Source organism: Hyla sarda, chromosome 1, assembly GCF_029499605.1.
Source record: "Hyla sarda isolate aHylSar1 chromosome 1, aHylSar1.hap1, whole genome shotgun sequence".
Taxonomy (NCBI): domain Eukaryota; kingdom Metazoa; phylum Chordata; class Amphibia; order Anura; family Hylidae; genus Hyla; species Hyla sarda.
The window spans coordinates 463,334,934-463,402,019 of NC_079189.1; the positions used below are offsets into that span (position 1 = coordinate 463,334,934).

At 46.1% G+C, this 67,086-nt stretch overlaps 1 protein-coding gene and 1 long non-coding RNA gene across 3 annotated transcripts; both read left to right on the forward strand.

The window, feature by feature from the left end:
• The first annotated feature begins 25,916 nt into the window (after positions 1–25,916).
• On the forward strand, positions 25,917–32,326 carry LOC130309782 (uncharacterized). Its single transcript, XR_008858416.1, has 3 exons — positions 25,917–25,993; positions 28,954–29,032; positions 32,224–32,326. It is a non-coding gene; the product is annotated as an uncharacterized LOC130309782 (long non-coding RNA).
• A 1,648-nt stretch (positions 32,327–33,974) lies between these two features.
• DENR (density regulated re-initiation and release factor) lies at positions 33,975–57,432 on the forward strand. 2 transcript variants are annotated; one of them, XM_056535390.1, is made up of 8 exons: positions 33,975–34,155; positions 42,844–42,962; positions 44,489–44,508; positions 47,478–47,562; positions 48,205–48,285; positions 52,192–52,308; positions 52,407–52,546; positions 57,176–57,432. In XM_056535390.1, exons 1-8 carry the CDS (start codon positions 34,145–34,147, stop codon positions 57,218–57,220), a joined length of 618 nt encoding a protein of 205 aa, XP_056391365.1. In that variant the 5' UTR covers positions 33,975–34,144; the 3' UTR covers positions 57,221–57,432. The 2 variants fall into 2 exon arrangements, with proteins under 2 accessions (XP_056391365.1, XP_056391374.1); XM_056535399.1 differs by having other exon boundaries at positions 33,975–34,141.
• The last annotated feature ends 9,654 nt before the right edge of the window (positions 57,433–67,086 follow it).

Below are 67,086 nucleotides of genomic sequence, written 5' to 3' on the forward strand. Positions count from 1 at the left end.
GTTCTGGCCGCACGAGAAACTCCTGCTAACCTACATGAACTCATTCATCTTGCCACTCGCATTGACATGCGTTTTTCCGGATGGCGTCTGGAGCTCCGCCTGGATATGGACTTTGTTCGCACGAGGCGTTTTTTCTCCCCGGCTCCTCTCTCCTCTGGTCCTCTGCAATCCGTTCCTGTGCCTCCCGCCGTGGAGGCTATGCAAGTTGACCGGTCTCGCGTGACACCTCAAGAGAGGACACGACGCCGCATGGAGAATCTTTGCCTGTACTATGCCGGTACCGAACACTTCCTGAAGGATTGTCCTATCCGTCCTCCCCGCCTGGAAAGACGTACGCTGACTCCGCACAAAGGTGACACAGTTCTTGATGTCAACTCTGCTTCTCCACGCCTTACTGTGCCTGTGCGGATATCTGCCTCTACCTTCTCCTTCTCTACTATGGCCTTCTTGGATTCCGGATCTGCAGGAAATTTTTTTTTGGCCTCTCTTATCAACAGGTTCAACGTCCCTGTGACCAGTCTCGCCAGACCCCTCTACATCAATTGTGTTAACAATGAAAGATTGGACTGTGCCGTGCGTTACCGCACGGAACCCCTCCTAATGTGCCTCGGACCTCATCACGGAAAAATTGAGTTTTTGGTCCTCCGGTTCTTTGGCCCCAAGAAGAGGGGGAGACCCAAGGGGGGGGGTACTGTTACGCCGAGCGCTCCGGGTCCCCGTTCCTCCCCGGAGCGCTCGCCTCATCCTCGTTACTGCAGCACCCCGGTCAGATCCACTGACCGGGTGCGCTGCGGTACCGCCTCCAGCCGGGATGCGATTCGCGATGCGGGTGGCGCCCGCTCGCGATGCGCACCCCGGCCCCCGTACCTGACTCGCTCTCCGTCGGTTCCTTCCCGGCGCGCGCGGCCCCGCTCCCTAGGGCGCGCGCGCGCCGGGTCTCTAGATTTAAAGGGCCAGTGCACCAATGATGGTGCCTGGCCCAATCTTCCCAATTTAGCTTGATTAGTTTCCACCTGTGCACTCCCTACTTATACCTCACTTCCCCTGCACTCCCTGGCCGGATCTTGTTGCCCTTGTGCCTAGTGAAAGCGTTCCCTTGTTTGTTCCTAGCCCGTGTTCCAGACCTCCTGCCGTTGCCCCTGACTACGATCCTTGCTGCCTGCCCCGACCTTCTGCTACGTCCGACCTTGCTTCTGTCTACTCCCTTGTACCGCGCCTATCTTCAGCAGCCAGAGAGGTTGAGCCGTTGCTAGTGGATACGACCTGGTCACTACCGCCGCAGCAAGACCATCCCGCTTTGCGGTGGGCTCTGGTGAAAACCAGTAGTGACTTAGAACCGGTCCACTAGCACGGTCCTCGCCAATCCCTCTCTGGCACAGAGGATCCACCTTCTACCAGCCGGGATCGTGACAATACCTTCTTTTCTTATCAGCAAATTTTTTCATCAGGGATGAAGCCTGTAAAAGAGAATTTTGGGTTTCTTTCCATATGGTGGAAAGGTCTCGAGTCACTTCATCAACAGCGGGCAAACCAGAGGGCATGGGAGTGGGGAGGGGAGGAAGAGGGTGACGGCCATACACCACGAAGAATGGGGATCTAGCAGAGGATTCGGAGACTCTGAAATTGTACGAGAATTCGGCCCATGGTAGAAGATCTGCCCAGTCATCCTGGCGGGAAGAAACAAAATGTTGCAAATAGTCACCCAGGACCTGATTAATTCTTTCTACTTGCCCATTGGATTGGGGATGATAAGAAGAGAAGTTTAATTTGATCTTGAGCTGCTTACAGAGGGCCCTCCAGAATTTAGACACAAATTGAACGCCTCTATCCGAGACGATATGCGTGGGCAACCCGTGAAGGCGAAAAATGTGTATAAAAAATTGCTTCGCCAACTGAGGCGCCAAAGGAAGGCCTGGAAGAGGGATAAAATGTGCCATCTTGGAGAATCGATCAACGACCACCCAAACAACTGTGTTGCCATGGGATAAGGGCAAGTCAGTAATAAAGTCCATACCAATCTGTGACCAAGGTTGTTCAGGAACAGGCAGAGGATGAAGGAAACCAGCAGGCTTCTGGCGAGGGGTCTTATCCCGGGCACAGACAGTACAAGCCCGCACGAAATCAACAACATCAGTCTCCAGAGTAGGCCACCAATAAAATCGAGAGATGAGTTGGATGGATTTTTTGATGCCAGCATGGCCTGCGAGGTGGGAGGAGTGTCCCCACTTGAGAATCCCGAGGCGCTGGCGTGGAGAAACGAAGGTCTTCCCTGGAGGAGTTTGTCTGATGGAAGCTGGAGAAGTGGAGATCAGACAGTCCGGAGGAATGATGTGTTGCGGGGAGGCTTCCACTTCAGAGGCATCTGAAGAACGAGAGAGGGCATCGGCCCTAATGTTCTTGTCAGCAGGGCGAAAATGAATTTCAAAGTTAAAACGGGCAAAGAACAACGACCACCTAGCCTGGCGAGGGTTCAGCCATTGGGCAGACTGGAGATAAGAGAGATTATTGTGGTCAGTGTATGTCACGATTCGGCTTACAGGTTGTGGATCCACTGTGTCAGCGAGGGATTGGCGTGGACCGTGCTGGTGGACCGGTTCTAAGAGGCTACTGGTGTTCACCAGAGCCCGCCGCAAAGCGGAATGGTCTTGCTGCGGCAGTAGCAACCAGGTCGTATCCACTAGCAACGGCTCAACCTCGCTGACTGCTGAGAAGGCATGGGACAGAAGGACTAGGCAGAGGCAAGGTCAGACGTAGCAGAAGGTCGGGGCAGGCGGCAAGGTTCGTAGTCAAGATGGATAGCAAGAGTTCAGGTAACACAGGCTTGGACAACACTAAACGCTTTCACTGGCACAAGGCAACAAGATACGGCAAGGGAGTGCAGGGGAAGTGATGTGATATAGCCAGGGAGCAGGTGGAAGCCAATTAAGCTAATTGGGCCAGGCACCAATCATTGGTGCACTGGCCCTTTAAGCCTCAGAGAGCTGGCGCGCGCGCGCGCCCTAGAGAGCGGAGCCGCGCGCGCCAGCACATGACAGCAGGGGACCGGGACGGGTAAGTGACTTGGGATGCGATTTGCGAGCGGGCGCGTCCCGCTGTGCGAATCGCATCCCCGACGACCATGTCAGTGCAGCGCTCCCGGTCAGCGGGACCGACCAGGGCGCTGCAGGGAGAGAGACGCCGTGAGCGCTCCGGGGAGGAGCAGGGACCCGGAGCGCTCGGCGTAACAGTACCCCCCCCCCCCTTAGGTCTCCCCCTTTTTTTGTCCGACAACTGCTTTACCTGGGACGAGGACCCCGGGAGTGAATGGAGGGTTTCCTCAAAGGCAGGCAGTACAGCAGGAGTGGGAATGGGGAGGGAGGGCAGAGGGCGAAGCCTGGCACGGGGCAGTGTGTCACCAGGACGGGGGCCATGAGGAGGCACTGAGGCTTGCCTGACGGGACTGGGAGGGGGGGAGAGGCACTTCCTATGGCAAGCAGAGTCCCAGTTCTTGATCTCCCCGGTGGTCCAGTCAAGGGTGGGAGAATGAAGCCGGAGCCATGGCAGACCGAGGAGGACCTCAGAGGTGCAGTTGGGAAGAACGAAGAACTCAATCACTTCGTGATGGGGTCCAATACACATCAAGAGGGGTTCTGTGCGGTAACGCACGGTGCAATCCAATCTGACTCCGTTGACCGCGGAAATGTAGAGCGGCTTGACGAGACGGGTCACCGGGATGCAGAATTTATTCACCAAAGACTCCAAAATGAAATTCCCAGAGGCACCAGAGTCCAAGCAGGCCACGGCTGAGAGGGAGGAGTTGACTGAAGGAGAAATCCGCACGGGCACCGTGAGACGTGGAGAAACAGACTTTGAACCAAGAGACGCCACACCCACGTGAGCTGGGTGCGTGCGTGCGTTCCCCAGACATGGAGGACGAATAGGGCAATCCACCAAGAAATGCTCGGTACTGGCACAGTACAGACAGAGATTTTCTTCCCTACAGCGATTCCTCTCTTCCTGGGTCAGGCGAGACCGATCCACTTGCATGGCCTCCTCGGCGGGAGGCCCAGGCGTAGACTGCAAAGGATGCTGTGGGAGAGGTGCCCAGAGATCTAAGTCTTTTTCCTGGCGGAGCTCCTGATGTCTCTCAGAAAAACGCATGTCAATGCGGGTGGCCAAATGGATAAGTTCTTGCAGGTTGGCAGGAATCTCTCGTGCGGCCAGTACATCCTTGATGTTACTGGATAGGCCTTTTTTAAAGGTCGCACAGAGAGCCTCGTTATTCCATGATAATTCGGAAGCAACAGTACGAAATTGGATGGCGTACTCGCCCACTGAAGAATTACCCTGGACCAGGTTCAGCAGGGCAGTCTCGGCAGAAGAAGCTCGGGCTGGTTCCTCGAAGACACTCCGGACTTCAGCGAAGAAGGACTGGACTGTGGCTGTGGCAGGATCATTGCGGTCCCAGAGCGGTGTGGCCCAAGACAAGGCCTTTCCTGAAAGAAGGCTCACTACGAACGCCACCTTAGACCGTTCTGTAGGAAACAAGTCCGACAACATCTCCATATGCAGGGAACATTGAGACAAAAATCCACGGCAGAGTCTAGAGTCCCCATCAAATTTGTCCAGCAGGGACAAGTGGAGGCTAGGAGCGGCCACTCGCTGCGGAGGAGGTGCAGGAGCTGGCGGAGGAGATGGTTGCTGCTGAAGCAGAGGCAGAAGTTGCTGTAACATGGCGGTCAACTGCGACAGCTGCTGTCCTTGTTGGGCAATCTGCTGCGATTGCTGAGCGACCACCGTGGGAAGGTCAGCGAGACTTGGCAGCGGCACCTCAGCGGGATCCATGGCCGGATCTACTGTCACGATTCGGCTTACAGGTTGTGGATCCACTGTGTCAGCGAGGGATTGGCGTGGACCGTGCTGGTGGACCGGTTCTAAGAGGCTACTGGTGTTCACCAGAGCCCGCCGCAAAGCGGAATGGTCTTGCTGTGGCAGTAGCAACCAGGTCGTATCCACTAGCAACGGCTCAACCTCGCTGACTGCTGAGAAGGCGTGGGACAGAAGGACTAGGCAGAGGCAAGGTCAGACGTAGCAGAAGGTCGGGGCAGGCGGCAAGGTTCGTAGTCAAGATGGATAGCAAGAGTTCAGGTAACACAGGCTTGGACAACACTAAACGCTTTCACTGGCACAAGGCAACAAGATACGGCAAGGGAGTGCAGGGGAAGTGATGTGATATAGCCAGGGAGCAGGTGGAAGCCAATTAAGCTAATTGGGCCAGGCACCAATCATTGGTGCACTGGCCCTTTAAGTCTCAGAGAGCTGGCGTGCGCGCGCGCCCTAGAGAGCGGAGCCGCGCGCGCCAGCACATGACAGCAGGGGACCGGGTAAGTGACTTGGGATGCGATTCGCGAGCGGGCGCGTCCCGCTGTGCGAATCGCATCCCCGACGGCCATGTCAGTGCAGCGCTCCCGGTCAGCGGGACCGACCGGGGCGCTGCAGGGAGAGAGACGCCGTGAGCGCTCCGGGGAGGAGCAGGGACCCGGAGCGCTCGGCGTAACAGTGTATATAATAACTGGATATTTGGATCCCTCCAGCAGGTGCCTCCATTCCTCAAGCGACAATTTTATGGCCAGTAATTCTCGATCACCAATGGAGTAGTTTTTCTCCGCCTGAGAGAAGGTCCTAGAAAAAAAACCACAAGTAACAGCATGCCCGGAAGAATTTTTTTGTAGAAGAACTGCTTCAGCTCCCACCGAGGAGGCGTCTACCTCCAATAAGAAGGGTTTAGATGGGTCAGGTCTGGAGAGTACGGGAGCAGAAGAAAAGGCATACTTGAGATGTTTAAATGCGTCTTCCGCTTGAGGAGACCAGGACTTAGGATTGGCGTTTTTCTTGGTTAGAGCCACGATAGGAGCCACAATAGTGGAAAAGTGTGGAATAAATTGTCTGTAATAATTGGCGAACCCCAAAAAACGTTGGATAGCTCTGAGTCCGGAGGGGCGTGGCCAATCCAATACGGCAGATAGTTTATCTGGGTCCATTTGTAGTCCCTGGCCAGAGACTAAGTATCCTAGGAAAGGAAGAGACTGACATTCAAAGAGACATTTTTCCATTTTGGCATATAATTCATTGTCCCGAAGTCTCTGAAGAACCATGCAGACATGCTGGCGGTGTTCTTCTAGGTTAGCAGAAAAAATCAGAATATCGTCCAGGTAAACCACAACACAGGTATATAGAAGATCACGAAAAATTTCATTTACAAAGTCTTGGAAGACGGCAGGGGCGTTGCAAAGGCCAAAGGGCATAACCAGATTTTCAAAGTGTCCATCTCTGGTGTTAAATGTAGTCTTCCATTCGTCCCCCTCCCTGATGCGGATGAGATTATAAGCACCTCTTAAGTCCAGCTTGGTAAAGATGTGGGCGCCTCGAAGGCGATCAAAGAGTTCCGAAATAAGAGGTAGGGGGTAGCGTTTTTTTACAGTGATTTTATTAAGTCCGCGGTAATCAATGCAAGGGCGTAGGGAGCCGTCTTTTTTGGAAACAAAAAAAAATCCAGCTCCGGCAGGAGAGGAGGACTTGCGGATAAACCCCTTTTTTTATGTTCTCCTGGATGTACTCCGACATGGCTTGAGTTTCCGGAGCAGACAGAGGATAGATTCTGCCCCGGGGTGGAGTAGTACCCGGGAGGAGGTCAATAGGACAGTCATAAGGCCTGTGAGGAGGCAAAGTCTCTGCTTGTTTTTTGCAAAAAACATCAGCATAATCCAGATAGGCCTTGGGAAGACCAGATATCGGGGAACCGCAGGGTCTTGACTGTGAGTACTGGGAGCCGGTTTAAGACAGTCCTTGTGGCAAGAAGTACCCCAGTTCTTGATTTCCCCTGTGGTCCAATCAAGGGTTGGGGAATGGCGTTGAAGCCACGGTAATCCAAGAAGAATTTCTGAAGTGCAGTTAGAGAGGACCAAAAATTTAATTTTTTCGTGATGGGGTCCGATGCACATTAAGAGAGGTTCCGTGCGGTAACGCACGGTACAGTCCAATCTTTCATTATTAACAGAGTTGATGTAGAGGGGTCTGGCGAGACTGGTCACCGGGATGTTGAACCTGTTGATGAGAGAGGCCAAAATAAAATTTCCTGCAGATCCGGAATCCAAGAAGGCCATAGCAGAGAAGGAGAAGGTAGAAGAAGACATTCGCACAGGCACAGTAAGACGTGGAGAAGCAGAGTTCACATCAAGAGCTGTTTCACCTTTGTGCGGAGTCAGCGTGCGTCTTTCCTGGCGAGGAGGACGGATAGGACAATCCTTCAAGAAATGTTCGGTACCGGCACAGTACAGGCAAAGGTTCTCCATGCGGCGTCGTGTCCTCTCTTGAGGTGTCAAGCGAGACCGGTCAACTTGCATAGCCTCCACGGCGGAAGGCACAGGAACGGATTGCAGAGGACCAGAGGAGAGAGGAGCCGGGGAGAGAAACCGCCTCGTGCGAACAAAGTCCATATCCTGGCGGAGCTCCTGACGCCTTTCGGAAAAATGCATGTCAATGCGGGTGGCAAGATGAATAAGTTCATGCAGGTTAGCAGGAATTTCTCGTGCGGCCAGCACATCTTTAATGTTACTGGATAGGCCTTTTTTAAAGGTCGCGCAGAGGGCCTCGTTATTCCAGGACAATTCGGAGGCGAGAGTACGGAATTGGATGGCATACTCGCCAACAGAAGAATTACCCTGGACCAGGTTCAGAAGGGCAGTCTCGGCAGAAGAGGCTCGGGCAGGTTCCTCAAAGACACTTCGAATCTCCGTGAAGAAGGAGTGTACAGAGGCAGTGACAGGATCATTGCGGTCCCAGAGCGGTGTGGCCCATGACAGAGCTTTCCCAGACAGAAGGCTGACTACGAAAGCCACCTTTGACCTTTCAGTTGGAAACTGGTCCGACATCATCTCCAAATGCAGGGAACATTGCGAAAGAAAACCACCGCAAAACTTAGAGTCCCCATCAAATTTATCCAGCAAAGATAATCAGAGGCTGGATGCGGCCACTCGCTGAGGAGGAGGTGCAGGAGCTGGTGGAGGAGATGATTGCTGAAGCTGTGGTAGTAGCTGCTGTAGCATCACGGTCAGTTGAGACAGCTGGTGGCCTTGTTGCGCTATCTGTTGCGACTGCTGGGCGACAACTGTGGTGAGGTCGGCGACAACTGGCGGGATCCATGGCCGGATCTACTGTCACGATTCGGCTGGCTGGAGGTGGATCCTCTGCGCCAGAGAGGGATTGGCGTGGACCGTGTTGGTGGACCGGTTCTAAGTTGCTACTGGTATTCACCAGAGCCCGCCGCAAAGCGGGATGGTCTTGCAGCGGCGGTAGCAACCACATCGTATCCACCGACAACGGCTCAACCTCTCTGACTGCTGAGATAAGCGCGGTACAAGGGAGTAGACAAGAGCAAGGTCGGACGTAGCAGAAGGTCAGGGCAGGCAGCAAGGATCATAGTCAGGGGCAACGGCAGGAGGTCTGGAACACAGGCTAGGAACACACAAGGAAACGCTTTCACTGGCACAATGGCAACAAGATTCGGCGAGGGAGTGCAGGGGAAGTGAGGTATATGTAGGGAGTGCACAGGTGAGGATACTGATTAGGCCTGCTGCGCCAATCAGTGGCGCAGTGGTCCTTTAAATCGCAGAGACCCGGCGCGCGCGCGCCCTTAGGAGTGGGGCCACGCGCGCCGGGACAACACAGACGGGGAACGGGTCAGGTACAGGAGCCGAGATGCGCATCGCGAGCGGGCGCGTCCCGCATCGCGAATCGCATCCCGGCTGGGAGCAATATCGCAGCGCACCCGGTCAGCAGGTCTTACCGGGGCGCTGTGAATAAGAGAACGCTGCGAGCGCTCCGGGGAGGAGCGGGGACCCGGAGCGCTCGGCGTAACACCAAGCTTGCAACAAGCAAAGCCAAGTGGGTGTAAAATACTACAAGTCACAACAAGTCTACAGGGCTCCCAATGGTTACTCTGCATCTTTTCTACTCTAATCTGCGCTGTGAGGATTGTAACATCTACTGCTGCCTCAGTAAAGACAGTTATCCGTAAGCTGACATTGGTGTATTTCTTATCCCGCGGCTGGCCCAGGAGAAGCTGTCATACCGGACCGTGTAGGTTAACGGTGCCCTAGTGTTACAAAATCATGCATCCCACCACCCCGAGTCACGTACCATACCACAGCGTATCTAACTCCCCGTGGCTGCCACAGTTACATCTAGGGACTCATCTAGGGACTCTTTTCTGATTGGCGGTATCTTCTTTCCTTTTTTTCTGTTCTGATCAGACCGCCATGATGAATTCTTCCATCCAAAACTCATCTTTTTGGCATTTGCAGAACAAATGCATTAAACTCAGCATTTTTCACTGCCCTCTACTCAATCTCCCTATAGGACCCGAACTGTAAAAATGCCTCCTTGGTGTCCGCAAAGTAAAAGTAGGTAGGTAGGTTGCTATGTAGCTAGCTTGGTAATTAGGTAGCCAGGCAGGTAGTTAGCTAGCTACGTAAGTAGACAGCTGTTAGGTATATAGCTAGGTGGGTTGCCAGGTAAGTAGCTATCTAGGTAAGATATTACCTAGCTAGGCAGGTAGCTAGGTAGATTGCTAGGGAGGTAGATGATTGGATATATAGCCAGGTAGCTAGCTAGATACAGTCATGGGCGTAAATGTTGGAACCCCTGATTTTTCAGGAAATTAAGTATTTCTCACAGAAAAGGATTGCAGTAACACATGTTTTGCTATTCACATGTTTATTCCCTTTGTGTGTATTGGAACTTAATCAAAAAAGGGAGGAAAAAAAGCAAATTGGACATAATGTCACACCAAACTCTAAAAATGGGCTGGACAAACTTACTGGCACCCTTTCAAAATTGTGGAAAAATAAGATTGTTTCCAGCATGTGATGTTCACTTAGTCTTTGCACTGTGTGTCTGGGTGTGCCGCACTAAGCATGGACAACAGAAAGAGGAGAAAAGAACTGTCTGAGGACTTGAGAACCAAAATTGTGGAAAAATATCAACAACCTCAAGGTTACAAGTCCATCTCCAGAGATCTAGATTTGCCTTTGTCCACAGTGCGCAACATTATCAAGAAGTTTGCAACCCATGGCACTGTAGCTAATCTCCCTGGGCGTGGACGGAAGAGAGAAATTCATGAAAGGTGTCAATGCAGGATAGTCCTGATGGTGGATAAGCAGCCCCAAACAAGTTCTAAAGATATTCAAGCTGTCCTGCAGGCTCAGGGAGCATCAATGTCAGCGCAAACTTTTCATTTAAATGAAATGAAACCCTATGGCAGGAGACCCAGGAGGATGTCACTGCTGACACAGAGACATAAAAAAGCAAGGCTACATTTTGCCAAAATGAACTTGAGTAAAACAAAATCAATCCTTCTGGGAAAACGTCTTGTGGACAGATGAGGAAAAGATAGAGCTTTTTGGTAAAGCACATCATTCTACTGTTTACCAAAAACGGAATGAGGCCTACAAAGAAAAGAACACAGTACCTACAGTAAAATATGGAGGTTCAATGATGTTTTGGGGTTGTTTTGCTGCCTCTGGCAATGGGTGCCTTGAATGTGTGCAAGGCATCATGAAATCTGGGGATTACCAATTAATTTTGGGTTGCACTGTACAGCCCAGTGTCAGAAAGCTGGGTTTGCGTCCAAGATCTTGGGTTTTCCAGCAGGACAATGACCCCCATACATACTTCAAAAAGCACCCAGAAATGGATGGCAACAAAGTGTTGGAGAGTTCTGAAGTGGCCAGCAATGAGTCCAGATCCAAATTCCATTGAACACTTGTGGAGGGATCTTAAAATTGCTGTTGGGAAAAGGCGCCCTTCCAATAAGAGGGACCTGGAGCAGTTTGCAAAGGAAGAGTGGTCCAACATTCCGACTGAGAGTTGTAAGAAGCTTATTGGAAGCAACTGATTTCAATTATTTTTCCAAACGGTGTGCCACCAAATATTAAGTTAAGGGTACCAATAATTTTGTCCAGCCCATTTTTGGATTTTGGTGTGACATTATGTCATATTTGCTTTTTTTCCTACCTTTTTTGGTTTAGTTCCAATACACACAAAGGGAATAAACATGTGTATAGCAAAACATGTGTTACTGCAATCCTTTTCTGTGAGAAATACTTCATTTTCTTGAAAAATGTCAGGGGTGCCAACATTTACGGCCATGACTGTAAGTAGACAGCCAGGTGGGTAGCTAGGTAGACAGCCCGAGTAGCAAGCTATCTAGGTAGACAGCCAGGTAGGAGGATGAGCAGGTAGGTAGGAAGACAGCAAATTAGACAGGTAGGTAGCCAGGTGAGTTGGTAGATAGACAGGTAGGTAGGGAGCTAGGTGAGTAGGAAGGCAGCCAGGTGGGTAGGTGAGTAGGTAGATAGGCAGCCAAGTGGGTAGGTGATATATAGAAAAATCCTGAGCTTATAGCGTGAAGGCAGTGCTAGCATACACATAAAGGAATAGACTAACTGTTCCAGTAGAGTACAAAATGACCAGCCGGTCTTCTTTTATTTTCTCTTTTTTCAATAAAGTGCAGTATGCAAAATTCACATGTCAGCCAGGTATTCTCAGCTCAGGGCAACAGGATATGACGCGACGTTTCGAGGGACACGCCCCCTTAATCATGCATGTTTAAGGGGGCGTGTCCCTCGAAACGTCGCATCATATCCTGTTGCCCTGAGCTGAGAATACCTGGCTGACATGTTGTCAGGATCCGGATAGGTATGCAGCGAGGACACTGGTGGTGGATCCTCTGTGTCAGTGGGGTGATGACGTGGGGAACGGAGTCTAAAGGGTTACTGGTTTTCACCAGAGCCCGCCGCAAAGCGGGATGGACTTGCAGCGGCAGGTAACCCCCAGGTCGTTCCACCCGATAGCGACTCAACCCCAGCTGACAGCTGAGACAGGCGCGGTACAAAGGGACAAGGCAAGAACAAGGTTGGACGTAGCAGAAGGTCAGGGCAGGCAGCAAGGGTCGTAGTCAGGGGCAACAGCAGAGGGTCTGGAAACACTGGCTAGGGAACACACAAAACGCTTTCACTGGGCACAAGGCAACAAGATCCGGCGATGACAGGAAGGGGAAGTGGAGTTTTATAGGGAAGGCACAGGTGCAGGTACTGATTGGGCCAGGCGCCAATCAATGGCGCACTGGCCCTTTAAATCTCAGAGAGCCGGCTCGCGCGCGCCCTAGGGAGCGGGGCCGCGCGCGCCGGGACTGAGCAGACGGAGGACAGGACAGGTGAGGAGATTGGGATGCGAGCCGCGGGCGGACGCGTCCCGCTACGCAGATCGCATCCCCGCCGGTGACACTAGTGCAGCGCTCCCGGTCAGCGGGTCTGACCGGGGCGCTTCACGGAGGTGAACGCCGCGAGCGCTCCGGGGAGGAGCAGGGACCCGGAGCGCTCGGCGTAACACTTGTGAATGTTGCATACTGCACTTTATTGAAAAAAGAGAAAATAAAAGAAGACCGGCTGGTCATTTTGTACTCTACTGGAACAGTGAGTCTATTTATTTATGTGTATGCTTGCACTGCCTTCACGCTATAAGCCCAGGATTTTTCTATATATTGCATGTTTGGGAGCTAGGAGTGGAGCTCCCCACCTGGCTATTGATTGCAGCACCATAGAACTTTGTTCAAGTGGGTAGGTGAGTAGGTAGGTAGGCAGCCTGGTGGGTAGGTAAATAGCCAGTTAGGTAGCTAGGTAGGGAGTATGCCAGATAGGTAGGCAGGTAGGGAGCTAGGTGAACAGGTAGGTAGACTGACAGGTGGGTAGGTAAACAGACAGCCAGTTAGTTAGTTAGGTAGATAGGTAGGGTGCAAAGTGAGTAGGTAGGCAGCCAGGTGGGTAGGTGAGTAGGTAGGTAGAGAGTTATGTAGGTAGGCAGCCAGGTGGGTAGGTAAATAGACAGCCAGTTAGTTAAGTAGATAGGTAGGCAGACAGGTGGGAAGGTAAATAGACAGTCAGTTAGGTAGGTAGATAGGTAGGGAGGGAGCCAGGTAAGTAGGCAGGTAGGCAGCAACTCTCTTTGTCAAGTATATAGACAGCCAGTTAGGTAGATAGGTAGGAAGGGAGCCAGGTGAGTAGGCAGGTAGGCTGCCAGGTGGGTAGGTAGGTAGGAAGGGAGCCAGGTGGGTAGGTAGATAGGTAGGGAGGGGGCCAGATGAGCAGGCAGCTAGGCAGCCAGGTGGGTAGGTAAATAGACAGGCAGTTAGTTAAGTAGATAGGTAGGCAGGCAGGTGGGAAGGTAAATAGACAGTCAGTTAGGTAGATAGGGAGGGAGGGAGCCAGGAAAGTAGGCAAGTACTCTCTTTATCAGGTATATAGACAGCAAGTTAGGTAGGTAGATAGGTAGGGAGGGAGCCAGGTGAGTAGGCAGGTAGGCAGCCAGGTGGGTAGTAGACAGCCAGTTAGGTAGATAGGTAAGAAGGGAGCCAGTTGAGTAGGCAGGTAGGCAGCAAGGTGGGTAGGTAGGGATGGGGCCAGGTAGGTAGGCAGCCAGTTGGGTAGGTAGATAGATAGGGAGGGGGCCAGGTGAATAGGCAGCCAGTACACAGGTAGCCAGTTCCCCTTATAGGAGTTCTGTAGTGAAACATAACTTATCCCCTATCCAAAGGATAGGGAATAAGTTATAGATCGTGGGGGGTCTGACCGCTGGGACCCCCCGCCATCTCCTGAATGGTGCCCCGGCAGTCTGCACAGAGCGGCAGCCGAAACGCCCCCTCCATGTATCCAATAGAGATACATGGAGGGGGTGTGTCGGCCGCGGCTTCCTGTGGGGGTCAGAACGACCACTTCCTGCAGACTGCCGGGCCCCGTTAAGGAGATCGCAGGGGGTCCCAGCGGTCAGATCTCCTGTGATCTATAACTTATCCCCTATCCTATTGGATAGGGGATAAGTTATGTTTCACTGCACAACTCCTTTAAAGGGGTTATCCAGGAAAAAACTTTTTTATATATATCAACTGGCTCCAGAAAGTTAAACAGATTTGTAAATGACTTCTATTAAAAAATATTAATCCTTTCTGTACTTATGAGCTTCTGAAGTTAAGGTTGTTCTTTTCTGTCTAAGTGCTCTCTCATGACACGTGTCTCGGGAACCGCCCAGTTTAGAAGCAAATCCCCATAACAAACCTCTACTAAACTGGGCGGTTCCCGAGACACATGTCATCAGAGAGCACTTAGACAGAAAAGAACAACCTTAACTTCAGAAGTTCATAAGTACTGAAAGGATTAAGATTTTTTAATAGAAGTAATTTACAAATCTGTTTAACTTTCTGGAGCCAGTTGATATATATAAAAAAGTTTTTTTTCCTGGATAACCCCTTTAACCCCTTAAGGACGCAGGACGTAAATGTACGTCCTGGTGAGGTGGTACTTAACGCACCAGGACGTACATTTACGTCCTAAGCATAACCGCGGGCATCGGAGCGATGCCCGTGTCATGCGCGGCTGATCCCGGCTGCTGATCGCAGCCAGGGACCCGCCGGCAATGGCCGACGCCCGCGATCTCGCGGGCGTCCGCCATTAACCCCTCAGGTGCCGGGATCAATACAGATCCCGGCATCTGCGGCAGTTCGCGATTAAAATGAACGATCGGATCGCCCGCAGCGCTGCTGCGGGGATCCGATCATTCATAACGCCGCACGGAGGTCCCCTCACCTTCCTCCGTGCGGCTCCCGGCGTCTCCTGCTCTGGTCTGTGATCGAGCAGACCAGAGCAGGAGATGACCGATAATACTGATCTGTTCTATGTCCTATACATAGAACAGATCAGTATTAGCAATCATGGTATTGCTATGAATAGTCCCCTATGGGGACTATTCAAGTGTAAAAAAAAATGTAAAAAAATGTAAAAGTAAAAGTAAAAAAAAAGTGAAAAATCCCCTCCCCCAATAAAAAAGTAAAACGTCCGTTTTTTCCTATTTTACCCCCAAAAAGCGTAAAAAACATTTTTTATAGACATATTTGGTATCGCCGCGTGCGTAAATGTCCGAACTATTAAAATAAAATGTTAATGATCCCGTACGGTGAACGGCGTGAATGAAAAAAAATTTTAAAAGTCCAAAATTCCTACTTTTTTAATACATTTTATTAAAAAAAAAATTATAAAAAATGTATTAAAAGTTTTTTATATGCAAATGTGGTATCAAAAAAAAGTACAGATCATGGCGCAAAAAATGAGCCCCCATACCGCCGCTTATACGGAAAAATAAAAAAGTTATAGGTCATCAAAATAAAGGGATTATAAACGTACTAATTTGGTTAAAAAGTTTGTGACTTTTTTTAAGCGCAACAATAATATAAAAGTATGTAATAATGGGTATCATTTTAATCGTATTGACCCTCAGAATAAAGAACACACGTCATTTTTACCATAAATTGTACGGCGTGAAAACGAAACCTTCCAAAATTAGCAAAATTGCGTTTTTCGTTTTAATTTCCCCACAAAAATAGTGTTTTTTGGTTGCGCCATACATTTTATGATATAATGAGTGATGTCATTACAAAGGACAACTGGTCGCGCAAAAAACAAGCCCTCATACTAGTCTGTGGATGAAAATATAAAAGAGTTATGATTTTTAGAAGGCGAGGAGGAAAAAATGAAAACGTAAAAATTAAATTGTCTGAGTCCTTAAGGCCAAAATGGGCTGAGTCCTTAAGGGGTTAAGTAGGCCTGAAGCTGCAGCTCCTGATTGGGTCCTGGTCGGGTCCCATCCCAGTGATTGTGGGGGGTCCCAATGGTCTGACCCCCCGTGATCAGCTACTTATCTCCTATCCTGTGGATAGGGGATAAGTTAATTTTCGACAGAGTTAATGTAAAAACACTGTGTCCTTCCAGAGAGAATTTTTATTATACTATACTACTTTCCAGACCAGCGCTTCGTTGTGGCATGTCTCCATCTAGTGGTGTATTCTTATACTTAAGTATTTCAAGCAATGTATAAACTATCAAATTTTTACATCTGGACATTTATTATATAATCACAGGATATTATAACTAATAAAAACCATGGACATTTCTTTTTTTTTTTCATGGATGGTTTGCAACCTTCGTACAATAAGGGTGGTATTAAACATGGCTCTAGATTGGCACTTGTTTAAGAAATCTATTAGACGGCTCTGTAATCTTGTGGGCAGAGTGGCAAGAATAATTGCTGGATCTATTGTGCTACTCTAAATTTTGATTATTCTTTCGCCAAACATCCCATATTACATGAGGAGATGTGTGGCTGGATGAACAAGACTTTTCATGTCAAAACATGTGTTCATCTAATAAACATATATACATTTGTCCACTGATCGCTGGGTCTATTAGGCCAAGTTCACACTGACAGTGGAGCATCAGCAGAACATGTCGGTGCTAGAAACACTCAGAAATTAGTCCTCACGGAAATTCCATCATGTGAACATAGCCTTAGGCTGCTCTTACACTTTGCAGTTCTTGCAGCAGTTTTAAAGCCAAAATCAGGTTTAGATCATTACATGAATTACATAATATCGAGAAGAGATACTACTTGTACTCTTTTTATTTTTTTTTATTATTTTTATTTTTTATTCACTCCTGGTGTAAATTGGATTCAAAACAAAAAAATAAGGTTAGGTTCACACTTTGCTAGTGCAACCATTAGTAGCATGCGCCATTTTCATCTGACTCGAATGGAACCATGAGGTGACTCTATTCAGCCACTGAAATCAATAGGGTCAGTTGCAACCATTAACAATATACTTCAGCATCCAGTTTTCGGCAGGGTGCACATGGATAAGACTGACTGGTACTCTAACGCAGCATGAACATAGACTAATAGAGAAAAAGTATCTATTCCTTATATTATGTAATTCATTATTTCCTTCCATCCCAACTAGAAGCACAAATGGAATATGACTGCCCCTGTGAACAGTTGTGGAGTCGGACAGGGTAATGTGTAATTAACTGTTTTGTGACGCCAGGGCGTGGTTGACCTATACACCATCCGAGGTAGACCAGCTTCTCCTGTGCCAGGCACAGGACAAATAATCACTCCGACGCAAGGTTACGGATAACTGGTGTCATGACCGACAGGGAGGACAGGGAGAGTGAGCCCTAAGCTGTCCCTAGTAACACTTTCCCTGCCTACTTGCCTATACACCCTAAGCAGTGAATCGACAACTTGGAGCGGTCCCACCCTCCCTGGCGTAAAAACAAATAATATACATAGGTCACAGGCCAGAAACAGAAACAGAAAACTACCAGACAACCAGATATACAAGACATGATACAAATACTAACAGGGCAGAAAATAGTGTATTAACAAGCAGTTCATAAACCAGATAAACGGCAGACATGATAAAATTAACAAGACTAGATATGCAACAAGAATACAGCAGAATCCAAGAGATGCAGAGGTTGGACGGAAGAAATTAAAGCTAAAACACTAAACTGATCAGGTAACATAGGACACTGTTCACACTGGACACAGATAACAAACATGAACTTCATAAAAACGGATACAAGAAAACCAAACTCTACAATGTGGAGGAACACTGGTCAGGATACTAGACAGGATATTTCTCAAGGTTCAAAACAGGATATATTTCAAGATACAAGACAGGATAAATTCTAAATCAAACTCCACTATGTGGAGGAACAGGACTGGATTCTAACAGTGTGAACACAGACTAAGCAGAACAGACAGACACATCCTAAAAACAGACCAATAACTCAGACTCAAATCTACAATAAACAAGACTATTTAGCCATGGCTAAAATGCATATAAAATATCACAAGATATATACAAAGTGCATGCTCAAGCAGACTTGGAAGTACAGTATATTGCACAAACAGACATCATAGTAGCATTATTGCACAAAATAACCAGCAGAGAATGCAGGAGAATTTTGGTATAAGTAGACACACCCGAGATTTCATTAGTTCTAAGCATTAACCATTCCCAATCCAGGGAAAATAGCAAACTGCTCAGAACAAATTAGTGTATGAATACACACCTAAACAGAAAACTACAAAAACAAATAAACGGACATTACAACTGGTATGCTTTACTGAGTGGAAATCTGTTACAGCTCAGATTAGCATGAAGGAGTTGCAGGGTGAATTTAGGGAAGTTTATCGGCATTCTGGGACTTAGGCTAGGTTCAGACTACGGAATCACCGGGCAGAAAATTTCCGCACAGAGATTCCCGATGCGGCCAGCGCGGACACTGCAGTCTCCAATAGACTGCAATGTGTTCAGCGCGGATTTCCGCCTGAAGAAAGAGCAACGCCATTCTTCAGGTGGAAATTTCCAAGCGGATTTTCCGTTCACAAATTCCGCTTCACAAATTCCGCTTCAGCTGCTCTGACTGAGTCTAGCTGAAGCTGGGTCTGTATTCTAAAGTGTGGTATTATTAAGTGTTACATTTGAGAAGTTTTATAAGCAGAAGTTTTATAAGCAGGAGTTGTAATCAGGACCCACTGTAACTGTAAGTATTACACTCCCTTGATAAAAGTAGTTTTTCTTAATAGTTAATAACAGCTGTTTGTCACCAAGGATATGGACAGCAGGATTGGAGGTTTTCTTCAGTGCACATTGTGCCACATGTATACATCTCTGGAGCAGCAGCTTCAGGGTGAATACCGCTGTGACAAATGTGAGCATGTTGCCCACCTGGAAGCTCGTATTAGAGATCTAGAGGAGCAAAATGCAACATTGAGGGCGATTGACAATCTTACAGAGCAAGCAGTTAGTGGGGTAGAAATGGAGGTTGGAGAAACTAGCCAGGAGGCCCAAGTAGGGAGCTGGGTTAATGTAGTTAGAGGGACTGGAAAGGGGGCAAGGAAAAGGAAGGTCACTTCTGCTTCTGATCTCCCAAGTAAAATTGCCAAGTTGGGCGATGATGCGAGGGCCTCAGTATCAGAGATGGCAACCCTAGTGGATACTGGTCTCCCTAACAGCCGGGGGAACAGCTCAACTAGTAGTGTGGGGGATGGTAACGCAGGTAGGCCAAGACAGTTAGTTGTGGTAGGGGACTCTATAATCAGGAAGACGGATAGAATAATTTGTCGCCAAGACCACCTCAACCGAATGGTTTGCTGTCTCCCTGGTGCCAGGGTTCGGCATGTGGTGGAAAGGGTGGACAAATTACTAGGGGGGGCTGGGGATGACCCAGCTGTCGTGGTCCATGTGGGAACCAACGACAGAATACATGGTAGGTGGAGGTCCTTGAAGAATAATTACAAGGAACTAGGTGCCAAGCTGAAGGGAAGGACCTCTAAGGTTGTGTTCTCTGGAATACTTCCTGTGCCATGCGCATCGCAGGAAAGACAGCGGGAGCTTAGGGAGTTAAATGCATGGCTTAAGTCGTGGTGTGAGGGGGAAGGGTTTGGGTTTTTAGAGCACTGGGCTGACTTTTCATTGGGGTACAAACTCTATTCTACGGATAATTTGCACCTGAATGGAAGGGGGTCTGCTGTGCTGGGGGAGAGAATCCTGGAAGGGGTGGCTGAGTATTTAAACTAGGTGAGTGGGGGGAGGATAATAAAGCAAAGAAAGCAGACAGTGGGATGGATAGGTTAGAGAGGGGTCAGGACATAATGGCGGGTGGAGAGGAGTCCTGTGGGGGGAGGTTAAGAACAGTGGATAAGGAGATTCATGCGTTACAAACCAGCTGTAAAAATAAATGTAGCCCGAAAAATTGTAATCCCAATAATTCAAAAAATTCCATTAGCCCCCATAACTCAATAACTACAATAAGCCCCATTAACTCAAAAAATACCGTTAGCCCCAATAACTTAAATAACAACGTTAGACGCAATAACGCAAAAAATCCCATTAGCCCCAATAACTTAAATAATAACGTTAGACCCAATAACTCAAAAAATCCCATTAGCCCCAATAACTTAAATAGTACAATTAGCCCTTATAACTCAAAAAATGACATTAACCCCAATAACTCTGAAAATCCCATTAGTGAGACTATATGTGTAAAACTTAATGGAAATGTAAAGTGTATGTTCACAAATGCCAGAAGCCTAGCAAATAAAATGGGGGAGCTTGAGGCCTTGATACTGGAGGAACATATTGATATAGTTGGGGTCACTGAGACATGGCTGGACTCCTCGCATGACTGGGCTGTTAATCTGCAGGGGTTTACATTGTTTCGCAAGGATAGAATGAACAGAAAAGGTGGTGGAGTCTGTCTGTATGTAAGAAGTGGTATGAAAGTCAATGTGAACGATGCCATAGTGTGTGATGATTCTGAGGAGGTGGAATCACTGTGGGTAGAATTACAAAAGGAGGGAAATACTGAAAAAATAATATTTGGTGTAATTTACAGACCCCCTAATATCACTGAAGAGATAGAAGGTCGGCTGTATAAACAAATAGAGAGGGCCGCCCGGGCAGGTACAGTGGTAATAATGGGAGATTTTAACTATCCAGATATATATTGGGGTCGGGGGTTGGCTAAAACTACAAAGGGGAGAAAATTCCTAAATTTATTGCAGGATAATTTTATGGGCCAGTTTGTGGAGGACCCAACAAGAAGTGATGCCTTGTTGGATCTGATCATTTCCAACAACGCAGAGCTGGTTGGTAATGTAACTGTGAGGGAAAACCTTGGTAATAGCGACCACAATATAGTTACTTAGACAGACGGGGAAAGCAAAAACATATAACTTTAAAAAGGCAAACTTCCCTGGGTTGAGGGCTGCACTACAGGACATAGACTGGGGAGAGGTGTTCTCAAATGCTGATGCAGAAGGTAAATGGGACATCTTTAAATCGACTCTAAATAACTATACAGCTAAATATATACCAAAGGGGAACAAATATAAACGATTAAAACTAAATCCTACATGGCTGACAAATGAGGTTAAAAGAGCAATAAACAACAAAAAAATAGCCTTCAAAAAATACAAATCTGATGGGTCAGCTATAACATTTAAACAGTACAAGGAGCTTAATAAAATCTGTAAAAATGTAATAAAAACAGCAAAAATTCAAAATGAGAGACAGGTGGCCAAAGAAAGCAAAACTAATCCTAAATATTTTTTTAGATATATAAATACAAAAAAACCAAGGGCAGAGCATGTAGGACCCCTTAATAATGATAATGGGGAGGTTGTCACGGGCGATCAAGAGAAGGCGGAGCTACTGAATGGGTTCTTTAGTTCTGTATGTACTATGGAAGAAGGAGCTGACATTGGTCAGGTCAGTGCTGGTAACACATCATATAATGTATTGAACTGGCTTAATGTAGAGATGGTACAAGGTAAGTTAAGTAAAGTAAATGTAAGCAAATCTCCAGGGCCGGATGGACTACACCCAAGAGTTCTTAGAGAGGTAAGTTCAGTAATATCTGTACCCTTGTTCATGATATTTAGAGATTCTCTGGTGTCTGGTATTGTGCCAAGGGACTGGCGCAAGGCTAATGTGGTACCAATCTTCAAGAAGGGCTCTAGGTCTTCGCCAGGCAATTATAGACCGGTAAGTCTAACGTGCATTGTGGGTAAATTGTTTGAAGGACTTATAAGGGATTACAGACAGGAATACATAGGGGATAATAGTATTATAAGTGATAGCCAGCATGGGTTTACTAAGGATAGAAGTTGTCAAACCAATCTAATTTGCTTTTATGAAGAGGTGAGTAGAAGCCTTGACAGAGGAATGGCTGTGGATATAGTGTTTCTGGATTTTGCCAAAGCGTTTGATACTGTCCCTCACAGACATCTGACAGGTAAGTTAAGGTCATTGGGCTTGGAAACTTTAGTTTGTAGCTGGATTGAACACTGGCTCATGGATCGTACCCAGAGAGTGGTGGTAAATGATTCGTACTCTGATTGGTCCCTGGTTATTAGTGGTGTACCCCAAGGTTCAGTACTGGGCCCGCTGCTGTTTAATTTATTTATCAATGATATAGAGGATGGTATTAACAGCTCTGTTTCTATCTTTGCAGATGACACCAAGCTTTGTAGCACGGTACAGTCTATAGAGGATGTGCATAAGTTACAAGATGACTTGGATAGACTAAGTGTCTGGGCATCCACTTGGCAAATGAGGTTCAATGTGGATAAATGTAAAGTTATGCATCTGGGTACTAATAACCTGCATGCGTCGTATGTCTTAGGGGGGATTAAACTGGCAGAGTCACTGGTAGAGAAGGATCTGGGTGTACTTGTAGATCACAGACTACAAAATAGCATGCAATGTCAGGCTGCTGCTTCCAAAGCCGGCAGGATATTGTCATGTATAAAAAGAGGCATGGACTCGAGGGGCAGGGACATAATACTCCCCCTTTATAAAGCATTGGTACGGCCTCACCTGGAATATGCTGTTCAGTTTTGGTCGCCTGTTCATAAAAGGGACACTGCGGAGTTGGAAAGGGTGCAGAGACGCGCGACTAAACTAATATGGGGCATGGAACATCTTAGCTATGAGGAGCGATTAAAGGAGTTACAATTGTTTAGTCTTGAGAAGAGACGTTTAAGGGGGGATATGATAAACGTATATAAGTATATAAATGGCCCATACAAAAAATATGGAGAAAAACTGTTCCAGGTTAAACCCCCCCAAAGGACGAGGGGGCACTCCCTCCGTCTGGAGAAGAAAAGGTTTAGTCTAAAGGGGCGGCACGCCTTCTTTACCGTGAGGACTGTGAATTTATGGAACGGTCTACCTCAGGAACTGGTCACAGCAGGAACAATTAACAGCTTTAAAGCAGGGTTAGATACATTCCTGGAACAAAATAGCATTGATGCTTATGCAGAATTATAAAACTACATCCCTTTCCCTTATCCCCTTACATCCTTCCCTTCAATCCCCTGGTTGGACTTGATGGACGTATGTCTTTTTTCAACCATACTAACTATGTAACTAACTATGTAATTCCGAAGTGTGAATTTGTGAACGGAAACGCATTCACTACACTATGCATTTTAGCAAGCAGAATTTCTGCCTGCAATTTCAAAGCGGATTTGCAGGCGGAAATTCCGTAGTCTGAACCTAGCCTTATGGTTGATTGTGCTATACATGACTGACTTGACTTGCATGCAGCCCATCCTATACTGGAGTTACTTGGACTTGACTAACTTGCTGACTTGAATATATCCCCGAACTGTAAGGATAACCGCAAGGCTTTGACTTTAACCTGGGTAGTGGCGTTAACTTGTAGTTGATGCGTGGTTGCTGGATTAGGCCTCAGACCTCCTTTCAGATCCAGCTCACAGACAGACTTCACTCCTCACCAAACAGTACCTCAGCAAGAGTGAGAGCTGAACCCTAACCTCACTATATATGGGGGGAATTTAGATTGGCCTGACAAGTCACATGTTCACCTTGCATACTCCCCTTAAAAACAAGGGGGGGGGGTATTTATCAATTTTGCCTGTTGAAAGTTTCTTTTTAACCTTTTTTTTCACTTTGGTTTATCATTTGGTGCAAGTTGTTAGTAATTTTGGCTCAAATGTTGAAATCAGCTGTTCACAGTGCCTTTTACACAGAAGTTACCACCACAGAGGACAGCGTATTTTACCCTGTAGAGCAGCCATTTCGGAGTCCCTCCTGCAGTATATCAGCAAGCGACATGAGTTTTTTTCTGGGGTTTATAGCCACCATGTGAACTGGATTTTATTTTTAACTTGAGTATTTTTTTTTTTTGTTACTTTAGTGCTTACCTTTCCTGAACCTGTGTGGCCACGTCCAATGCTGGCTCAACGTGAAGGTCCCTTAGAGACAACTATGTCGCAGGATAGTATTGCGCAGCCCCGGAGACGTCGCTGCTTTCACAAAAAAATGTTCTAATGTATTTTGACGCCTTTACATTTTCTGAAATTGCAATGTGTGTTTTCCATGTGCAAAATTTCTTGGCAGTGAATTGCGCCCAAAAAAAAAAAAAACTAAAGGCGCAAAATTGCGCCAAAGATCGATTGGCGCAAATCATGAATTACTGACTAAAGTTAAAATCACACACAGGACCGTGTGATTTTGAGAAAGTTGTAAAAAATGACAGTGGAGAAAATACGCCAAACTTTGGCACAAAAAGACACTGCGCCAAAGTATTGCGCCAAAGTTACGGGGGAAAAAAACACATAAATCCTTTGATAAATACCCCCCAAGGTCCTTGACAACAGGATTTCTTAAAGTAACAAGTGCATAGAAATCGCCAATACATTAACCATTGCATAACACTGCAGCATTACAGAGTCCTTAGGAGTGTGGGCCCATGGGGGACACTGGAACAGCACTGCCAGACAGGGCAGGCATGTGCACAGAATAGCATATTCTGTACTGGATCACCACAACCTCCCCCCTCTAGAGAAAAGCCGTTATCAGCGTAACATCCTCAGCGTAACATCCTCGGCGTAACGTTGGTGTGAAAGTGGCCCAATGGGCCATATTAGACTAAACAAAAATAGTTCCTGGGGCCTTAATGAAAATGTCCATCACAGGATGATAAACAGTTGTAAGAGTTCATGTGGCATCTTAGTGGCAAATGTCCTGACATACTCCATTGAAATCTTGCAAAGAAACATTCTATAGAATAAGAATAAAATAACGGTTGTTGTAATGGTTGGTTGTAATGGGTCATTTGTACCTTTTTTGTACTAACATTTAACCCTTTGAGTACTTATACTTACATTTTTGAACACAAGTTTTCATGAAACTATATATATACCATTTTCTGTATATAACTAGACAGATCTCGGATCGGGCTGCCGGAGGCGTTCTACCCAGGTGCCTGTGCCACACGGCTTGTTGCCACCTCTCCCTGTAACATAGACATTTTTTTTTTTTTTTTGAGAATACTGATGACTTCCACTTACACTCCTATTTAGCTTACCAGGCGCTCTCTCTGGCCACAAGAGAACCCTGTGCACAGTGGACAGGAAAACAATTAGTACTGACAATACATGTTTTGGTATTGGTATGGACTGGAGTATAAATATACAGTACTGACTAGGAAATTACAGTCCTGACTTAAGACATTTGTGATAGCCTGGGGGGGTGTAGGGTATGGGGAGTGTAGCTGTGTGGGTATTAAATGGTGTTTGTTAACCCTTGCTATTTGTGACGCCAGGGTGAGGGCTCCTCAATAAAGCTTTTCCTACCGCCGCCCTTCCCAGGAACGATAGGGAGGTAGATGATAATATGTTTGAGGTAGATAATAATAATGGATTGTCCACAACTGGAGAGCTTCTGAAAACAGCGTTAACTTTTACTGAAGATTTTCTGTACACTTCATGAACACAACACTCTCTTAGTATAACAACAGCTTCCTTTGGAGATTGACAATGGTTGGGACTTTAGCATTAAGAGTCTTTTAGTCTATTGCATGGTTCCACTGGATTTAGGGGAATTAGTTGCGGTCCAGTAGTCAGGCTAGTATTAGCAGGAATTTAGATTCGAACTCACGATTTTGGTTCTGCTGAGGCTTAGTTTTGAGGCCTAGCGTGTCTTTGAAAGTTGCGTAGCACACCGTCCTGTTAGTCAACATCCACGAGAGCAGCAACCCAAGAGAGCTCCCTTATATGAGCAGGGACTGGACTAACGCTAAATGGTCCAGTGGGGATCCAGGAGGGGGAGGCAATGGGGCAATTGCCCCCCCCCCCCCCCGAGATTGCTGCCCCTCCCGATACTATATTAGTGATGAGTGGGAGCTGTCAGCCCCGGCTGCACTGTCCCCTCACCTGCAGCGTGTGAACCGCCGGGGACACCATTCTCTGCATGCCGCGCGGGCTGCCTGTCATTGCTGAGAATGCTCCGGTCTCAGTCATCATGCAGCCATTACCCTGTGCAGGGGCTGGGAAGAGATAAGCTCCTCCCCCTCTCACCCCTCTGTGTTTCTAGCAGGCCGGGCCCAGCTTACTGCTCTCCACCACAGGCCCGGACACCCACCCAATGCCTCCAGACCCCCCCCCCCTGCCCACCCTGATGCTGCCCTTCATTATAAGTAACTTTGGGGGAGGAGGGGGAAGGGGGGGGGGATTCAGGCTCGGCAGACAGGTAAACGGGAACTCTTATCAGTGTTTCCCAGCAGAGGCCTCTAACTATAGTAAAACTACAACTCCCAGCATGTATTTGGCTTTGTGGGCATACTGGGTGTTGTAGTTTTACAACAGCTGGAGGCACCCTGGTTGGGGAACACTGATCTATCTGTCTTTCTATCTCATATCTATCTCTCATATCTATCTATCTATATCATATCTATCTAAATATCTATCTATCATCTATCTATCTCATATCTATCTATCTATCTATCTATCATCTATCTCATATCTATATATCATTTATCTATCTATCTCATATCAATCTATCTATCTATCTCCTATCTATCTCAAATCAATCTATATATCTCCTATCTATCTATCTCATATCTATCTATCTCATATCTATCTATTTATTTATCTCCTATCTATCTATCTATCTATCTATCTATCTATCTATCTATCTCCAATCTATCTCATATCTATATATCTATCTCATATCTATCTATATATCTATCTACTCCTATCTATTTCATATCTATCTATATATCTATATCATATCTATCCCACTGCTGTCAGCATCTATTTTTCATTTACTTACAGAATATTCAGACGTCGAGGCAGGGGATAAGTTATAGATTGTGGGGGATCCAAGCGCTAGGACCCCCTACAATCTCCCGAACAGGGCCCCTGCAGTCTGCTGGAAGGGGGTGCTGAACCCTGCACGGAGCTTCCTGCGGGTGACATTGGAATGGCCACTTCCGGCAGACTGACAGGGCCCCGTTATGTGCCTCTCACTTATAATGCCCCCCTGTCATGTGCCCCTCACTTATAATGCCCCCCTGTCATGTGCCCCTCACTTATAATGCCCCCCTGTCATGTGCCCCTCACTTATAATGCCCCTCTGTCATGTGCCCCTGACTTATAATGCTCCCCTGTCATGGGCCCCTCACTTATAATGCCCCCCTGTCATGTCCCCCTCACTTATAATGCCCCCCTGTCATGTGCCCCTCACTTATAATGCCCCCTGTCATGTGCCCCTCACTTATAATGCCCCCCTGTCATGTGCCCCTCACTTATAATGCCCCCCTGTCATGTGCCCCTCACTTATAATGCCCCCTGTCATGTGCCCCTAACAAATAATGTGCTCTGATAATGCCCTCCTTTTATGTGCCCCTTACTTAAAATGCCCCCTGTGAGGGGAACATAACGGGGCATTATAAGTCGAAGCACATTATATATTAGCGGCCCAAGACAGGGGGGAATTATAAGTGAGGGGCACATGACAGGGGGACATTATAAGTGAGGGGCACATGACAGGGGGGCATTATAAGTGAGGGGCACATGGCAGGGGGGGCATTATAAGTGAGGGGCACATGACAGGGGGGCATTATAAGTGAGAGGCACATGACAGGGGGGCTCCTCACGTATAATGCCCCCCTGTCATGTGCCCCTCACATTTAATGCCCCCTGTCATGTGCCCCTTACTTAAAATGCCCCCTGAGGGTGCAGGACAGGGGGCATTATATGTGAGGGGAACATAACGGGGCATTAAATGTGAGGGGCACATGAAGGGGGCATTATAAGTTAGGGGCACATAACAGGGGGCATTAAATGTGAGGGGCACATGACAGGGGGCATTAAATTTGAGGGGCACATGAAGGGGCATTATAAGTTAGGGGCACATAACAGGGGGCATTAAATGTGAGGGGCACATGACAGGGGGCATTAAATGTGAGTGGCACATGACAGGGGGGCATTATAAGTGAGGGGCACATAGCAGGCCCTCACTTATAATGCCCCCCTGTCTTGGGCCCCTCATTTATAATGCCCCCCTGTCTTGGGCCCCTCATTTATAATGCCCCCCTGTCTTGGGCCCCTCATTTATAATGCCCCCCTGTCTTGGGCCGCTAACATATAATGTACTTCAACTTATAATGCCCCCTGTTATGTGCCCCTTACTTATAATGCACCCTGAAGGGGCAGGACAGGGGGCATTATATGTGAGGGGAACATTACAGGGGCATTATATGTGAGGGACACATGATAGGGAGGGCATTATAAGTGAAGAACCCCCTGTCATGTGCCCCTCACATATAATGCCCCCCTGTCATGTGCCCCTAACATATAATGTGCCTTATAATTCCCCCCTCACTTATAATGCCCCCTGAGGGAGCAAGATTGGGGGGCATTATATGTGAGGGGAACATTGCAGGGGCATTATATGTGAGGGACACAGCACAGGGGGCATTATATGGTAGGGGCACAGGACAGAAGGCATTATTATTATAAGGGCGAACAGGACAGGTCATAGTTATATGTGGGGGCACAGGATGGGGCATTACTACTATATATGAGGCGCACAAAATATAAGGAATTTCTGGGGTAGTACAGTTTTCATTAGCCACAATACATCACGGTATTGTATTCAGAGGGATATTAAAAGCGTACAGTGTGTGGTAGTATTATATTCAGTGGGTACAGTGTGTCGTAGTATTATATTCAGAGGGTACAGTGTGTGGCAGTATTATATTATGGGGTACAGTGTGTGGCAGTATTATATTCTGAGGGTACAGTGTGTGACATTATTATATTCTGAGGGTACAGTGTGTGGCAGTATTATATTCTGAGGTTACAGTGTGTGGCAGTATTATATTCATTGGGTACAGTGTGTGGCAGTATTATTCAGTGGGTACAGTGTGTGGCAGTATTATATTCATTGGGTACAGTGTGTGGGCAGTATTATATTCAGTGGGTACAGTGTGTGGCAGTATTATATTCAGTGGGTACAATGTGTGGCAGTATTATATTCAGTTGGTACAGTGTGTGGCAGTATTATATTCAGAGGGTACAGTGTGTGGCAGTATTGTATTCAAAGGGTAAAGTGAGTTGTAGTATATTCGGAGGGTACAGTGTGTCAGAATTATATTCAAAGGATATGGTGTTTGGCAGTATTATAATAATACTTTTTTCATATAGATGATCAGAATCCGCTGACACAGTGAAGAGCCGTCTGGGTGTCAAGTTATGCAGCGAGAATATTTAGCTGGACCCGGTGGTATGTACCATCTGAATTAGATAAGGAAAGACTATAGAGAATACGTCACCTGTAGTCACTGATATCATTGTGTATTGTCCTGACTGTCCCATCAGAGCGGTAGTCACTTGTAAGTTTTGCAGTAATGATGGGTGAAACAACTCCCAGCATCCCCTTACCACTACTTAGGCCATACTGGGAGCTGTAGTTTTAAATGGTAAAAACTTCTTTAGCACTTTCCCATTCTCTGGCAATTGGTATATTTGATTATTATACTGGATACATTTAATAATATTGTAAGTTCTTTAAGCAACCCCTTATTTTCTGTCCGCCAACGCAAAATTCTCTAATAGTGCCCCTCCCGAGACTAGACTCTGGATCCGCCCCTGACCGGGACACCACACATTTTAGTACTGTAGGTTAACTCACTATCTGTACACAATATGCATTATTATTTACTGGTCAGGATACCTTCTGCATTTATTCCTGGTCAGGATACCTTCTGCACACTTACACATGCCGAAAGGAAACATTAGACACAATATTAGTCTATATGAACATTTTTATATATACATTTTGTATAGTTCTAGCCCATTTTTAATGTAGCACCCTATAAAAGTTCTGTGTACTAGAAGTCTTAGAAGTTCATGGCCTAAGCCAGGTACATACTTAACCCCTTGCCGCAAATGTCGTTCATTAACATCCATCTGCGGCTTCCGAGGTATGACGCGCGCTCAGCAGGTGATCGCGCATCATACACGGTGAGTCCCGGTTGCTATAAGCTTTAGACTCAAACTTGATGGCCGCGTCTAAAACGAAAGTAAACTTTGCCGGTTAGCTCAGTGGTGCTGTTCGGGACCGCCGCTGTGAAATCGCGGCGTCCCAAACAGCATGTAGGATGTAAGGAGGATCCCTACCTGCCTCCTTGCTGTCCGATCCTCAAATGACTGCTACGTGCCTGAGATCCAGGCAGGAGCAGTCAAGCGGCAGAAACACTGATCAATGCTATGCTATGGCATAGCATTGAACAGTATGAGAGATCAATGTAATGCATGTTATAGTCCCCTATGGGGGCTATAACGTTGCAAAAAAAAAAATCGCCGCGTACGTAAATGTCCAAACTATAAAAATATAAAGTTAATTAAACCGCACGGTCAATGACGTACACGCAAAAAAATTCCAAAGTCAAAAATAGCGTATTTTTGGTCACTTTTAATATCATAAATATTTATAAAAAGTGATCAAAGAGTTTGAACAATACAAAAATGGTACCGCTAAAAACGTCAGATCACAGCGCAAAAAAATTAGCCCTTATACCGCCCAGTACCTGGAAAAATAAAAACATTATAGGGGCTACGTTCATACTGCCGGCTATCTCCGGCAGTGTGAAGCCCGTTAATTTAGGATCGAGAAAAGCCGGAGAAAAAATAGTGCTTGCACCGTCTTTTTCTCCGGTTTTTCTAAAAAAAAAAAAAAACGGCTACTATTGAATACAATGGGGTCCATCGGGACCCATTATTTGCCGGTATGCTCCTGCAAAATTACGGCCGGCAAAATGCAAAAAAATATAAAAAGAGGGAGTTTGACAGCCGAATTTGCCAGAGCATACTGGCAGTGTGAAAGGGGCCTTAAACATATTAATTTTCATGCATGTAGTTATGATTTTTTCCACCAGAAGTAAGACAAAATCAAACCTATATAAGTACGGTATCATTTTAATCATATGAACCTACAGAATAAAGATAAGGTGTCATTTTTACCGAAAATTGTACTGCGTAGAAATGGAAGCCCCCAAAATTTACAAAATGGCATTTTTTCTTCAATTTTGTCGCACAATTATTTTATTTTTTGTTACGCCGTAGATTTTTGGGTAAAATGACTGATGTCATTAAAAAGTAGAATTGGTGGCGCAAAAAATAGCCATCATATGGATTTTTCGGAGCAAAATTTAAAGAGTTATGATTTTTAAAAGTAAGGAGGAATGCCTGCTAAAATCATTCAGCAGGCACCCAGTGCAAACCCCTGGGGGGCGGGTCCTGAGACACCCCCATGTCTCAATTCAGACCGGAGATTTGCTGTGATTCCAGGTCATACTGGTCTCCGGAGACCCGGAAAATATGGGGGATCGGGGCTGTGCAAGACACCCCGATCCCCTGAAGGGATAGGAGTAAGGTGGCAAGGGTGACACCCCTCCTATCCCTGCTATTGGTCGGTCAGAAGCGACCGACCAATAGCAGATCGGGGGCGTGATGTGACCAGCGACGGAGATCACTTACCAGCGGCGATCGGCAGAGGACGGCGATGCGGCGATCCTACAGAAGCCGGTGAGTTGTTGCCTAGCAACAACTGGAGGGCTACAGTTTGGAGACCACTATACAGTGGTCTCTAAACTGTAGCCCACCAGATGTCGCAAAACTACAACTCTCAGCATGCCCAGACAGCTGTTTGTTGTGGTCTCTAAATTGTGGCCCTTCAGATCTTGCAAAACTACAACTCCCAGCATGCACGAACAGCAAACAGCTGTCTTGCCATGCTGGGAGTTGTAGTTGTGGACCTCCAGCGGCTGTATAACTACATCTCCCAGCATGCCCTTCGGCAATCAGTACATGCTGGGAGTTGTACTTTTGCAACAGCTGGAGGCACACTGGTTGGAAAATACTGAGTTAGGTAATAGAACCTAACTGAAGGTTTTCCAACCAGTGTGCCTCCAGACGTTGCAAAAGTACAACAGCTGGAGGTTTGCCCCCCCCCCCCCCCCCATGTGAATGTACAGGGTACATTTACACGGGCAGGTTTATAGTTAGTTTCCTGCTTCAAGTTTGAGCTTCTGCAAATTTTCCGCTGCAGCGCAAACTCCTAGCGGGAAGCTCACCGTAAACCCTTGCCAGTGTGAATGCACCCTAAAAACACTACACTACACTAACACATAATAAAGGGTAAAACACTACATATACACCCCCTTGCACTGTAAACGTATTGTACGGTAGTGTTTCCAAAACGGGTCCTCCAGCTGTTGCAAAACAACAACTCCCAGCATTTCCGGACAGCCACTGACTGTCCAGACATGCTGGGAGTTTAGCAACAGCTGGAGGCACCCTGTTTGAGAATCACTGGTGTAGTATTTATTAAACAAATTGAGGTGCAACAAGGGAATCTCTATAGCATATAAGGAACTGGTACGAACTAAGAAGCCTTTACGCTATCCATTTCAGGTACGGTGGGAGGAGGAGTTGAGGAAAAGATTTACAGAGCAACAGTGGAGTTTTACCTTTGATATTCATAGGAAGCTCTCTAGATGTGTCAATCATTTTGAATCCTCCCGTAAGTTATTGTACAGGTGGTATTATACGCCTGATAAGTTAGCTAAAATGTATCCCTCTTCTCCAAAACAGTGTTGGAGGTGCGGGAATGCGGTGGGAACAATGATCCACATTTGGTGGAAATGAGAACTGATCCGTCCCTTTTGGTATAAGGTCAAGGGGTATTTGGGTCTCTACTACCTTTTCCATTGGAGTGGGTACCAGAAGTGGCATTACTTTTTCTAACTTTAGATAGAATACCGATATGTTATCTTACCATCATATACCATGTACTTACAGTTGCAAGAATCTCTATTGCCAAAAGGTGGAAATCTCCTGATGTGCCGGATTTATTAGAGGTGAGGGCTATTGCACACCATAATCTTGTGATGGAAAGGCATATAAGCATACGATTAGGTCTACAGGAAAGGCAATTTGAATGGAGTGTAGAGGAATATAATTAACTTCGGGAGTAATTCCATTAAAGTGTATTGGCTATAAATTGATGCAGAATTTTCATACAGAATTCAGCACAGAAATTCTACTGCGTGAATCTGGCCTAAGGGTACGTTCAGACGAGCGGATCCACAGCGTATTTTACTCTGCAGATCTGCTGCTGAAGGACCTCTACAGGGTGCCTTTAGATATGCCTGCTCGGAGCGGCAATACGCAATCTCTGTACTCTGGCTGGCCATTCACCGATCATATTTCCTGCTGAGAGCGGTGATTGGCTGCCACCATCCGGCCAATCCCCACTCTGGGCGGAAAATATGAATGAGTGATGTGAATTTCTATTCCCATGACTGGCCGGCCCAGAGTATAGTGCAGAGATGCGAGCGATGTATGGAGCTGCTCCGCATCTCTGCTATATTATGGACGATAGCATCGGCTACCTTTTTAGTGCCCTGCCCGCCCACATAAATTGATCCCCGTTAAAAAAAAATTATAAAAATGTTATAAAAAATTATTTTCATTAAATATTTTTTTTCCCATCACTAATGCATCCTATTTTTTTTTTTTTTTTGGTACCCAACAAATTTTGAAAAAAAGTCAAAGTGGCCAAAAATGCAATTTCCACTCAAAGGCAAAAACGACAGAAAAAAACGCCAAACACAGGAGAATGCTGTGGCGTTATTTTGCCCCAACAAGAAAAAAAAACCAAGTAGAAACTTAGCCTTAGACTATGTTCACACGCCAGAATTTCTGCATGTGTGAAAGGGAACACGGAATCCCATTGAAGTGCATTGGCTATAAATTCATGCTGAATGGATGTAGAATTCCATGCAGAAATTCTGGGGGCGAACATCCTTTCAGTTTATGAAGACTACTGGAGAACCTGGACGATTGGAAACTATAGGTCAGATGTAGGAAACTGTCTGTGTTACCTATTGCAACCAATCCCAGATTTCATTTTACTGGTTGCTATAGACAAAGACTGTTCGGGCATGCTGGGGGTTGTAGTTTTATAACGGGTGGAGACCACACTGCCCTATGTCTTCCATAAAGTGACTACACTGGCTCCTAGTTCATTGTATACAACGACTGCTTTCCTTTCTCATTCTATTTAGCGCTGAACAAGCTGCTGTAAAGAGCAGTAAAGCGAGCGAGCACAGCATGTCCCGCACATGTCAAAAAGCAAACCCACCTCCATTTGAGTGTACTAAGGTGGCGTCCGCGACATGCCGGAAGTCTAGTCACTGCTTGGGGTGAGCTCCCATCACGACGGCGGAAGTGGCGGTACCGCAGGGAGAAGCAGCATTGGACGGCTTCCCCGGCGTGGGGACCGGGCTGTGATCTGCATGTGAAGGGATCCCTGGAGCAGAGAGCTCGGGTAATGGACGCAACGTGAGTTCTAGGGATCGGGGGTGAGGGCACCATGATGCCATTGCCATAGAGCACGATGGGTCCTGTCATCCTGGGGCCGGCACATAGGAGTGGGGCGACGCTCCCCTCCCTGGCATTGTCCTGCCCACCACAAGAGCTGGCATTTCACCCATTACAGATGGCACATGTCCTCCACCTGCTCTCTTCATACACCGCACAGATATAAGGGGCTCATGCACCAGTATGGCTGTTGGGTTCATATTACTGTTGGTCTGGGCACATAATGCCCAATGCAGGCTTCACTATGGCACAATCTATTATTAGTGACCCACTCTATGTCACCAGGTGTTTCAGAAAACGCCTTGATCTTCTGTAATATCAGTCCATGAGGAAAAGAAAATATCGCCACTCACCAATTCTGCTTGCAAGTCTTCTATATTGAAGCATACTTACATAAAGGGTACAGAAGAGAAGGGTAGTGGGGGGATAGTGAATGGCGACCGAGCTCCTGTTTCGCACGCTTGGCGTCTTCTGTAATATAGCTTGGGTGTCAATATTTTATGATTACTTTGTTATGTTTGGTGCAGGGCCAATGGGCATGGGGTCCGCCACTGGTAAGTAATTCCTGATCCTGTTTATCGGTGTGAACAGATGGCACATAGCCCTGAAATATGTGGTTCTCCTTGCCATGAATGCCCTGTCTAGGTCAGTACAGCCTCACTCCATCTTAGGTGTGTAAGGGCAAAGATCTGGCCATGCCCAATAAATAAATGCCAGGGGATCCTGCAGTAATCCAAAGCCCCAATGCAACACCTGTCTACCATGAAGCACTGCACCATTAACTCTTCACCCTTGGTATCCCGGCCTTCTGGCTAGGATCAAGGAAATCTTTTTACAGATCCAGCCGGACGACCAGGTGGTATACAGTGGTCCCTCAACATATGATGGTAATCGGTTCCAGATGGAACATCGTTTGTTGAAACCATCGTATGTTGAGGGATCTGTGCAATGTAAAGTATAGGACAGTGGTCTACAACCTGCAGACCTCCAGATGTTGCAAAACTACAACTCCCTGCATGCCCGGACAGCCGTTGGCTGTCCGGGCATGCTGGGAGTTGTAGTTTTGCAACATCTGGAGGTCCGCAAGTTGAAGACCACTGGTATTGGAGGTTATACTCAGGTGTCCCCACCACTCCGGACATCACCGCTCGTCATTGCTGCCCTGGATGTCGCCTTCCATCGCTGTCGCCGCGTCCCAGACGCTTTGGCAAGGCCTCTGCTTCCCCGGCATCCTCGTTCTCCGTCGCCACGCCACTCCCATTGGATGACGGGGCAGCATGCGCAGCGACGTGATGATGACTATGGAAAGCGCCGACGATGCAGGGGATCCCGAAGAGGACGCGCCTGAGGACAGGTAAGTGATGGTCAGCGGACCACACGGGGCACCGTAAACGGCTATCCGGTGGCAGCTGAAGCAGTCTGCGCTGCCGGATAGCCGTTCATGCGATGGCCCCGACATACAAAAGCATCGAATGTTGATGCTGCCTTCAACATGCGATGGCCTCTGAGAGGCCATCGTATGTTGAAATGATCGTATGTCGGGGCCGTCATAGGTCGGGTGGGTCACTGTATCTGCATTCATCCACTTATTTTTTTTATTTTATTTTTTGTTTCTCACTGTGACACTTTTACATGTATGTTTTGTACACAGGATTTGTCAGGGTGTGGTAGCCCTTCTGGGTGTCCCCCCTGGCGGGCTAAGGGAGGTGTGTGTGGCCATCAGGTTCCTCACCTCCCTGCAAATCCCTGGCATCTTGGCTTCGGTCGACATGCCATCCATATACGGCTTCTAGGCTGGTACCTTGGTTAACGCCTAGGTTGAAGCTAGGTGCATTTGTGGCCCCTTAATATCTTCGGCAAAAAGGGACATCAAACCTGGATCCTTGCAGGTGCCTTTTGGCCCGGAGGTGAAGGGTAGGTTTGTTGGGGGGGCCTCTCTCCTGTCGGAGAAGGGCTTAGCGATAGACCGCATCCTTTGTGCACGTTTTGTAGTGTGACACATTTGCACTTTTTCTTGCACATTGGGTGATAGAGAGCACTTGCCTCGGCTCTTTAAAAACTAAAACCCTGTCTACCATTTACCATTCATAATACTGGTGTCATCTGATGGTGCTTAGGCGGATCTGCTACCTCCTATAGTTATGCACTTGGCAGAAGTATAGCTGGAGGTTCAGGGTCCCAGTGCAAAAACTCGCCTAGTGCCCCTCTTCCCCCTATTTATTGTCTTAGGCCGAGTTTACTCAGTGGAAAAATAAGCTGCATTTTTTATTTTACATATAGAATGTTGTCCACAATTGGTGAAAAAACAGGCAGCTTCCCGGCCTTATAGAGGTATCTCATACACATACTGGATTTGGAAAGTATTCAGACTCAACTCACACAGCCATGTCTTTATAAGATCTCACAGCTGACAATGCATATCATAGCAAAATACAAGCCATGAGGTGGAAAGAACTGCCTGTAGAGCTCAGAGACAGGATTGTGTGGAGGCACAGATCTGGAGAAGAATTTCCTTTACACTGAGTTCCCACGTGCACAGTGCAGCAGCAAATATAGCTGACAGATTCCCTTTATATTTTTAACTGTACATATACTGCATTGTACATTTTAAACTTTTTGCTGGTGAACAGCATTGATGACATGGGGGGGGGGGGGGGAGATTTATCAAAACCTGTGCAGAGGAAAAGTTGACCATAGTAACCAATCAGATCTCCTTTCCGAGCCCTCTTTAAAAATTAAAGAAGCTATCTGGTTGCTATGGGCAACTGGTTGACTTGCACAGGTTTTAATAAATCTCCCCATTGTTGTTTTTTCTTGGAAAAGCGATGTGTAACAGCATCAAACAGTACATTCACACGTACATATTTTGCTGCAGATATTCCGCAGCTGATTTTGATACCCATTGGGAGGAGAGTTATCAAAACTTGTGTAGAGGAAAAGTTGCCCATAGCAACCAGACTGCTACTGTAATTTTTAACCTCTTAAGGACGCAGGGCGTACCTGTACTAGGGATCGACCGATTATCGGATTGGCCGATATTATCGGCCGATATTCACGATTTTGGACATTATCGGTATCGGCAATTACCTTGCCGTTATGCCGATAATGCCCCGGCCAGAGACAGCTGCCGCTGCCCCATTGCCTCCCCCATCCCCGGTTTTATAATTACCTGTTCCCGGGGTCTGTGCTACTTCTGGTTCCTGCGGCGTGCTGCGCTGCGCAATGACGAGTGAGGTCCTCAATGTGACATCACCGTCAGTGCGCACAGTGACATCTCAGGATGCTGCCGGAGCCAGAAATAGCGCAGACCCCGGGAACAGGTAAGGGGGAGAGAAGCAGGTGGCTGCGGCGGTCTCTGGCCCCGCAAAAGCTGCTGCAGTTCATTGATTTAAAGTGCCCGCTTTAAATCATTAATCTGCAGCAGCTTCTGTAGGGGGGGGGGGGGATAGCCGATAACTTATACCTATATTCCGGTATAAGTTATCGGCTATAGGCCTGAAAGTCACAGATTATCGGTATCGGCCCTAACAAATCAATATCGGTCGATCCCTAACCTGTGCCCGGTATTTAAAACGGGGTCATGCCGTGACCACGTGTCATACCGGGTCAGTCCCGGCGGCTTATAGCCGGGACCCTGAGCTAATAGCACGCGGCACAGATCGTTGTGCCGCATATTAACCCTTCAGACGCGGCGATCAGTTTTACAGCCGATGAGACCTAATGTCCCTCTCCATTTCCTTTCCCTTTTCTCCCTATTCCTGACCACCTTCTTTTTCTTTCTATGTGTTTTCTCTTGGTTCTACCCTTTTGTTTCTCGTCGGCCCCTTGGCTCCCCCCCCCCCCCCTCCTTCCCTTTTCCCCTGTTTTTTGTTTTATGTTTTTGTATATTGAATATGGCAGTATTGCCGCAATGTGCGGCGATTGTCTTATAGGCTTATTCTCATTTGTGGGATTGCTATCCCTATAACAGGGGTGTGGAAATTTAAAAAAAAACTACTTGTCCAAGGGACTAAAGCGGAACACAATCTACTTGTCCCTCAAGAAAATCCACTTGTCCTGGTAGATGAAATAATTTCCACCAAAATAGTCTGATCCCCCCCCACTAGACCACCAGGGATGGATATAAGATTCCGTTAGACACTGCTGACAGCGGTGATCTAATGGTTTAATAGGAGATCGCAGTATGCCAGGATATTAGAGGCGGGAGAGCTGTAGCTCCTCTTACACTCGAGGTAAGCCCAGAAAAGTCTAGATGTAACTTTTTGATCACCTTATAAAAAATTTCTCATATGAAGTGACCAAAAATGAACAATTCTGGACTATTCTTTACATTTACACCGTTCCCCGTACGGTTTAATTAACATCATATTTTAATAGTCTGGACATTTCCACATGCAGCGATACCACTTATGTTTATTTTTGTACATTATTTTTATTTAAAGAAAATTGGAAACTTTTATTAGTAAAGGGGCTTATTCACATGTATACGCACTTTTAAAAATATTTTAATCACTATTTTTCAGTCTCAATAGGGACTTATGTGTTACTGGGGGGGGGGGGTTCTGCTTCTCCAGTTTATGTGCTGCATTTTGTGTCAGAAAATGCTGGAAGTTGCATTTAGTTACTAGATAACTACAACTCCCAGCACGCCCTGATACAGTCAATGGTTGTGTGGGTGTTGCAGCATGTTGCACTGTATAGTAGTACAGTTAAGGTTATTGTGTAACATGCTGGGAGTTGTAGTTTTGGTTTGTGTCAGCTGCAGAGACATAGGCTGTGTCAAGGAATACTGGGAATTACAGTTAGTAACTACAAGACCCAGCATGCCCTGATACAGCCTATGGCTCTGCAGCTGACCCGAACCAAAACTACAACTCCCAGCATGTTGCACTATAGTTCTACAGTTTAGGTTATGGTCCAACATGCTGGGAGTTGTAGTTTTGGTTCGGGCGTGTTTGCATATATCCGTGGGGCTCTTGGTTGTCGGGTGAATATGAAGGGGGTGGGATTCTGGGGGTGCAATTTAGTGCAGGTGCCACTAAAAATAAATAAAATTAGATGGCACAACTGCCCTAATGCCCGACGTGACAGTCCGCTCCTATACAAAACATTCATGCATACACATATCATACATACACCAGCCACTTCCCCATATCATACATACACACACCCCCGCCACTGCCCCCCCCCCCCACATCATACATTACATACACTTACACCATAAATATGCACACATCATACATACACCCGCCGCTGCCCACCCCACATCATACATCACATACACACATCACACTTAGACATCATACATACATCATACATTACATACACATCACACATAGACAGACATCATACACACATACACTCACACCATACATATCCACCAGTGTTTCCCATCCAGGGTGCCCCCAGCTGTTGCAAAACTACAACTCCCAGCATGCCCAGGGCATGCTGGGAGTTGTAGTTTTGCAACAGCTGGAGGCACCCTGGTTGGGAAACACTGATATACACCATACATATGCACACATCACATACACACACACACATCACACTTAGACATCATACACACATTATATACACATCACACACAGACATCATACACACATCACACATCATACACACATCACACATTACATACACATCACACACAGACATTATACACACATTATCCATTACATACACATCATACATTACATACACATCACACACATCACATATACACTCACACCATACATATCCACCAGTGTTTCCCAACCAGGGTGCCTCCAGCTGTTGCAAAAATACAACTCCCAGTATGTCCAGGGCATGCTGGGAGTTGTAGTTTTGCAACAGGCACCCTGGTTGGGAAACACTGATATACACCATACATATGCACACATCATACATACACCTGCCGCTGCCCCCCCATCATACATTACATACACACATCACTCATACACTCACACCATACATATACAACCACCCTTCCTGCCGCCGCCTGCATTCTTGGTCTCCTCACCGGAGCCGCCATGAGTGGACATCAGAGCTGTAGTCACCGCCGGTGTGAGGTGAGATTTCCGTCCTCCCCCTCCCCCCTGCTCTGTGTTTTCCCCGTGCAAACTAGCAACCACCCCTGCTGTGTCTTCTGAGCTCCGTCCATCCTCCGGGAGGGGAGATAAGGGGGCTCTGCAGTCAGCTGGAGGCCGCCGCCCCTCCATACACCCTGAGGCCGGTGTGAGGTGTAGACTTCCATAGGCTCCTGCGCCTCACACCGACATTAAAGAAAAATAAGGGGGAAGTCTGTCTGTCCCTGCTCGCCCGATACAGGGCTAAATCTATGAACAATTCACCTGCCCGGCGCCCAAAACTACTTGTCCCGGGCGTCGGGCGATAGAATTTCCACATCCCTGCTATAAGGTTGTCTGGTTTGTTCTTTGAATTACTGAAACAAAAATTCTTCAATAAAAATTTACAGTTGAAGATAAAAAAGTTGATTGCAACGTTTAAAACGAAAGTAAAAGTTTCCCGGCAGCTCAGTCGAGTTGATCGGGACTATTGCAATAAAATTGCGATGTCCCGATCAGCTGGGATGCGAGCGGAGGCCACCTTACCTTGCTCCGTCGCATCCGATCAGTGTTTGTTTGCTCCAAGCCTGATCCACAGGCTTGAGCAATCAACCCCCTATGACGCTGATCCATGCAAAGCTCAGGGTAAAAGATCAGTGTGTGCAGTGTTATAGCCCCCTATGGGAGCTATAAGACTGCAAAAAAAAAAGTTAATAAAGGTTATTTAACCCCTCCCCTAATAAAAGGTTTAATCACCCCCCCTTTTCCCATAAAAAAAAACTGTGTAAATAAAAATAAACATATGTGGTATCGCCACGTGTGGAAATGTCCGATCTATAAACATATATTTATAGTTAATTAAATGGCACGGTCAATGGCGTACGAAATTCCAAAGTCCAAAATAGTGTATTTTTGGTCACTTTTTACATCATGAAAAAATGAATAAAAAGCTATCAAAAGGTCCGATTAATACAAAAATGGTACCGATAAAAACAGGGAGCATAAAATGAGCCCTCATACCGGCCCGTAAGCGGAAAAATGAAAGTTATAGGGGTCAGAAGATGACAATTTTGAACATATACATTTTCCTGCATGTAATTGATTTTTTTTGAGAAGTACGACAAAATCAAACCTATATAAGTAGGATATCATTTTAATCTTTCTTTTTTTTACCGAAAAATGCACTACGTAGAAACAGAAGCCCCCAAAAGTTACAGTGAATTTTTTCTTCAATTTTGTTGCGCAATGAATTTTCCATTTCGCCGTGGATTTTTTGGTAAAATGACTGTCACTGCAAAGTAGAATTGGTGGCGCAAGAAATAAGTCATCATATGGAATATTATGTGCAAAATTGAAAGTGTTATGATTTCTAGAAGGTGATGAGGAAAAAATGAAAATGGAAAAATGCTGAGTCCTTAAGGGGTTAAGAAGCCCTTTTAAAAATGATTGTTTACTATGGGCAACTGGTGAACTTTTCCTCTGCACAGGATTTGATAAATCTCCCCCATTGACTTTATGGGCATCAAAATACACACGTGTGAATGTACCATAATGGTAGGTACATGGGTTCAGAAACGCTGCAGATGTCGCTCCAACTGGAAATATAAAGGAACTTGTTATAGTTCCCCTTTCCAGTTGGATCCATTCCTGCCTCCGGCACATTTTTCTACTGCAGAAAATCTGCAACATTTATTCCTACCCTAAGGGTGTGTTCACACGTGGGTATTTTTGCTGCAGATTATTTGCTTCAGCAGATTTTTCTGCCCATTGAAGTCAATAGGCAGCAAAATCTGCAGCAAAAATACGCACGTGCAGCAAAAATACGCACGTGTGAATGCACCCTAAGGGTACATTCACACGTACTGATCCGCCAACAATGGACCCTACATTGTGCCTCCAGTTGTGCATGCTCGTAGCAGCAATCCGCCACTATGAGCAGACAAGCTGCGATGTGTGAGTCGCCGCGCGGCTGCTCTCGGCCTGGCTCGGGGAGCAATGGCGTAGCGGTGGCGTAGTGTGCGAGTATACTCACACTAGGGTCCATCGTCGGCAGATCCACAGCGTAAAATAAGCTGCAGATCCGTCCATGTGAACGTACCCTAATGTTTGGTTTACACAGTATTTTGGTTGGTGAGTTGTTTAAAAGCACAGAAAAAGGTGCAAAGCTTTCCATTATTGTAGCTCTCTGGTGTGAGATCTAAACTTTGACTTAAAAAAAACTGCATCAGCTTTTTGTGAGAAAACAAAACGCTTTTTTTTATTTATTTATTTATTTTTTTGCTGCAGCATTTTTCTTGATAAAATTTTTCAGTTGCATTCTGTAAATTTGTGACAATTTGTAATTGTGACATAATTCATATTAGAAATCGTGTGATTCAAAGAGGAATCATGATCTATGGATAAGTTACAGGAGATACGCCCCCAAAATGTGGGAACTAAAAAACATTGGAAAAAAAAATGCCAGAAATAAAATGCTTGTTACATAAAATACACTTCTATCTTTTACACAACTGTCTGGTGCAGTAAATGATATACATTTTATTCCTTATATCTCGCAGCTGTGTGAACAGGGCCCTAAAACAGTTTTTCTATTAAATTCTCTTTCCAGGGTCTTGGAGATGGCGAGCACAGCAACTGAAAATTCAGAGTCTGTACAAGATTGTAAAGCAGATTCAAGAATTCCCAAAGTGGATGGCGATTATCCACTAAAAGTACTTTACTGTGGAGGCAAGTATTTCTATATACCATATATACTCGAGTATAAGTCGAGTTTTTCAGCACCTTTTTCATGCCGAAAACCTCCCCCTCGGCTTATACTCGAGTGAAGAGGAAAAATAAAAATAAAAAATCGCAGGCATACCGATGGGGGTGGCGAGGGGGATGGGCCGGGCCGTCCATTGTTGCCCATCTATGCTGCAGAGACTGTCCGACTTCCAGTGGGGAGGGTGAGCCGATCGGGGCCGTCCATCTTGACCAGGAGGCCCTCCGCTCCGGGCCAGCCCTGGACTAGTGGCGCTGCATTGACCCCACCGTGTGGGACGTCTGTGTGCAGCAGATGTACGTGACGTCAGGGGCGTCCCTGCACGGCGGCATCAATGCAGCGTCACTAGTCCGGGGCCAGCCCGCAGTGGAGAAGAGGGCCTCTCGGTTAAGATGGATGGCCCGAACCAGCTCACCCTCCCCACTAGAAGTCGGACGGCCCTGCATCGACATTGGACGGCTGCTAGGGAAGGACCGACAGAGCTGCAACTGGGGAGGTGAGTAGAGAACAAGAGAGGGGGGTCTGGATGATGACAGGGGGATATGAGGGGGATCTGGATAATGATATGGGGGGCAAGGGGGATCTGTATGATGGGGGGGATGAGGGGGGGGGTCTGGATAATGACAGGAGGGATATGGGGGGGGGGGGGGGGAGTTCAGGATGATGACAGAGGAAGGCGGGATGATGACGGGGGGGAATGATGAATTTTCCACCCTAGGCGTATACTCGAGTCAATAGGTTTTCCTGGGTTTTTGGTGTGAAATTAGGGGCCTCGGCTTATATTCTGAACGGCTAAATACTCGAGTATATACGGTAGCTTTAAAAAAAAAAAAAAAAAAAAAAAAAAAAAATTCGAACATGAATGGCCCAGCTGCTTCTGTAAAAGGTATTACCCAAAATCTACTACGGTCTTAGCTTTACAAATTAAAGTGGTACTCCACCCCTAGATATCTTATTCCAAAGGATAGGGGATAAGATATCTGATTTGCTCCGTGCCTCATGACTGCATTGAGTGGGCGGGGCGGGATGGCATGGGGAGGGGGGGGGGGGTGTCCTGAAGACACGTTCTTCTGGTCCCTGCATCGCCATTCATCAGGCACGGAGCAAAGTTCTCCATTCACCGGATGACAGGGTGCTGAAGGAGAGATTGCGGGGGTTCCCAGCGGCGGGACCCCATGCGATCAGACATCTTATCCCCTATCCTTTGGATAGGGGATAAGATATCTAGGGGTGGAGTACACCTTTAGTGGATGGGCTGGTAGCTATATTTTACCTGCACTATTTGACTCGTAGCCCTATTTCTGTCCATTACCACCAATGATGTCTGTCTTGTCTCTGGTTTGTACATGCCATCCTGTATTGTACCGGCTTTACAGATACATTGTTTGTTTTATTATTATTTGTCTCTTATTATTATTTTTGTCAATCATTTGTTCTTGATACCAATTGAATAGCTGCATAGACTAACACTTTGTTATTGTTTGTCCTACAGTTTGTTCACTGCCAACAGAGGTAAGATGCGCTTTGTACTTAAAACTGGGGATATTTATCAATAGGTTTACGTCTGCTTTTGGCCAAAAAAAAAAAAATAGAAAATCAGTACAATTTTAACCATACCAAAAAAAAAAAAATTCTTAGGTTTTACTACATTTGCATAATAAAATACCTTTAAAACACCCTTTGATTTTTGTGTTGCCACATTCTTAGATCCCAAAGAGAGAAGGCTAGCAATGATGTTACTGTGCACACCACCAAATAATGAAAAAAATAACATCGTGTATTAAACACACAGAGAACAGACAATTAAAAACTCTATACAATATCAGAGTTGAGGGTAGAAATAAACATGCAGGTTCTCTTACTGGGTGGTTTAAGGATTTTTGTAGTATGGGCTTATTTAACCCATTGCCATCCGTTTGTTTGTTAGTTTTCAGTCTTATTTTTGCACTTTGTTTATAGATATGTGTATGTGCACTTTCAGTATTACAGATAGTACAGTGACATTGTTTATGTATTAGCAGATATGTATGGCAGATATACACACATTTTCTACATTCATTGGAACTAGTTATTTGTGATTTCAGGAACAGTTTTGTCTATTGAACATACCCACAAGTGTTGAGTGTAGTAGGTGTTTATGTACCCTCCACTCTGATAAGTTTAGAGTTTTTAACTGATTTTAATTCTGTTCTTTCATTATTTGGTCGTGTGCATAGTAACATATTTGCTATCCTTATAGAGGGTGATCACATGTAGACAAGTTCCTGGCTTTTCCAGACCAGATTTCCTGTGACAAATTTTCAGCCCCCCATGCATTATGTATAGTGCCATTTTCTTTGAGAAGACCACCTCTGTAAAAGACCACTTTTTAATGCAATTTTGGGTAGCCTTCTCAAAGAGGTTTCATTGTACATATTATTGATTATACCTTAAAAGCGGTGGCAGATGCCCATAAAGGTGTTGTCTGGGGATCTGGAAACTTCTTACCCTTTGCCAACACAGAGGTGTAGGAATTGTAATAAGTGCGACACTGGACAACACTATAACTACTCAGTGACTGCCAATATTGCAGCCACTATTGGGCCTTTTTCTGGTGTAATTGGAGTAAGGTGGTGCAGGGCTCCTGCTCTACCAAGACCAAAAAAAAAAAACTCTGATCCTGATGAATTAACCACTTACCGTATTTTTCGCCGTATAAGACGCACTTTTTCTTCCCCAAAACTGGGGGGGAAAAGTCGGTGCGTCTTATACGGCGAATACATCCCTATCGCGGCGGTCCCTGCGCCCATCAATGGCCGGGACCCGGGGCTAATACAGGACCTCACCGATCATGGTGATGCCCTGTATTAACCCTTCAGACGCGGCGATCAAAGCTGACCGCCGCGTCTGAAGGGAAAGTGACACTAACCCGGCTGTTCAGTCGGGCTGTTCGGGACCGCCGCGATTTCACCGCTGCGGTCCTGAACAGCCCGACTTAATAGCCGGGTTAGTGCTTACAGGACACCGGGAGGGACCTTACCTGCCTCCTCGGTGTCTTCTCCGTTCAGGGATCCCCTGTATGGCCCTCTCCTTCCTCGTCATCACGTCGTCGCGTACGTGCATCAGCGTACGACGTGATGGCGGCGACTGAGAGCGAGGATACCCGGCCGGCAGCAGAGACGTTCCGGAGCGACGGGGACAGGGCGACAGCGATGGAGCGACATCCAGGGCAGCGGTGACTGGTCCGGAGCGGCGGGGAAACGTATTACCTCCTATGCAGTGGTCTTCAATCTGCGGACCTCCAGATGTTGCAAAACTACAACTCCCAGCATGCCCGGACAGCCAACGGCTGTCCGGGCATGCTGGGAGTTGTAGTCTTGCAACATCTGGAGGTCCGCAGGTTGAAGACCACTATTGGGTTCAAAATCTTTATTTTTTTTTTTTATAGATTTTGCACCTATAAATTGGGTGCGTCTTATACGCTGGTGCGTCCTATAGGGCGAAAAATACGGTACATACTGCTGTTAGTTCATAACTGCTGCGTTTAGGGAATCTGTGAGACTGTATCTGTTTTCATGGCAGACGGGGGCAGAAATTAATTAGAAAATTTTTATTTTTCCCATTTTAATAAAAGTTAATAACTCACATGAACCCCAAAATGGTGTTATTAAAATTTAAAAGTTGTCCTGCATAAAACAAGCCCTTATATGGCGATGGGGGAAAGAAAAATGGCTCTTGGAAGGCAGTGCTGATGTTTGGGGATTAAGGCAGTGTTTCAAAACCAGGGTGCCTCCAGCTGTTGGAAAACATCAACTCACAGCACCCCTGGGCAGCCTTTGGTTGTGCAGGCATGCTGAGAGTTGTAGTTTTGCAACAGCTGGAGGCACACTGGTTGGAAAACTCTGGGTTAGAGGAGAACTCCCGACCATAAAAATTTGTCCCCCATAGTGCCGGTAGTAAAAAAAATAAAGACGTACATACCTTCCTCCGCTCCCTCGGTAACCGGCTCCGGTCTCTGCCGCAATCCATTTCCTGGTTGCTGGCGTTGGGATGAATCAGCCAATCACCAGCCGCAGCGCAGTCCAACTCGGCTGGCAATAGGCTGAGCGGCAGTGTGAGAACGCTTCAGGACACAAAATCCTTCACTACACCGGCGTCTGCGGCCTGGGCCGAAAACGTCACACTGCCGCTCAGCCTATCGCCGGCCGAGTCGGACTGCGCTGCGGCTGGTGATTGGCTTATTCATCTGACCACCGGCAACCAGGAAGTGGATTGTGGCGGAGACCGGAGCCGATTACCAGAGGCCCCGGGGGAGCGGGGGAAGGTATGTACATCTTTATTTTTTTACTGCCGCACTATGGGGGACAATTTTTATGGTCTGGAGTTCTCCTTTAAGGCCTAAAATAGGCTGGTCACTTGAGGAGGAACAATATTAGTAATGATATTGGGTATAAAATGTACTTGCAGGCCTCACTTACACCTTGGTATATTTTTTTTTTCAGTACTGTGAATATATGCCAGATGTGACAAAATGCAGACAGTGGCTAGAGAAGAATTTCCCAAATGAATTTGCTAAGCTTACATTAGGTAAGTGAAAATAGTTTACTTTTCTTAGTCTAGTTTCACAGGGTTGAATCGGTTTTAGCTTCCTGCTGTGGATTGTGGAAAATCCACAGAAAATAACTTATTTTTATTGTATTTTTACAGATGTAGTTCACATGCTGCAGATTTATATTTGATTTGTTGCAGATTTGCCACTGTGAATTTACATGTGGCTGTTCTTCGGATTTTCCGCAGTACATCTGACGCAAGCTCATCCCATGTTCATTTCTGTATAGTCAATTTCATTGGCAAATTAAACATGATGGGAAATCTGCCTGTGACACAGAGCTAAATGTTTGTACTGCTGCTTTCTTATGGCTGCTGAATGGTGACTTGCATTGTAAAAAGAGTCAGAAGACCCTTCCTCTACTTATCTCCCCGTGGATAATACCCTATAAGTATTTGGACTGTCCATTTATTTATTTTTTTTCTGTGACTATATTTTTCAATAGATGTTTCTGTCAAAAGTACTTACTAAAAGACTATATACATCAGAATATCTTTTTGAAGGTATTCGGATATAAATCCCTGACGTGCAAAAGGAAACGTGATGATATGAAAAGAAAAAAAAAAACTCCTTTAAGTTCTTATTGCCAGGTACTTACGACTTTCAATTCTTTTTTAAAGGAAATGCTCCGAGACAAGAAACTACTGGTGAGGGATCAGGTCCAGTAGGTGAAGAGGAGGAGAAGAAAAAACAAAAAAGAGGTAATGCACAAAAAGGTTTATGCATTAAAAGAAGTATTTATTGTGAAAATGCTTTAATCTATATAGTGTGAGCACACCTGAACCTTTTCGTGGAAGATATCATTCATATTCTGTAAGTCACATACATGACTGAAAATCTTGATGGACTAGTGTTAAACAGGACCCTGTAGCTTCTCCTTATGGAGTCATAATACACTGCTCAAAAAATAAAGGGAACACGAAGATAACACGTCCTAGATCTGAATGAATGATGTAATCGTATAAAATACTTTCGTCCTTACATATTTGAATGAGTGGACAAAAAAATCAAACAAAAATTATCACTGGAAATCAAATTTATCAACCCATGGAGGTCTGGATATAGAGTCACACTCAAAATCAAAGTGGTAAACCCCACTACAGGCTGATCCAACTTTGATGTAATGTCCTTAAAACAAGTCAAAATGAGGCTCAGTAGTGTGTGCGGCCTCCACGTGCCCGTATGACGTCAATACAATGCCTGGGCATGCTACTGATGAGGTGGCGGACAGCTCCTGGACAGTCTGTGGTGCAATGTGGCGTTGGTGGATGGAGCGAGACACGATGTCCCAGATGTGCTCCATCAGATTCAGGTCTGGGGAATGGGCGGGCCAGTCCATAGCATCAATGCCTTCCTCTTGCAGGAACTACTGACACACTCCAGCCACATGAGGTCTAGCATTGTTTTGCATTAGCAGGAACCCAGGGCCAACCGCACCAGGATATGGTCTCACACAAGAGGTCAGAGGATCTCATTTCGATACCTAATGGCAGTCGGGCTACCTCTGGCAAGCACATGGAGGGCTGTGCAGCCCCCCAAAGAAATGCCACCCCACACCATTACTGACCCACCACCAAACCGGTCATGCTGGAGGATGTTGCAGGCAGCAGAACGTTCTCCACGGCGCCTCGAGACTCTCGCATGTGCTCAGTGTGAACTTGCTGTCTTCTGGGAAGAGCACAGGGTGCCAGTGGCTAATTTGCCAATTTTGGTGTTCTCTTGCAAATGCCAAATGTCCTGCACGGTGTTGGGCTGTAAGCACAACCCCCACCTGTGGATGTCAGGCCCTCATACCACCGTCATGGAGTCTGTTTCTGACAGTTTGAGTGGGCACGTGCACATTTTTGGCCTGCTGGAGGTTATTTTTCAGGGCTCTGGCAGTGCGCCTCTGCTCCTCCTGCTCCTTCTTCCACAAAGGTGGAGGTAGCGGTCCTGCTGCTGGGTTGTTGCCCTCCTACAGCATGTGAAATTGATTGTCAATCAGTGTTGCTTCCTGAGTGGACAGTGTGATTTCACAGAAGTGTGATTGACTTGGAGTTGCATTGTATTGTTTAAGTGTTCCCTTAATTTTTTTTTTGAGCAGTGTATGTACAGTAAGATTAAATGGTATGTCAAGTGATCTGATTGAATTAGTTTATTTGTTCTAGTATATGTTTGTAACACAAAAATTGGAAGAATTAGGAGTTTTCAAGGGGTTTGGCCACCAAAGACACTGATTCTCTATCTGCGGGTTATGGGATGGGTATTTGATCATTTGGGGTCTGTACGCTGGGACCCCCTCTGATCATGTGTACAGGGAATCATTGGTTCCCTTGGTTAATTGAGGCAGCAGTTTAAAATTTGTGACATCACTCTGTTCAACTCTAAAGGCAGGACAAAGATAGCCGGATGCTGTACTTGGCTATCTTCAGCCAGCCCATAGAGTTGAATGGAGCAGCAGTGCAAATAACCAACAGCTACTCCATTGAACTGGGGGACCACCGGGCCCCCTATTCATATCTGTTGGAGTACTACTGGTCATACCCCACCAATCAGACACTCATCCTTTATCCTGCGGAATAGGGCACAATTTGTATTTCTTTGGCAAACTCCACAGAAATCTAAAATGTAAACCAGAAAAGAATAACAAATGCAATCTCACAAACTTTTTTTTTTTTTTTTTTTTCTGTCTGCTTTCGTAGTTTCAAAACTATTTTCTCTACTTCTCCTCTTCCCATAAAATGCTAGTGCACATGAGCCAGGAAGTTAATGGAGGGGGGCTGGGTTTATGCTTTTTGTCAGTACAGTGTGACCATTTTGTTAGGGTATGATCGTGACAGTAACTACTATTGGTCCGGCAAAGATGTTAGAATGTGATGGTGCATGGGTTAAAGCCACCAGACCTCTGGGTATCCCCTACTAATCCCAGCAAGTCACCACATTAACCCTTTGATAAACGTGTCACACCAGAGCTTCCTTAAGAAAGGTGAGCTCCTATATTTAGAGATCAAAGACCAGAGCTGATTAAACATTTAATCTGATAAAGGGTATCGCAGTGCTAGGTATAAAATAAACAAATGATATACAGGTACAAAAAATATATAAAGAGTTTAGCAAGGCAAGTTCAGAAAACAAAAATTAAGTCCTTACGGCATAATGGTATAGCAGTCCTTTTGAGCGAGTCTCCAGCTGTTCTTAGGATGGTCTTGTCAGCTTATGCCACAGGTTTGACCAGGGGTTTGTCCAGCATCTGTTTATACAGTGGTCCCCCAACATACGATGGTAATCCGTTCCAAACGGACCATCATTTGTTGAATCCATTGCATGTTGAGGGATCCGTGCAATGTAAAGTATAGGACAGTGGTCTACAACCTGCGGACCTCCAGATGTTGCAAAACTACAACACCCAGTATGCCCGGACAGCCGTTGGCTGTCCGGGCATGCTGGGTATTGTAGTTTTGCAATATCTAGAGGTCTGCTGGTTGAAGACCACTGTTAGAGGAAGTTGTACTCACCTGTCCCCGCCGCTCCGGACCGTCACCGCTGCCCTGGATGTCGCCGTCCATTGCTGTCGCCGTTTCGCCGAGGTGTCCCCGACGCTCCGGCAAGGCCTCTGCTTCCCAGGCATCGGCGTGCTCCGTCGCCTCCATCACGTTGTTACGCACGCCGCTCCTATTGGATGACTGGACGGCGTGCGCAGCGACGTGATGACGTCGTTGTAGAGCGACGACAATGGAGGGGATCCCGAAGAGGATGCGCCGGAGCCCCGAGGACAGGTAAGAGACATCACCGGAGCTCACGAGGCACCGTAAACGTCTATCCGGTGGCAGCTGAAGCAGTCAGTGCTGCCGGATAGCCATTTATGTGATGGTCCCGACATAAAAAAGTATCGTATGTTGATGCTGCCTTCAACATGCGATGGCCTCTGAGAGGCCATTGCATGTTGAAATTATCGTATGTCTGGGCCATCTTAGGTCGAGGGGTCACTGTATTGGCTTTTTAGGAGGGAAAAACCTTCATCCCCCCCCCCCCTCTTATCCCTCCAGGTGGGGGGGCATTTCTCTTCCTGGACCATTATCTCATTTTGATTTATGATGGCCAGAGTGCCTGTCTTTAAAGGAGGTATAACACAGATAGACAGACCGCCAATAAAATTGGAATACACAAAAACAAATACACAGTCTGAATGAACCCTCGCCCATGTTTTGAATTATACACAAATACAGTTCTAACGCATGTATGATTCTATAATCGGGCCTTGCGCCTGACAGTTACCAGTAGAAGTAACCTACTGCCAGTAGCACACACACTGTACCTCATTGACTGCCAAATGGCAAAGTAGAAGGTCTCCACATATGCTATCATTGTTACATCAACTGGGGTCTAATTCCTGGCACCCCTGCTGATCAGTTGTCTGAAGAAGCAGCAGCACTTGTGCTGGATAATACGTTATGTAATCAAAAGTAATAAGGCACAGCTTTCATATGAATGGATTTATACAACCTTCTTATTGTATTTTTTTTTCAATACATGGAAGGTTAACCGCTGCCTGAAAGTAGACCATGTCGGGAGTACAATGATGTTCAAGCATTGTTATAGATCTGAATAATTGATTTGCACTTTTCTAGGAGGAAGAGGTCAGATTAAACAGAAGAAAAAGACTGTACCTCAAAAGGTAACAATAGCCAAAATCCCTAGGGCGAAGAAGAAATACGTAACAAGGGTATGCGGGCTGGCAACGTTTGGTGAGTTTGACAAAAGTAATGACTTTTCTTCTATGTTTCAATGCAGTTTCTTATGTTGAACATCTTGTTGATTCATGGTGGGGATTTCTGTTTTGCAGAAATTGATCTCAAGGAAGCACAAAGATTCTTTGCTCAGAAATTCTCCTGCGGTGCCTCAGTGACAGGGGAAGATGAAATCATTATTCAGGGAGACTTCACAGACGATATCATTGATGTAATCCAGGAAAAGTGGCCAGAGGTAATCTTCACCAAAAACACACAGCTCCTTGTTACAATGGGTGGATGTGAAAGAAAAGTTCTGAGCATAACATGTATGACCCATATAGAAAGAAATACCTATGTTTCTGTCACTTAGAAGTGAAGTATAATGCCAAACTTGCTTTAGCTTCAAAAACTGCATTTAACCCCTTAGAACGCTGCCTGTTTTTACCTTAATGATCAAGCCCAATTTTTCTAATCTGGCATGTTTCTTTAAGTGGTAATACCTCTGACATGCTTTTACTTAGCAACGCTATTCTGACATATTGTACTTTATATTAGTGGGAAATCTTTGTTGATTTGTGCAGCATCTTTTGTGAAATAAAATATAGGGTTTTATTGGGAGAGGGGCATTTATTTTTATTTATTATTTTTTTTACACTTTTTAAATATAATAAACCTTTTTTATTTATTTTTTTTTTTTTTTTTTTTTCTTATCACTTTTTATAGGTTATACTATGCTGCAGTACATCTGTACTGCAGCACATTATAACTGTTACTACACTGACATGCAGACTGTGCGATCCAGCCTATGGCTGTACTTCACAGGCTGCCATACTAGGCACACAGGAGGTCATCAGCTGGCCTCCTACTGCCATGGCAACCAATGGGATGCTGTGATGCCCCCTCCTGTCAACCCCATATATTCCATTATCAGGAATGAGCATCTATGGGGTTAATGATGCCAAGGCCAGTGTGATCCCGATCTCGTCAGCTGCAGCGGGACACAAGCTGTGATTGACAGCCGGGTCCCGCTGGCAATCTCCTGCATTGCATCACACTGAACAGGATATCGCCAGTACATATGCATACGTCCAGTTGCGCTAACTAGTTAGCAACTGGGATGTATGCATACGTCCTAGGGCGGGAAGAGGTTAAAGCGTGTACCTGTCAGATCCCTAAAAAAAAAAAATATTTGAATATGTTACTCAGTACCTAATCCTGACCATGTACATTTAATTTTTTGTTGCCTATATTTATTATGAAAATACCTCTTTTCAGTGTTAAAAAAAAATCCTCTCAGGGGAAGGGGGCTCATGAAGCCTTGTCAGTCATCTCATGTCAATGACTCATGGACAAGCCTGCTGCTAGACTGGTCAGTGTCCCAGTAGGAATGGGGACCCCTAGTGGTGGGATTCAGAGGCCTCCTTTTTTTTTTTTTTTTGTAAAAAAAATTTTTAAACAACCATATTACAAAAGGTCTTTAAAGGGGTACTACCGTGCTGACAACTTATCCCCTATCTAAAGGATAGGGGATAAGTTGCCTGATTGCGTGGGGTCCTGCCGCTGGGGACCTCTGCGATCTCGCACGCAGCACCCCGCTCTCATCAGGCCCCGGAGCGAACGTAGTATAGTGACGACACGGCTCCGCCCCCGTGTGATGTCACGCTCCACCCCCTCAATGTAAGTCTATGGCAGGGGGCGAGACAGCTGTGCATTGCATCTTTCTGCATTGAGCAGAATTTCCGTGCCGGAAGCATCTGGCACAGATATTCAAATTCCTGTGTCCGCAGAAAGAATAAACATGTCTATTCTTTCTGCCGACTCTGCATGAAAATGCATTGATGTCTATGAGAAGGCACATTTCAAAGCGCATTTCGAGTTCTGCTGGTGCTCCACTGTCAGGGAGATGTCCACACTAAGGTTTTCCATGCGGACATTCCCCCATGTGAACATAGCCTTAGACAGCCATTGGAATACACTGATAATTGTTGGCTGCACCTGGACTTGCCACTAAAATGGCCAGATGACAGGTCAGGTGGGATTTTCTAGCTTTGAAGTGGTTAGTACCTACCAAAAGTGGTCCAACCAGTGGCTCATAGGTGCCAAGGCTCATTGATCTATATTAGGAGCAATGACACAAAGATGTCAGAACACAGTGTATTGCAGCTTGCTATGTATCCACAGAGTGCCCAAGCTGACCCCTATGCACCATCAGTGGAAACATTAACATCTGAGCTGAATTATGAATCTTATTAATCACATTTTGCCCTATATCATTTGGACAGCAAGAGAGGAATTGGCAAATCTGTTCCTCTCCTCAGTTCACTGCATAGCTTAGCCGCAATACTGTAAACCTTTAAATTAGACAGGTTAGAAGTTTTGTCTGCTGTAATTTAAGAAGGCTAAGGCTAACTTTCTTTTAATAGCTCCCAAATTGCCTAAACAGTTTATCTGGCAGTTTGACATCAGCCTTCCATAGGATGATTGTCAGGATTTGTAAAGCAAAAAGCAGGGAAGGCAATCATTTTTTTTTATTAACCCCCTTAAGGGCCAGGCCAATTTTATTTTTGCATTTTCGTCTTTTCCTCCTCGCCTTCTAAAATCCATAACTCTTATATTTTCATCTACAGACCCATATCAGGGCTTGTTTTTTGTATGACCAATTGTACTTTTTTAATGAAACCTCATTTTACCCAAAAATGTATGGCGAACCCAAATAATTATTTTTTTAGGGAGTAAATTTAAATGAAAACCACAATTTTGCACACTTTGGAGGGTTTCATTTTCACACTGTACACATGACGTGTTCTTTTTTTTTTTTATAATTTTTTTTTTTTTTGTGGGTCAATACGATTAAAATGATACCCATGGTTAGATACTTTTCTATGTTTGTACCGCTTAAAAAAAATCTCTAACTTTTTGTACAAAATCAGTTATATAAAATCGCCCTATTTTGACCACCTATAACTTTTTTTCATTTTTCCATATATGGGGTGGTATAAAACTTTTAGATTATTTTTTTTGGGGAATAAGAGGCGACAAAAAAAGCAGCATTTTTGGCCTTTTTTTTTTTTACTTTTACACCGTTCACCGTACGGGATCATTAAGTTTATATTTTGATAGTTTGGACATTTACACACGCAGCTATACCAAATATGTTTTATTAAAAAAATGTTTACGCTTTTTGGGGGTAAAATGGGGGAAAAAGGGGACAATTTTTGTTTTTATTGGGGGAGGGGATTTTTCCCTTTTTTTATTTTTACATTTTTGAACTTTTTTTTTTTTTTTTTACACTTTTTCTGTTCCCATAGGGGACTATCAATAGCAATCACTTGATTGCTAATGCTGTTCAGTGCTATGCATAGGACATAGCACTGATCAGTATTATCAGCTATCTCCTGCTCTGGTCTGCTCGATCTCGGACCAGAACAGAAGACGTCGGGAGACGGCCGGAGGCAGGTGAGGGGACTTCCGGCCGCCATTACAGATGATCGGATCCCCGCTGCGGGCAATACGATCATCTATTTTAACATGCGCATTGCCGCAGATGCAATCGCGGATGTCCGCCATGACCGGCGGGTCCTCCTGCAGTGTATGACGCCAGCACTGCTCCGATTCTCGCGGTCATACACAGGACGTAAATGGTGCACTAAGTACTGCTGTACCAGGACGTACCTTTACGTCTGTGGTCATTAAGAGGTTAAATCTGATCGGCCCAAAAAGTAGATGCAGGGATCTCCATTAGTTTAACTCCTGAGTAGATGGGTGATGTTGAATTTGTAACTATGAGGCTAGGTTCAGACTATGGAATTTCCGCCTGCAATTCCTCCTTAAAATTGCAGGCGGAAATTCCGCTTGCTAAAATGTGTAGTGAATGGTTTTCAGTTCTCAAATTCACACTTCGGAATTTGTGAACGGAAAATCCGCTTGGAAATTTCCGCCTGAAGAATGGCGGTGCTCTTTCTTCAGGCAGAAATCCGCGCGGAACACATTGCAGTCTATTGGAGACTGCAGTGTCCACGCGGTCCTAGCAGACGGAATCTCCGGGCGGAAATTTTCTGCCCGGAGATTCCGTAGTCTGAACCTAGCCTGATGGGGATGAGAAGGAAGTCGCAGCCCTAGATAAGCAAGAGCGTCAGTCTGCCACGTTAACGGGAACCTCATGGTCCATTCCTGCTGAGACGATTTATATACATGTAGTCCAGAAAAGTAAGTCTTCAACTGAGAATGGACAACCTCAATGCTCTTTTAATGCAGGTAATCGGTCCAGTATTTATAGGAGATCTAGGCATAAATTATATAATTAGGTGAAAGAGGACAGCCTTGCCTCGCACCTTGAAGCATTTACAACACTTTTCCGATATTTTTTATTTATTATTAAGAGACAAAATTGGGTCATCCAGTGGGATTTTCTTTTTTATTTTTTTTTGTTTATTTGAAACTATCCCCATCATGTGATATAGATAGATAGATATCTATATCTCTAATAAATCTGTGCTCTACAGTGTCCTGCTCTGGTCCCCAAATGGGATCCTCTTCCTATGCTGCAGTGTGATGCCTGGGCTCTGGAAGCAACTCAACTGGGTGCAGTGTCATATTGCCAATCAGCAATTTGCTGGCCACAGCGATGTCCCATCTTGGCCAGCAATGCAATCAGAGGCAGTATGACACATTGGGCTTGGGTGCTTTCTGGGCCTAGGCATCATTCTGCAGCACAGAAGGAGGATCACATCGGAGGCACTGCAGGAGTACTAGAGGTGAGTACAGGTTTATCTTTTTTTTTATTTTTTTTATTTTTTATAGAACACACCATGGGCATAGTTCTAAATAGTCACCCCCACCCCCCTTCTAAATGATAATGCCTTTTTTTTTTTCTGATTGGCAGGTTGATGATGACAGCATTGATGATCTCGGAGAGGTGAAGAAGTAACATCGTGCCTGTAATGTCCTAGACTATATAGCCAAAGTGTGAGAGGATTCTCAGAGCTTTGTGTGTCCTCGGTCAAACTGTACCACCTTGTTTCACCACTGTAGAATGCTACTTTTTGTTTTTATTATTAAATGCGATACTTAAAGTAACCAGTTCCCTCATGCAAGCGCATGATATGTGTTTAGATTAATAAAAATGGTTTTTGGTCATTATTAACTTGTCTCTTTATTGGGTTGGATCAGATCCATGAATTGCTACTGGGAACCATACTGGTACCCCATACCATCCTTTTTTTAAAAAAATTTTTTTATATATATATTAGCCATGATTTCTATACAAAGAGGTCCCCCTCTTTGTATAGAAATCATGGCTTATATATAAAAAAAAGAGCGGCAGGCTCCACACAAACAAAATGAAAAAGGTGAAAGTTGGCTTGTTGGTTGTAGCCTGCTTTAAAGGGGAACTCTGGCCCTAGACATCTTTTCCCCTATCCATAGTGATAAGATGTCTGATCGCGGGTCCCACTGCTGGGGACCGCCGCAATCTCTCCTGCAGCACCCACTTGTCGTTAGCCTCACAGAGCAAAGATCGCTCCGTATCTGATACAGGGGCCGGAGTATCGTGACATCACAGTTTCGCCCCCTCTTGACATCACGCCCTACCCCCTCAATGCAAGTCTACGGGAGGGGGCCTGGCAACAGTCACGAGGGGCGGAGCTGTGACGTTACGATACTCCGGCCCCTGTATACTGAGTCATCAGACACAGAGTGATCTTTGCTCCGTGAGGCTGATGACAAGTGGGTGCTGCAGGGGGTCTCCAGCTGCGGGACCACCATGATCAGACATCTTATTCCCTATCCTTTGGATAGGGGATAAAAGGTCTAGGGCTGAAATAACCCTTTAAAAAGAAGTGTATAATATTTATGTATAAGTTGACAAGAGATTCCACAGCACTTTGCTATTTTAGGGGGTGCAAATAAAGACATTTATCAGACATTACGATATTACACACTCCAGTGCGGTCTTCTTCCTGGTTGCTGGTGTTCTAAAATGTCAAACTGCTGCTCAGCAAATTGCTGACTGCAGCAATGTCTTGCCTTGGCCAGCGATAGGCTGAGCGGCTGTGTGACTTATTGAGCAACGGCACTGCCGCCCTTCCTGGTTAAGCAAAAATAGGGAAACAAACATAGCCAAACAGCCACCATTTGTACTTTGATCTGCTTGCTTCTCAGTATAATTTCAAAAACTAACAGCCCACTCACCACGTCAAAGCCACCTAGTCAGAGTAGGTTCCTAACCACTGCTTCTGCAACACCAAGCCCACGGGGATAAAATCTACAGATCACAGCTCAAAAAATTAGCCCTGTGTACAGAAAAATTAGAAAGTTATAGGCCAGAGTAGGGCAATTTTAAACATACTAATTTTGTTTAAGTTTAGTTTTTGTGGGTGGAGAGCAAACAACAGCCATTATTCTGGCCAGAGGGAGAAGATCTAGCAAAGTCTGCAGCAATGCAGGCTCTGCTCTCCAGGCAACATGTGCCAGCCAGAGATCTACCAGTGGATGGAAGGTGAGGAGGAAAAGTGTGGAGATGAGGCTGAAAGAGGGCCCAAAGAGTCCAGCTCTACTTACTGATATCCCGCATGACCGCACGGTTTGCAGAATACGATTGGTGTGGCAAAGAGCTGAGGCTGGCGAGAGAAGACCTGCGCTGGACTCAGTCTGGCAAACTCTGGGTTCAAGAGAAACAGGCCAGAGCTGAAAAAAGATCACAGCCCTGAAAGCTGAGATAACAAAGCTGGAGGAGTGGAGAGCAGAGATCTTGGAGTGGAGGGCGAAGACCGGTTTGCCGCAATGAAATCCCCAGGTAAAGGTGGAGGGGGATGATGGGGAGAGTAGTGGCGGTGAAGAAAGTGTGGATGGTGGTGATGAAAAGGAGGAGAGGATGGAGTAAGATGCTGTGCCTGTGGCTCCTTCCTTTGACAGCCAGACCACCCAGAACAGCAACATTGAACCGGCCCAGGTGGCGCTTCCTTGGAGTGAGAATGAGGAGGATGATGTGGAGAGTGAGGCTGGGGGATTATTGAGGGCTATAGTCAGCAGGAGTCCCCAGCCCACCTCCAGAATTTTACCTTTGGTGATGATTATGTGAGGATGTGGCAGTTAAGAGGAAAGCTAAGAAGCAAAAAACCCAGGAATCCGTACAGTACATGTTTCTTCCTTTCCAGCAGTCTGGGCCAGCTGCAAAGCTGGTTCAGGCTGCTTGGCCCCCCAGACTGCCAGACTCTGTTTCTGTGGTGGAATGGAGCCAGCATGGGGGGGTACAGCATGTTGTCAGATAAAGGCTGCAGATGCAATAGATGTGAAGCCCACCCATCCTGCTGGTAGGGAGGGGCAGGATGGGCTCATGGTGGGTAGCTCTGGCACTACAGGACCACCCCAGGGTGGTAGGGGGTGTGTCCAAGTGGCAAAGGCCAGTTATACTCCCATGTGCTTGGGGGGGGGCGGTTCCACCAATGCTATGGGCATTACTGGTGCTGCAGGGCACTCCCCTGTGAGGTGGGGGGGGGAGGAGTGGTAGGGCCATGTGCTCGGGGGCGGTCCTCCAAGTACTGTGTATTCTGCGGGCGCTGTAGGGCATGGCTCTGAGAGGGAGGGGGTGGCAGTGTCCGGGCACCGGCATCATCCACAGAGCCCATGCGGTCGGGCAAAGCAGGTGCTGGCACTGTGGAAGGAGTTAGGGTATGCCCGGCGGGGCAGCCCCAGACTCCGGGAGTAACCTCAGCCATGGAGGAGAAGCCATCGGCCACAAAAGCAGCTAAGCCAGTAAAAAAAGACTTTACTGAAGCCAGCTGTACTACAAGTCCCAGCCAGCCCAGAATCTACTAGTCGGAACAAGAGTGTAGGATGTGAGATTGATGGGTGTAGTAGTGTTGTGGATGAGAGGAGTGTATGTGGAGTGAATGCTGGTGGGAGTGGTAATGGTATGAATGGGAAGTCTAGTATGGATGGAAATAAAGAGGATGAGAATGGTGGTGGTAGTAGTACTGGGTTTGGTCTGGCTAACCCCCCCCCCCCCCCGGTATTGACTGCTTCTAGGAGCTATGCCATTGTCGCTGCCAGGGGTTCAGGGGGGTCCCCGGCTCTGGAGGCCATTTGCAACAGCTCCTCCTTGAGGCTCTGCGTAGGGGTGACAAGTCAATCCAGGTAGAGGGCAGGGGTGAGGTTGACTTGTATTTCTGGATAGAGAGGCATGGTTTCGGGGCTTTCTGAGAGCGGAATGGGGAGGTGGTCTGGACCCTCCCGGCAACCGTGCAGGACAATAACTGTAGGAATGGGGTCTGTCTGATTTAGAGGGGTGAGGATGCGTGCCCAACTAGCGCAAAAGTGGTTGAGCTCCGCCTTCAGATGGAATTCACGGCGAGTGACATCTTTGTCCGGATTTATCCCTATGGTTCGTCCGAGTTTGATGTCCGTTTCGTTCGGCCAGAGGGTCTCGAACTCTTCTGGTCAAACTATAAAGTGGCGAAGAACGAGCCTGGCTGGTGGGATTTTGCCATAAAGGCGATTTCCCATCAGAACTCTGTCAATAAAGTTGACCGTTTTGACCCGTAACGAGTCACTTTCCTGTTATAACATCATGACCTGGCTCGGACAGTATGGGGATGTGACGGACATGCCCAAGGAAAAACTGGATGAGAACGGGATCTGGTCCAGGGCCTGGACGTTTTCCATCAAACTCAAATGTTCAGGGAGTACGGTTGCCCACATTCCGTCAGCTGCCTTCCTTGGACGTAATAGGATCCACGTCTTCTACCAGGGGCAGCCTAAGGTCTGTCACAGGTGTGGCAGCCCCACCCATTTTAGCGCAACCTGTACTGTGCAGGTCTGTGTGGTGGGGTGGGTTATCTGGCTGCATCCTGTAGGCAGATCCGGTGCCACCTGTGGGGTGTCTTCAGACACCCTTTTAGCCGTTGTCCTAGCGCCTTTGCCCCTGCAGCGGCCGCTCCGGCTGAGGAGGGTACTGGCAGGGATGGGGGTGCAACAGGTATAGTGACGAGAAAAAAGGGCCCCGCCAAGCTAAGGTGGGAGGAAAATCGGAGGAGGAGTAGGGAGCTGGAGAGTGCCAAGGTGACAGAGGTAGCTCCGGCCCCTGCTCCTGAAGCTGGCCCTGTAACCACTGAAGCCCTGGAGGAGAACATGCTGGATGTGGAGATCAGGAGGCTTCCCAGAGAGGAAGGCAATATGGCCGACCCTTCCGATTCCTCCCACTATGAAAGTGTGGATGAGGAGAGTGAGGAGAGGCCCAAAAAGAAAGACAAGTGCAAAAGAAAAGGGAGAAAGAAGAGGTCTGAGCCCTCTGTTCCTTGTACTTCAGGCCAGGTCCAAAATGGAAGCCTGACTGACCCCTCTCTGATTGACCTGTCAAACCGGTACCTCGTCCTCAATACAATCTCCTCCCTCTCCTTGGAGGGGGAAGGTGAGGGTGGGGTGCCTAGGGAGAAAGAGCCTCAGGGGGGAACTGGGCCCTGTCCTATCGAACAAATGTGGAAGAAAAGAAAAAAAAGAGAAAGAAAAAGCGCCTTGCGTAATTCTGTGAGTTATCGGTCCCCAGGTACCCTTTGTGAGGTGTAGAGCTCACCTGAGATGACCCTTGGGTTCATGTATATAACTCCTCCGTATGGGGTACAGACGTGGGATCTAAAGCTGCAGCCTGCAAATTTTCGGACCGGTTTCATCGTGGCAGCGAGAAATCCAGTAATGAAGAGAACTTGAAGATCAGGAAAAAATCCTTTGCACTGGCGCTGCTCTCAGGCGATCACTTTCAGGCATCAGTCCAGTATTATGTATCAAATATTTTTTTATTGACACATTAAAATCAATAAAATATAACAGACAGTGAGACAAAACGCGTTTCGGGAGTAAGTTCTCCCTTTTTCAATTGCAAGAAAGAGCTGTCTCTTTCTTGCAATTGAAAAAGGGAGAACTTACTCCCGAAACTCTGGTCAACATACTGTTTAATCGGTTGGTGAAGTTTGCTCCTTTCGGAGGCCCAGCACTGCATTGTTCCAGGCCGAAGCACCTTAAGTGTTGTCCTTGGTGTCAGGGAGGCAGTGGAGCGGAGTAGTGCAGGTCTCTGGAAGGGGTACTTGCTGTCCTTGGATCAGGCCAAAGCCACGAGTACCTCTGGTCTGTCCTCCTGAGATATGGCTTACCAAGTATTTTTGTTAATTGGTTTAAGATCTTGTAAGCAGGGGCAGAGTTTCCCACTGGTGACCGGGTGGTCTGGCCGCTCTTTTGGAGTGGGCTCCGGAGTCCGTCAGGGTTGTCCTTTGAGCCCGCTGTTATATGTGTTCGCGATCGATCCCTTCCTTAGGAGGGTAAGTCGCGGACCATTGGTGGGAGTCGGGATGAGTCTGATGGAGCCGGAGGCCATCCAGAGGGTGGTGGTGTATGCTGACGATGTCACTATTTTCGTCTCAGAGAGTGAGAGAGAGAGAGAGAGAGGAGGTCGATGTGGTGATGTCGGTGGTGGACTGCTACTCGGGGGCATCTGGGTCTCAACAAGGATAAGTGTGAGAGTCTCATGCTGGGAGGGGGGATCCCACGTTTGATCACCCGGACACCCTTCCAGGGCCCCAAGAATCAGCAAAAGTCTTAGGCATCACATTTGGCCAGGATGATTATCCCACCAAAAACTGGGATGGTAAGCTCCAGGATGCCACTCAGAGGGTGAACCAGTGGAAGGGTTGGTTTTCTACCCTCAGGGAAAGGGTACACCTGATCAAATCGTACCTGCTCCCCTTGTTTATCTATCTGGGCAGCTTATGTATCATGCCAGAGGCTTACTACTCTAGGATCTACTGCCTGTTTTTCCAACTGTTATGAACAGGTTGAACCTAGTCAAGAGGGAGGTTACATACTGCACCAGGAGACTAGGGGGTTTATCTATGGTACACCTTCTTGAAAGCTAACATCTCAAACCTCTGGAAAGAGAGGGTTCCTCCGTGGGTAATCTTCTGCAGGGAATGGTTTCGGCCTTTCTTCCAGGAATGGAAGACAGGAGGGCGAGTGATGGACCTCCGTACACCCCATGGATATCTTAAGGCTTATGCTACCCTGACTCTGAAGGCGATACGTCGGTGGAGTCTGGGTGTGTGGGAGATCAGGACCCAGTCAAGACGGTTCCTTGACAAATGGGTTCTGTTGACCCAATTCCAGAAGCCTCTGGCGCTCAGGGACTGCCCAGGTCGGGATCTGAGGGTGGGGCTTTATCTTTTGAACTTTAATAGAATCCCCCAGAAGTTTTGGGGCTTGGCCTGGCCTTGCTTTTAGGGGACGCTATATGTAAGGGACAACCTGAAGTACAGGAACTCTGATGACCGGGGATGTCCCCGAGAAGAGAGCAGGGACATGCTGGAAAGCATGGACCACTTCCTGTTTCATTGTCCCTTTAATATAGGGGTTTACAACAGGGTGGGTGCTTCCATTGGCTGGAGTTAACTTGCCAGCCTTACCTATCCGGAGTGGGCTTATGGGGCATTCAGGACCCTAGATGGCCGAGACCTGAGCTCTTTATTCTTAGTTAGTTTAGTGGTTAAGTACTACACGTGGAATGCACAGTGTTTAGTGTTGACCCAACAGAAAATCCTCTTTGAGGTGGAGGTCTGTAGGAATATCACCGGTGACCTTGGGAAGATCAGGTATTTTGAGTATGGCAGTCTTAGTACTAGTAGGGCTTCTATCCTGTGAAGAGGTTTTTCTTTTGATGTGCCCTAGGTACTAGACCCTTAACCCCTTAAGGACACAGCCCATTTTCACCTCTAGGACGCAGCCCTTTTTTGCACATCTGACCACTGTCACTTTAAACATTAATAACTCTGGAATGCTTTTACTTATCAATCTGATTCCGAGATTGTTTTTTCGTGACATATTCTACTTTAACATAGTGGTAAATTTTTGTGGTAACTTGCATCCTTTTTTGGTGAAAAATCCCAAAATTTGATGAAAAAATTAAAAAATTTTGCATTTTTCTAACTTTGAAGCTCTCTGCTTGTAAGGAAAATGGATATTCCAAATATTTTTTTTTTTGGATTCACATATACAATGGGGGATATTTATCAAAGTTGTCTATGTCCCGCATCAATATAGACCAAACTACAGAGGGTTAGTCTGGTCTATTGTGCACCTAATTTATCAAATGGCGCACAGCTCTTGATAAATTCTGTGCACAGACTGCATGATCTATGCTTTAGTCTATATTTAAACCTGCTCCAACATGGTCTGACATTTCGGCGTACTTTCAGCCTATGCGACTTGTCGCTGAAAAGTCGCTTTTGATAAATTCAGCACCAATGCATTTTTCAATGCATTTCAGTCTAAAATAGACTTGCATGCATCATGTTCTAAAAATCCTCTAGAGCAAAAGTCGCAGAAAAGTCGCACATATTTAGACTGCGACTTTCTGTGCGACAAATTTAGACAAGAAAAACCAGTCTAAATCCTTTGATAAATCTCCCCCAATATGTCTACTTTATATTTTCATCATAAAATTGACAAGTGTTTACTTTTGGAAGACACCAGAGGGCTTCAAAGTTCAGCAGCAATTTTACAATTTTTCACAAAATTTTCAAACTCGCTATTTTTCATGGACCAGTTCAGATTTGAAGTGGATATGAAGGGTCTTCATATTAGAAATACCCCATAAATGATCCCATTACAAAAACTGCACCCCCCAAAGTATTCAAAATGACATTCAGTAAGTGTTTTAACCCTTTAGGTGTTTCACAGGAAAAGCAGCAAAGTGAAGGAGAAAATTCAAAATCTTCATTTTTTACACTTGCATGTTCTTGTAGACCCAATTTTTGAATTTTTACAAGGGGTAAAAGAATAAAATGTATACTTGAATTTGTAGCCCAATTTCTCTCGAGTAAGCACATACCTCATATGTCTATGTAAATTGTTCGGCGGGCGCAGTAGAGGGCTCAGAAGCGAAGGAGCGACAAGGGGATTTTGGAGAGTACGTTTTTCTGAAATGGTTTTTTGGGGGCATGTTGCATTTAGGAAGCCCCTATGGTGCCAAAACAGCAAAAAAAAAAAAACATGGCATACCATTTTGGAAACTAGACCCCTTGAGGAACGTAACAAGGAATGAAGTGAGCCTTAATACCCCACAGGTGTTTCATGACTTTTGCATATGTAAAAAAAAAAAAAAAAAAATTTTCACTAAAATGTGTGTTTCCCCCCAAATTTCACATTTTTGCAAGGGTTAATAGCAGAAAATACCCCCCAAAATTTGTAACCCCATCTCTTCTGAATATGGAGGTACCCCATAAGTTGACCTGAAGTGCATTACGAGCGAACTACAATGCTCAGAAGAGAAGGAGTCATATTTGGCTTTTTGAGAGCAAATTTTGCTCGGGGGGCATGTCGCATTTAGGAAGCCCCTATGGTGCCAGGACAGCAAAAAAAAACGACATGGCATACCATTTTGGAAACTAGGCCCCTCGGGGAACGTAACAAGGGGTTAAGTGAACCTTAATACCCCACAGGTGTTTCACGACTTTTGCATATGTAAAAAAAAAAATGTATTTTTTTTTACCAAAAATGCTTGGTTTAGCAAAAATTTTACATTTTTAAAAAAGGTAATAGCAGAAAATACCCCCCAAAATTTGAAGCCCAATTTCTCCCGATTCAGAAAACACCCAATATGGCGCACTACAGGTCTCGGAAGAGAAGGAGTCACATTTGGCTTTTTGGAAGCAAATTTTGCTCTGGGGGCATGCCGCATTTAGGAAGCACCTATGGTGCCAGGACAGAAAAAAAAAACACATGGCATACCATTTTGGAAACTAGACCCCTTGGGGAACGTAACAAGGGGTAAAGTGAACCTTAATACCCCACAGGTGTTTCACGACTTTTGCATATGTAAAAAAAAAATTATTTTTTTTACACTAAAATGCTTGTTTTCCCCCAAATTTTACATTTTTACAAGGGATAATAGCAGAAAATACCCCCCAAAATTTGTAACCCCATCTCTTCTGAGTATGGAAATACCCAATAAGTGGACGTGAAGTGCACTGGGGGGCGAACTACAATGCTCAGAAGAGAAGGAGCATCATTGAGCTTTTGGAGAGAGAATTTGGCCATGTGCATTTCCAAAGCCCCCCCGTGGTGCCAAAACAGTGGACCCCCCCCACATGTGACCCCATTTTTAAAACTACACCCCTCACGGAAGGTAATAAGGGGTGCAGGGAGAATTTACACCCCACTGGCATTTGACGGATCTTTGGAACAGTGGGCTGTGCAAATTAAAAATTTTATTTTTCATTTTCACAGACCCCTGTTTCAAAGATCTGTCAGACACCTGTGGGGTGTAAATGCTCACTGTACCCCTTGTTACATTCTGTGAGGGGTGTAGTTTCCAAAATGGGGTCACATGTGGGTATTTATTGTTTTGCACTTATGTCAGGACCGCTGTAAAATCAGCCACCCCTGTGCAAATCACCAATTTAGACCTCAAATTTACATGGTGCACTCTCCCTTCTGAGCCTTGTTGTGCGTTCCCAGAACACTTTGCGCCCACATATGGGGTATCTCCGTCCTCAGGAGAAATTGCGTTACAAATTTTGGAGGCTTTTTTTCTTTTACCGCTTGTGAAATTTTAAAGTATGGGGCAACACCAGTATGTTAGTGTACAAAAATGTTTTTTTTTTACACTAACATGCTAGTGTAGACCCCAACTTTACCTTTTCATAAGGGGTAAAAGGAGAAAAAGCCCCCCAAAATTTGTTAGGCAATTTCTCCCGAGTACGGCGATACCCCATATGTGGCCCTAAACTGTTGCCTTGAAATACGACAGGGCTC

Excerpts from the sequence above, each read along its gene's own strand:
- DENR (XM_056535390.1), top strand. Across the intron at positions 44,509-47,477 it reads TTTGTTCACTGCCAACAGAG|TACTGTGAATATATGCCAGA; the intron begins GTAAGATGCGCT and ends TTTTTTTTTCAG. Across the intron at positions 47,563-48,204 it reads ATTTGCTAAGCTTACATTAG|GAAATGCTCCGAGACAAGAA; the intron begins GTAAGTGAAAAT and ends TCTTTTTTAAAG.